The sequence below is a fragment of the Zerene cesonia genome, chromosome Z (genome assembly GCF_012273895.1).
Source record: "Zerene cesonia ecotype Mississippi chromosome Z, Zerene_cesonia_1.1, whole genome shotgun sequence".
Lineage (NCBI taxonomy): Eukaryota > Metazoa > Arthropoda > Insecta > Lepidoptera > Pieridae > Zerene > Zerene cesonia.
Genome location: NC_052122.1, coordinates 1982895 through 2047634, shown reverse-complemented (window position 1 = coordinate 2047634; position 64740 = coordinate 1982895). Strand labels below are relative to the sequence as shown.

At 33.7% G+C, this 64740-nt stretch overlaps 2 protein-coding genes across 2 annotated transcripts; both read right to left on the bottom strand.

The window, feature by feature from the left end:
• Nucleotides 1-4231: 4231 nt before the first annotated feature.
• On the bottom strand, nucleotides 4232-19861 carry LOC119835836 (protein scabrous). Its single transcript, XM_038360871.1, has 6 exons — nucleotides 19621-19861; nucleotides 12808-12967; nucleotides 12087-12254; nucleotides 6933-7370; nucleotides 6481-6681; nucleotides 4232-5785 (listed from the first exon to the last, which is right to left on the bottom strand). Exons 1-6 carry the CDS (start codon nucleotides 19788-19790, stop codon nucleotides 5069-5071), a joined length of 1854 nt encoding a protein of 617 aa, XP_038216799.1. The 5' UTR covers nucleotides 19791-19861; the 3' UTR covers nucleotides 4232-5068.
• Nucleotides 19862-34227: 14366 nt separating this feature from the next.
• LOC119835732 (intraflagellar transport protein 122 homolog) lies at nucleotides 34228-54256 on the bottom strand. The gene is made up of 23 exons (XM_038360712.1): nucleotides 53832-54256; nucleotides 53461-53691; nucleotides 52780-52990; nucleotides 52413-52560; nucleotides 51804-51958; nucleotides 50824-51021; nucleotides 50493-50630; nucleotides 49821-49949; nucleotides 48972-49136; nucleotides 48154-48294; nucleotides 47517-47614; nucleotides 47139-47292; nucleotides 46724-46882; nucleotides 46186-46346; nucleotides 45723-45851; nucleotides 45360-45505; nucleotides 44924-45074; nucleotides 44353-44541; nucleotides 41401-41509; nucleotides 40127-40289; nucleotides 38208-38377; nucleotides 36295-36450; nucleotides 34228-34967 (listed from the first exon to the last, which is right to left on the bottom strand). The coding sequence occupies exons 1-23, from the start codon at nucleotides 53891-53893 to the stop codon at nucleotides 34788-34790; spliced, it is 3543 nt and encodes a 1180-aa protein (XP_038216640.1). The 5' UTR covers nucleotides 53894-54256; the 3' UTR covers nucleotides 34228-34787.
• Between the last annotated feature and the right edge of the window lie 10484 nt (nucleotides 54257-64740).

The window sequence follows — 64740 nt, the reverse complement described above, 5'->3', positions numbered from 1 at the left end:
TCTCAATTGCTTGTTTAATTGCAATGGTATTGGAGTATCTGAGGTCGTATCGTATTCTCTTGCTGATTATCTTATTAAAAGCTCGTCGTTCTGACAAAGCTAGCGGTGGGTTTTCGCGTCATTGTTTCATCAACTCCAAAGTTCCCTCCGAGAGTTTTGATTTCCTACCATCTCAATAGAGGCCACTTGACAAAGCTAACAACATCCATGGGGAGCGTCGTAACATCAAAGCCAGAGATTCTCTCCGAAGTTGAAAATTTCTATAACCATTTATACGCTTCGCATGCACCTCAACCTAAGTCCACTAGTCAGGACCCAAGAGCCACCTTGACACGACACTACACGGAAGACCTGCCAGATATAAGTCTCCACGAGATCGAGTTGGCCCTCGGCCAACTTAAAAACGGAGAAGCCCCAGGAGAGGATGGAATAACGACTGAGCTCCTTAAAGCAGGTGGAGCTCCGATCTTAAAAGAACTTATGGATCTTTTTAATTCCGTTCTCTTCACTGGGAGAACTCCGCATGCGTGAAGCAAAAGCATTGTCATATTGTTCTTCAAGAAGGGTAATAAAACCCTCTTGAAAAACTACAGACTAATATCGCTTTTGAGCCAAGTCTATAAGCTGTTTTCGAGGGAAATCACAAATCGCCTCGCGCGCCGCCTTGATGAATTTCAGCCCCCAGAACAGGCCGGGTTTCGAAGTGGTTATAGCACCATAGACCACATCTACACAGTGAGGCAGATTGTACAAAAAACAGAAGAGTACAATCAGCCCCTGTGCATTGCGTTTGTGGACTATGAGAAGGCTTTCGACTGCATCGAGACCTGGTCTGTTTTAGAATCCCTGCAGCGATGTCAAGTTGACTGGCGATACATCCAAGTGTTGAGATCCCTTTATAATGCCGCTACGCTAACTGTCCAAATCCAAAATCAGCAAACTAACCATATCCCTCTACGGCGAGGAGTGAGACAAGGTGATGTAATATCTCCGAAACTATTCACTACCGCGTTAGAGGATATGTTTAAGACGCTCAACTGGACAGGAAGAGGCGTAAACATCAATGGCAATAAAATCTCACACTTGCGTTTTGCTGATGATATCGTCATCATGGCTGAGTCGCTGCAGGAACTACAGCTTATGCTGAATGAACTTGCTGAATCCTCCCAACTAATCGGTCTCCGCATGAACACTGACAAAACAAAAGGTTATGATTAATGACCACATAACACCGGAACCGATTACTACTCAGGGAGTCACTCTTGAAGTTGTTTCGGAGTATGTATACCTAGGGCAAACGCTCCAACTAGGTAAAAACAACTTTGAGAAAGAAATCAGCAAGCGAATACAATTGGGATGGGCAGCGTTCGGAAAACAACGTGGAGTCTTTATGTCGTCGATTCCACAATGCTTAAAGACAAAAGTCTTCAATCAGTGCGCCCTACCAATGATGACTTACGGAGCCGAGACGTGGACACTCACAGTACGGCTAGTCCACCAACTCAAAGTCACTCAGCGTGCTATGCTCGGTATTTCTCTGCGGGATCAAATCCGAAACGAAGTTATTCGCCAGAGAACGAAGGTTATCGACATAGCTCAAAGAATTAGCAAGCTGAAGTGGCAGTGGGCTGGTCACATTTGTCGCCGAACGGATAACCGTTGGGGCAAACGCGTTGTAGAGTGGAGACCGCGTCTCGGTAAGCGTAATGTAGGACGCCCTGCAGCAAGGTGGAGTGACGACATACGCAGGGTTACAGGTAGCAAGTGGCGACACAAAGCTGGAGATCGAGCGGAACGGCGTGCCTTAGGAGAGGCCTATGTCCAACAGTGGACGGAGAAAGGCTGAAGAGAGAGAGAGAGATTCTAATATCACGATAACTACAACTATATAGATTTCAATATCTAAAACAAGTATAAAATTCGTCTCAAGACTTGATTTATTGGGTTACTGCAAATGCCAACCGGCAATTATACAAAGAGCTTTACAAGGAAATGCACGCTGTGGTGGATGATATTCTTGGCTATTGTCTATATTTTGTATATGTATTATATTATACTATGTTCTTATTGATTGTGGGAGTCGAGCACGCTTCGGCACGAATTGGGCCAGCTCGCACCGGGGAAGTACCACACCCCCACAGAAAACCGGCGTGAAATAATAGCTTGCTATTGTGTTTCGTACGGTGAGTGGGGGAGCCGGAGGCCTATTTCCTTCTCCTAGCCCTCCTCAGTCCATTCCTTCTTTCCATTCATCAATCCTTTCCTCATCCTTTATCCCTTAAAAGCGGGCAGCGCATTCTCAGAGGTCTAAGCCTCTGCGAATGTTCATGGGCGGTGGTGATCGTTTACCATCAGGCGAACCACCAGCTCAGTTGCCCGCTATGACATAAAAAAAAAAAAATAAAAAAAATAACATTACTGTTTTGTCTTAAGGTCTGCATCCATTGCCTTGAGCATAATTAATTCATTCGGCGCGACGAAAATGAATGATTTAGGCGAAATGGAGTGAGTGGATATAAACACAGTATTACAGACATTACGACAACCCATCAGGATTGAAGATTCACGATCAATTTGTGGGCGTGGCCCGCGCCATTTGATGCTATGGATTGACTGTGAATGCCCACCTTCAAGCCCTTATAAATTCTCTTTTAAGGCCATTAGAAGGCAGTTTAAAATAGGCTTATATTTATTACCCAAATATTATTTGTTCCGTCACCGCCGTCCGCCGTTATACATCGTTATTTATAAATTTACTTATATTTTTATCTTTCTATTGTTTAATATTTGCGGTTTACGGAATATTTGAGGTTCAGTGCAGCTAAATGCTCTCACAGCTAGACAATTGAACGAGACCGGAAAGTAAGCACTGAGGCTACTCTTGGACAAATTGCAAAAATTTTTTAACCAATGTGAACGAAACGAAATGTGTAGTGTTTTATAATTCATTAAACGTATCCAGCGGGCAACGATGCAGATCGTAAGGTTTACGTATTTTTGGTCAGCTCTAGTATCTCTCTAAGCCGATATATTTTTCATATCTCGTTTACATTCTGTAAAGTGGACCGAAACGTACCCACGTAGAGATTAAGTGTAAATTGAACCTAAAACGCGCCAAAATGCAAGTGAGGCTGACACAGGCAAGTGAGGCTGATACAGTCTCCCCTGGATTATGACAATAAAACACATAGTATAAATGCATTATTGATTAATTCGTCTGTACCTAGAATATTTATCGTGCCAACGTAATAATATTTTGTGAGTTAAAATAAGATAATAATATAGTTAAGTTCAAATTTAAAGAACATTTGTCATATTTGATAACATAACTTGCAAAAATTTCGAAATGCAATACCTATTTCAGATTCAGATGCCGAACGAATCCTTTAAATACTAGATAAAATACTAGAAAAAATTTCGAAATGCAATACCTATTTCAGATTCAGATGCCGAACGAATCCTTTAAATACTAGATAAAATTTTTTGCAGATTAACGTGTTAAATCAATAAAAACGCCAGATAAGGGAATTTTTGTGTTTTCGCAATTTCGTTCAGTTCAGATAAATGTAAACGTATCTATTTGTTTATTTCGTATAACCTTATACTGGTGGTTAATTTCCATGATAAAATCATTGTTATTCATTTATATTTAAATTATATAAAATAGTAGTATGTTTCGAATATAACATAAAATTAATTTTAGGTGGTTAAACAAAACACTCGAAAGGCTAGATAATATCACCCAAGAGGATTTCAATGATTTATTCTCAGCAACAAAATCAAGTAAATTGTCAACATGGCTTTTAAAAACTAGGCTAAATAAGCCTCTCCGGCAGCCTATTTCCGAGAATGAGGAAATGCAGTCGCTTGATATCGATAAGGACTTAGCAGCTTTTGATGCGAAGGTATATGACATTAGGGATTTCTTGTATGATAGGAAATTCCACGTGAAGAAAAAGAAAATATACAAACATATGAAGGCAGCCTTCAACACTACTACGCCCAATGTGAAATTAATCAATTACTTTCATTTGCCGGCTTTAAAATTAGAACCATTTTTAAGTAATAAAACAATGTATTTTGATCAAGACGAAGAAACGAACGAACGAAAGAACGATGACAGTAGTGACTAGTGATTAAGTTATGTGAGTTTTTCCAAATAATCTGCCGCTTACAAATATTCACTACTCTTTAATTATTTTCGATTATGGGTATGAAATAAAATGCTATATATTTTGATACTTTTATTTGGCTAAATCCATTGGTACAGCTTTTCTACGAGATTTTAACATCAAGATATTTTATATTTTAATTCTAAGCGCCGAGTAAGAGACGAAACCGGAGTTCACTTTTTTTATTGTAATTCAGTGACATTTGGTATATACTTATTATTTGTTATCCCCGGAATGCAAGTTATAGGTCACATGTATTAATTATAACTCTACTACCATATTTGAAGATACATTAACAATATGACACATCATACTAGTCTAAATATTCCATTAAAATAATAAATGTAATGAAGCGTTGTGTAATTAAGTACAACGGGAAAATATTTAATAAAATCGGTGAATTGCATTAAGAGCTATTAATTTAGATAACTAAAAATAATATTTAACATATAATAACAAAATATGTACACACTTGACTAACGGAATGTATAGAAAAGATACACTGGTTTGAAGCGACAGAGATATATGTAGATATAGTCAGTACATGCATTTAATGCTTAAATCTTAAATATAATAAATCACTTAATAATAAATATAACATAATTTATTTGACTAAAGTATACAGTTTTTACAGAAAGAAATCAATTTACAAATAATAATAATACTAATACTGTAACTACGGGAATAACACGGTAGTCACGAGAAAATAATCAAGATAAGGCGAAAAAATTCAGTCATAAATCTAAGAGCTTTCTTCAAGAATTACTTATGAACATACATAGAGTAGCTCGCTTACTAGCTTATCTTTGGTATGATTTATCATAATACAACATTTAACACTACAGCACAAGCGTTACGTATGTGCGGAATAAGATATCGGTTGATTTATTTCGAATTTAAACGCATCCCGGCTTGCGGAAAATGCGCATCTCGCTGGTGGCGACAGCGATCCATTCGTTCCTTGCGGAGTCGAACCAGGTCAGGCCGAGCGTGTACTTGCCGTTAATGTTCACGTGCTGGCAATGCGAGAACCACCAGCCTCCCTCATAGTTAGCGGCGCAGTGAGTGTTCGAGATGTCCCTGTCGCGGTCGATGGCCGAGAACTCCATGTGGTTCTGATACTCGAAGGCATCACTGGCGTTTCCATTGAAGCCGCTCACCTCCAGAACGTAACCGGTGTCAGCGCTACCGACCGAGAAGTGGTCGTACTGGGCGTACCACACGCTGCCGTAGATGTCGGTCATGTCGATGCGCATAGCGGAGCAGTTGTCGGCGGTGATCTCATGCATGGATTGCAGACCGAGCCAGAATTCAGAAGACGCATCGCCGAAACCTTGGACGTACTCGCCGAATTTACGGTTGAATTCAACAGTGCCGTTGTAGCGACGTTGGAGAAGAGTGGTACCGTTACTGCACCAGGTGTCTACGGGAGTGTTGCCAGGGTGGATTAGGTAGGATCCAGGGGGGCCAGTTACGTTGGAGCAGTCTTTGGGAAGCTGTTTAACCAGGTCCTCGTACTCACGTTCGACGGGTTGCAGCTCCTTCACTTCACCCATCAGCTCGGGAAGGGAAACGATCTCCGTATAGTTCGAATCGACATGTGTAACCTCGCTCTATAACAACAACAAAAATATTTTAGTTAACGCGGAAAGTACTTACTCCATTAATATTGAACGTGACAAAACGATAATATTTTTGCTATGAAATAATAAAAGAAATATAGTGTTTGAAAATTCAATCATCGAGTCAAATAAAACGGAGCCAATCGGGGCAGTTGAATTCTGCATTTACTATTTACATGCACTTTATTTATATTTGCCGGCATGGCTGGCAATAGCAAATACAAACAACGCTGTGCAAGCAAATTTTATAAATAGTGTAATATATCCGGAATATAGCTCCGGGTTATGTTGCTGTGAGCCGAAAGGACTTTGTATGCGTTGCCATATTGATACTCTGTTTGTGCATGAGGGGAGGTTCTCTTAGTGCAGAAATTACGTTTATTCGATCGATAACTGCTGAATACAAACATTAATATAAGTAACGCTTATAAGTATATTAACCTAAGACATTTTTTGCACCAATTTTTTTTTATAGAATCATATCATCGTAAGTAAAATATTTTGATCAGTTAGTGCAATTTTCTTAACAATTTATATACAAATTAACAACACTGCAGATTTAAGCAGCCAATGAAGTATAATTTTGTTAATTTTTATTGTACTTTATAAACAAGGATAGTTTAAAAGGTACAAAGATACTAAAAAGTCTTATCGCCTGCACCCAAATGTTTCCCACTGAAAGTTACCTTCAGAATGTGATCATTGAGGCGGTAGAAGTGCTGTTTGGCGGACGCCTTGAGGTCGAGGATGGAGTCGTTGAGCTTGTTCATCTGCAGCCGCTCCAGCTCCGAGCGGTCGATGACGTTGCTGACACTCACGGCGATCGCTTTCACGCTCTGTTTCAAGTTCTCCTGGTTTTCCCGCAGGTACGACGTGGCAGCGTGCAACTAAACGTTTTTATAGGGTTAGAATTCGGTACATTGGAAATAGATACAATACGATATTCAAGGAAACAACTCAGTGTTTGTACAAATTTGAAACCACGGTATTTTTAAATTTCAATCAATTATAATTACACATGTTTTAAGACATTCCAATGTAAACAGCAAAATAAGGTTATAATTCTATTCAAGAAAATTCTAAGTGACTGGTTTCGGTATCGATAGGAAGTTAAATGAGTAAAATATCATAAGCTCACCTGAGCAAAACTAATATCCAACTTTGATATCTCCTTCCTGAACTCCGGTATCGTCTTGTCGACCTTGTTCTCAATACTCTCGACGTCCTCTCGCAACTCCAATAGGGACGCGTGGACTTTATCGAAATCGGATATTTTCTGCGATACATTCTTCAATTGTTCTCGCAGTGACTTAGTTTCCAAATCGAAGAATTCAATTTTGGCCGTAATTAGGTTCCAGTTGGGCTCCTCGATACGATCGAGACGTCGTTGAACGTCGAGTAGTTGGTTCTGCAGGCTCTGTTGGTACGCGTCGAGTTGGTCTTGGCTGCGAGCCAGACGAGAGATCTGGGTATGTATCATTTTGTTGTGGCGTATTTTGTGACCTCTCTTGCCCTCGTGCTCTAGAACTTCATTGTAGTTATCCATATTCATTTCGTCCAGTTGCTTCGCTTTCAACTGCAACAACGTTTCAATTAAATTTGCGAATATATGTAGGTATGTACTGAATGGTCAAAATTAATTATCCCCGCCAATGCCCTAAATATTAAATCGTGATAGCAACGCCATTGAATGCAAATATATAATTTAATACACCTTTAACATGTGTTTATTTGTCTATATGAACATTGAATTATTTTCTCACAAGCTAACTAGCTCATTGCCTTCAGTTACAAGCCTCTAAAATTGCTAAAATGATTACAAACCGTAACAATAAACAAACGAACGAGTACTTCAAAAATATCCTACTAATATTATAAATGCGAAAGTTTGTAAGGATGTGTGTGTGTTTGTTGCTCATTCACGCAAAGGCTACTGAACCGATTGCGATGAAATTTAGTAGGTAGACAGCTGGTCAACTGGAATAACATATAAGCTACTTTTTATCCCGATATTCTTACGGAATACGGACTTACGCGGGTGAAACCGCGGGGCGCAGCTAGTTTATCATAATTATACAATTTTCAAAAACCACAAACTTTAGATAACATTCCTTTGATCATGTAAATGTAGGCTATAAAATGTTATATCTCTATTTTACTCGTTCTACCCTATATTGAACTAAAGTACCTACAACTTAATATACAATTATGAATGGTATGGCACTTGCAGATGTTCTGTCGCTAGTTGCTGTACAAGTTTTCGAAACTTAATGATTAAATTTAACTACATAAGTAAAAACATAGGCGTTTCCGAGATTCAGTTGTTTTGTATATGTCCTAACTCAAATAACCTTGACATTTACGTTTAACGACACGTTAAAAAGACGCATATAACAACGAATGTTTCAGTATAGAACTGCGTAACAGTATCAGCGCGGTAAGACACACGAGATTCGTGTCGTTGCAGATGGCACTTTGAAGGGGAAGCCACTGCAGTAAATTGTTGTTTTTTTTAATAGTACCTACAAGTTTGTACGCTGTAACTAAGAGATGAACTTTATGCTCAGTCGTATAAGGGATAATAACGGTGAACAATTCAAAATGACTTTCATCATTACATCGAAAGTGCTTGGCTCAATTATATGCGTATCCTGATTGCCATCGCTGCAATTTGAAAGATAGATAATTATGGTATTGCAGGTAAGTGAAATGGCCGTGGCCATCTGCTACAAATCATTGGTAATAATTAAGGGGAGCGGAGAAACTGGTTTCATCACGCGGCCGCTAAGGCCCGCCGACGCTTACTTATAAAAGTTTAATTCCTGCGTCTTTTATTATTTGCATCAATGCACATGCACAGTTCAACATTTTTATCGTCAATAAAGTAATTATTTACTTAATATATGCATGTAGCATTAACCGTGACTATTATTCGTATGAAAGTATTGTACACTACGAAATTTATCGCTGGTTTTATTTCAATGGTTTAATTTAGTTGCATTACTTGGGCGAGCCCCAAGTGTGGTCATTTAACATTATAGTTAATTCATTGTGTACCTTCGAGCACCAGACTAAGAAGCGATAAAACGTAATCGCAGGTTGTGACGAAGGTCAAGTTAAACAGGCTCCGCAACAAGTTACCAGGTGTTCGAACAGTAAGATATAGATCCCCGTTTCTAGATATAGATACAATATAGGCCTGGCAGATGTTTGGCTACAATATTAATAGGTACCTTTATTTTAAGAAATTCTTGCCTTCTGCAAAATTATAAAATCCTACAAACAGCCCGGTGTATACTCGATATTAGCTAACCTCACTCACATTAAACATTTCAGAAGCTAGCGTTGTTACACTAATAACGTATCATTATATTCTCGCATTTCGGTATTTGAATATAATAATTAGTGGATTCACTAATTATTTAGACATATTGAATTTAATAATTTAGGGTGCTTATTTATACCCTTGATATACGAGATTATTTAAGATTATTTAGAGCGAATTGAATTTTTTTATTAATTTATGAATGTTTTTCCTATTTGTACAGTTTAATTCGATTTTGATAGAGTATTATATTTGAATACCTCGGTGTTCCGTATACTCACTAGAATGGAATCAGAATTTAACACCTGCCGTCGGTCAAGAAAGCGGTTAATGACTCCCGCCATGATTTCATTTTATCTTAATTATTTTGTACATAACATACCTATATGAGTTGTAGCAGTTTCTTCTCCCTTATCTTTATAATCAAATTTTGCTTCAATTTAATTTCTTAAGAAAAATAAACTAAGTACAATTCTATATGTACGCTACGTCAAGAGAAAGTCATTGCTAATTCAAATACATATTTGGCTCATCTATTGATTCTTATTAGACATCGAAAAAGAAATACACTGATCGATTTGTAAATATATAAGTTAATTTAATTCTTGTGAATCCTTAGCACTTTAACCAGCAAGATTAGAAGAAGCTAGTACTCGTAGTTTACGCCAAGTAAAAGTTAGTCGTTTAAAATAAAATTTATACTCAAGAGGAACTCAATTTAGATCGGTATGCACAGTGAAATGTGAAAATACATATATTTTTAAAGTTGAAGTCATTCACTGGGTGGATGGGTTTTATTTATAAAAATTGTAAATTTAGAAAGATATTAAATGCTTCAATGTCATAATTTTTAAAGTAATTTAATTCATCATTGAAGCAATCGGTTGGGAATGTAGCATTAACGTATCAATTATATTCAATTTATGTGTAGGTACCTTGGGAAGCTATTGGGTAAGACGTAATTAAAATTTGAACATGACTGTTCACACGGGGCGCACCTGTTTGCTGTGAACTTGCACGTATCGTATGCGAGGGAAAAAGTTAATCTTGAACGTTAATTAATTAGTGCCGGGGATTGATTTTCGTGTAACTGTGTCCCAGTTGTGTGGTCTCAATTTTTTGCAGACATCCAAAAAACAGTTTCGAATTTTTTGGTAATAAATGCCTTGTAAATAATTTTCTACATATTAAAAGGCTTGATTGAATCAAACGGTAATCTAAAATTCAACGCATCGATTTAATTTAGGCGTCGAACAGTTTATGGCAAGCCACAATTGCCACAGAGCTGCTCGCATCGAGAAAAATTACATTGCAATGATTGAAAGTATTTGATTTAAAAATTGTAAAGGTCAGTTGTTGAATTTTTATTGAAGTCGTCGCTTGGTCGGCTCTCTTTGTCGTTTATTTATATTGCCATTGTGCATGTATTGAATGGGATTTCCGTGTTGCGCTTGCGAACCGCAAGGGTGAATACGTTTTGATGACAGGTTTTTTCAATATCCTTCATTACAAATGAAATCTTTTTTGTGCCCAAATTCTTCGGTTATACTTTGACCAAGTTCCTTTGAGTAAAATCTCAAAGGCAGGTGTAAGGTTTCACAAAGATTTGAATAAAGTAGCGTTTTAGTTATCATATAGGTTTAAGAATGTTGCAATTGTATGAGCAATGTGGAGTGATATATACATTAAACACCCTTATTCTTTTGTGAGCTCACATGAAAAGTTAGGAGTCGTGGGTGTGACGGTTGCCAACGGTCGTGTCCAGCGAGCGTGAAGCGCTGCTCCACCTGTTACTAACTAACTCTGAAATCTTCGACCTTAATGCACAACCATTAAAGCATCACAAACGCACCGAACATCACGATTTATTCAAACGAACGTTTCAAAGTGCGTTCGTTGGAAAATAACAGCGTTACGTTTGCATCTCGTCAAACATTACGTAGCTATATAATATATTCTCCTTGGTAAAATATTTGTAATAATTTCGCGAATCCGTCTTAAATATTTGTTCGTGCATTTATTAATAGGCGAGGGTTAAAAGCCGTTGATGCACGAGTTCCATATCATAAATGTGCTATTTTAATTTTCCTAAGAACAGGTCCGTGAATGGATCCTCGCGATTGTATAAACTACAAACGTCTTCTGTGGAAGTAATTTTATTATGAATAAAGAAATTGAATATGCAATTCACTTTTGTACTCTCAGAATTCGCCGTGAAGGGAATTTTACCCGTGGGAACTAAAATTAAATATTTATTTGCAAAAAGTTGACATCAATACGGGAGTAGCACGAATAAATGTGAAAATGTCTAATGAATGAGAGAAATCCCATGTCACATTGTATTCAAAAAGTTCAATTCAACGTTTTTATCTCTTTCAATAGACGGCCAATACACATGAGTCAATTTAACCACAGTTAACATAAATATACACAATTTCATTAATCAAAGTGCTTTCAGGAATACACAATTAAAAAAACAGCCATTATATTATTATAGATTTTTGAGCTGCACCTTGAGTGCAATGTTTTTATTTATACCTTAATAAGAATGGTAATACTGCAGTTTTATTTTCTCACTTTTACTTTAATACATCTTAATCCTACAGATATAAGACTCGTAAAATACGAGTACCTACCGAACTTTTGTTACGGGCATATTCTAACTAGGTACTAGAGCAGAGTTCGTACTACCTACTTATCTTCGTGGTAATTTTCTCCAACTTCACTAACTGCATTATTCCTAGAGTGCAATTACTATTCTGGGAGCTCGGGATTATATGTTCATAATTGTTCTTTAATTTTTAAGACCACATTCCGTGACTAGATTTTAAAGCTCTGCTAAGCATTGACATCACATTTGCAGTTGTACAAGATGTTAATTTCCAATTTCATGCTTGGAGCGGAACGAAATTGGCAACGACGTGACACTTTTTTACAAAACTTAAATACATTTTATTTTCAACTGACCTCTTTAGACAGCTTTCCGACTTGAGTCCTTAGCTGGGCGATCATTCCCCTCATTTGCTGATTTTCGTATTTAAGTCTTCCAACTTCGCTGTCCAACTTGTCAATCCTAGTTTCCTGAGTCTTGGTGAGCTGCACCAAGTCGGAAGCCTCAGTCAAAGCTTGCTTCAGCTGTAACAAATTTGCAATTTTACGAAGCTGTAAAATGTAGGGACATAAATTACTATGTATCGTCTGTTCGGTGCTTTATGGCATCCCCGTAACATAGAAATATTTAGGAGCTGTCTCGTACTTCTGAACAGAATAACTAATAAATGTCATGATTAGAAAACGATGAAATAAATAAGTTAGTTTTTCTTGAGACCAATTTTTAAAATTTAAAAATGTAGTTATTGATAATATAATGGTCGTCGTATATTACACGAGTGCGTATTAAACAATTTTGTCAGCTTGTCGCCGATATTATCATTATTGAAAAGCTGAGTACGTCAATGCAAGTAAAATTTTGCATTAATCATTCCTCGCTACAACAGACAACATTAATTGAATTCATATTCGAAAAAGCATAGTACCTATTTGTTTAGTAAAGCCAGAAGTAATTAATACATAATATGAATATTTTATTAACCATTTTCTCCTTAATCTATTCGGCTATTTTGCATTCTATGCATTAAGCTTTAAAGTGCATTTTTGTAGCATATTACTTTTTTAGGATAAATCATACCTCATTCCGCATAACGTGAAGGTGCTTCAAAAGCGCAGAGCTGTTGACACTTTCGCCAAGCTCACGCATCTCCACTCGGAGCTCATTCATGGAGGCTTTCGCCCATTGCAGGGTGGCCTGTTCATTTTGTTCGTGGTTGTCGGTGGGAGTCTGGTGTTGCCTGGCAATTATCTTTGGTTAGATTCATGATACAGTGGTATACATATTTATATTTAAATGGTTTTTCGCTAAGCCCATTAATAATAACATGTACAAACTTAAAACTATAATAATAAAGTGTAGATCTATAAGTTTAGTTAAAAATATAATAAATGTTAACATATGCGTAACGATTTCTTTGTAACATACCCAACTTTATGCTTATAATCATACATATCATTTAGATTTATATCGTAATATTAATACAGTTGTGTCAATAAAATCATTATCATAAACATCCATTGCAATTACACAGTGCAGATACATTTCCCAAACGCTAGGGGCGATGTAAAGCATAATGTAATGGGATCACACGATGTCTGTCATATTTCGGGTCAACGATGCACGTTTCGAGCAAACTAGTTCAACGGACGGAAATTTAATTTTCGCGTAAATCACTTTTATCCATCACGTAGGTACACCTAATTGCACCTGAAATTATGTCATTTGAATTGCACGCACGCACGAATTATTTCTTACGTTAAATTTGGAATTCATAATTGCTTTAATAGAGTGAACAAATATGAAGTGTATTTATAAACTTGCAAAAATATAGAAATAAAGTGTTTTGGAATACACGTATATCCCACACGCAAACATAATATGTATAGTATATAGCAGAACATAATTATTTCAATGTTGAATGAGGGGAAATAGTAATTATCTCAATGATTCTTCTAACGGAACAGGATATAGTGTTATGCAAGAACGCTTCTCGGAGACCGTGTCTCCTGCGCACCCCCACCGGCACCGGCAAATACGTTACGCATTTATTAGTTTAATATAAGGGGTATAAGACATACAGAGTAACTAATTACTAAAGGGACATAACAAGTTCATTTTCAGTATATCTCTTTTAGTTTTCCCTAAATATTTTTGCTATTTGTTTACTTTTTAAAATCAATTTCTCCAATCCCTTATAATCCGTCTTTTAGCGTAATATTTTTGTATAAGTATTATATTTACTCGACCTCTACTATCAGACAAGATAAACATTTAATTAAATCACGAGCAAATACTGTTTATATTTTATACAAGAAGATGCTAGTCAGAAGTATTTCATTGGCTTAAAGTTCATAATTGAGAGTAAGTTATAAATTGAAACCTATAGCGTTATAAATTGTAGAGTTGCAATCTCTGACGATCCAATTATTCAATACAGATTTTTTGTTGTTGTTTTGTTTGATTTATGTTGCCCTCTCTTATATAAAGGAAATCTTACATTATTCTGAATCAAACTTTTCACTTTGAGATTTGTATAATGCTTTCTTTAATAAAAAACCAAGAACTATATTTTCAAATGTTTTGTGCAGAAAACCATAAAACATACCCAACATTAATGAAATTTAACATTATATTACGTTACCAATGAGACGAACTATTTAATTATTAAATAAAAATTCAATATAGTTGTATCAACGGGATTTCTAAGCGCATTGGTTCGTCGTTCACCACTTGTTTACTTGTACTAGGTAACTATTCTGGTATCGTCTTGATTAATTTAAAATGTACTGAAAGCTTTGCCAGTATCATGAATAATTCCATTAAAAATTATATTTATATTCAGCCTCAAAGGTGAGAATAACATACTTTTTTAGTCCTTCAACATTCAAACAAGGTGATACATATGGATTCGATGTAGAAAAATAATGCGACTCGTGAGAGTTTTCATCAATCGTGCGACAGCATGTGTCGGCGATCTCCTGACGGTATACAGATACCTACTCTTTATCGATGAGCTCGCGATATTTTTGTCATATGGAGTATTCGAATACCATTTATATTTTTTTACTCTTAGCAAAATTTATCAAACGATACACACGTACCGTATCAATTTTTTTACTTAAAATTTGGATAATGTGATGTAAATACCTAATCACGATAACGGGCTTCCTTAGAAATTGGTTAGGCAAACAAGATACAGGATATATCAACCTACCATTTCTAATCTTATCAAGAAATTTGGAATTTCAGTAAATATGACATTTGGAATAATTTGATATAATAGATAAACCGCATATAACTAGAACGTATAGAGAAAATGCTTTTTTACACCAAAGCTAATAAGAGAATCAGATAATAGTTGAGTTGGTAGTGAATTAACCGGTTCTTATTATATCGAATCGTAGTATACAAAGCTCCATGCCAAATGCCTATTTGGTTTCGAGTTATCACATTGACAGAATTCGACCTTACAGTGAAATTGGATGCGTCGACATTGGGTTCGATAAACCTCTCAGAAGCTTTATTCAATAGCTCTGTATATCTTAAAAAGTGTCCATTTAAAAGGACGTTTCAATAGCAATTAATTTGCATTGTACACATGTAATTACAATTGCTATTGTGGCGATACGTAAATTATAGATGCCTGATTACTTCAAAATTTTTACGCTTTTATTTACGTCACTTTTCTTTCTATTCAGATAAAATATTCTTAAGCTTATACACAACTCTTAAACCAGTGATAGAGAAAAATATGTAACCGCAATTATATTTGACCGAAATCTCCTAGCATTTTTTTGTAATAAGGCAGAGAAAAGCTTTCCGCATTCTTTATTGCACCTTGAATGTTTTTAAGAGCAGATGTGGACACCATATGTCAGTTGAGGGCATTAGAAAAAAAAACGTATAAAAACTTGAATAAAATGACCCTTGTATCACCCGCACGGAACCGAACGCCGGTTAAACTATTGAGAACGAAACCTACAAAATGAGTATGTATATTGGTAACAAGAAGACCCATTATTGTTCGCACATGGCAGACCACATTGGGCCGTGGTTCACCTTTCTTATCTTCCATTCTATTAAGTTTATTCATGCTCTAAATTACGAAAATTGATATCTATTAGACTAAGAGGTAAAGCAATTGGGTCTATTTTCGTATGGCAGCCACGTGGCCCTATAAAAAAATCTAATCTTGCGTCGACCAAATGGTGTACAAAACTTCAGCACCTGCCGTTTCTTTTACGAATTTGAAAATGTTTTCGAAAGGCCCTAATTGACCATGGGTTTGACTGCATAATCAAATTGTATAAGCGGCTGTTTCAAAATTACGCTATATACACGTATGTATATACACGTAATACTCACATGTTTAAATTATGCAACAATAATAAAAAAAAAACACTTAATTTTACTTTTAAACTGAACCTTTGCAGAATAGCGATTTGATTGATCAAGTACATTAAAATAGGCATTATTTTTAACTATTTCTTAGAGGATAGAGAGGAAGAAGAGGATGCTTTCACCTTACTAAAAAAAAAGCTTAACGTATGTTGAGCAAATCGTATTTAGTTACAAATTGTTCCGAACTTTCCGACGAAATTGCGGTATAATTAACCATAATAATTATAATCAAACGGGTTCATAGGTGTTCTTTTTTAATTTTACCCGCGCACACGCCATTTGCCGCCTGCCGGATGTGTGCCCGTAGCATATTACTTCCGTTAGGGATATAAATAAACATCCCATTAGAGCCAGATGCTCGCCCCCATCACCAGCATTACGTTTTTGACTTGATTTCTAGAAAAAATTCTGAATGTGACATGTTTAAATGATTAATAAATTATATCTATTTTTTATAAAACGGACGAAGAACTCCTGGTTTTCCATTCGTAGTTTCATCTACATATATAAAGAGAGAAAAAAAAATAGACAGTTCGGGATTATCGTCGCATAGTTCCAGTTTTCGTGATATATCTGAGATAAAATTATTCCATATTAGGACATCCACGAGAAAGGTAGTTGTGAAGAAGAGACATACATGCAGTCAGAGTTACTGTCATTCTGCTTTTATATAAGCCGGGATAACAAGCATTAAATTTATCAAAAATTTGATACCGTTGTTGCATACAACAAGTTGTCAAACAATATTTGTACCTGAAAGCTTTGTTCGCTAAAAGCATAAATACGTGGAAAATTTCCATTTTCCACTTCAAAATATGGAAATATTTTAACGCATCGATTCAATATTTCAATGAAATAATGCCTTTTGACCTGTGTGTATGCATCAACAAAAATATCAATAAAGCTTAAGGGGCAAAAATATTAATTATCTTTTAAAGGGGATTCATTCTATTATTTCTTTTATTTTTTACATTAAATGCATATTCGTATGTAAGTATACCTTTCAACATCAATGTGTGCGATAAGACTGCGGGGATGTGCTACATATAATAAAAAGATTAAAGATGCAATAGCTAGCAGAAATAAAACGAAATAAGAATTGACACACAAAGCGCAAACACCTGGCGATATTGTATTTCAAGTATGCAAACTAATTTTGTAGCACGAGAAAAACATTTCGTCCCGACTTCTTGATATCTTTTATTAAAATGGATAAAAGATATCAATACGCAGTCAAACGATTTTACGAAAAATTTATCGAAATATCTGAAAATTAACATAACAAATGTTGTTCTTCATATTTCAGAAAAGCTTGTTTTGAAAACTATTGAGTCGTACGTAATTCAAAAATTTCAAGGATACGGCAGTAACGTGAGCATCGTAAGTCCCTCGAGGAAGGCGAGAAAAATATCGCGTTGATCCAATGGCCTGGTTTTCAATGAGTGGCCCTTGTTTTTCCGCAGTCTCGAAACACCACTTTTACTTAACAAGTTTTATATTACGGCACGCCTTGACAAACTTCAAATCTCGCGAATATGACTCGAGAAGCCCTTAAGACCGTTTAGATTTTAATGTCACTCGTTGGCTTTTTTGTGAACACAATTTTTGGTAATTTTTTATCGTCAATTCTATCTGCGAAAGTCGAGACTGAACAATAACCCACAATTACTTTGTACAAAGTTTCTTCGAGCGTATCATTTGACTGGATGGAGTTATCAATTTGAGACGAAATTATTCAATATTAAGCATTTTATTTACGGTTTCTGAAATCCTTCACGTGTGTAATGCTTTTATAACTAATAAATTTGCTGTTCGGCCCGGCTCCTCCCGATATTTTTCATTAAATCAAAAAAATATATCCAACATCACAAAAATCATTTACATCCGTTAAACTAACACAACTTTCTTATAGATATAAAAGATTCGAGATTTAGTGAAAACTCATATGATAATCATAGTCTTATATCGTGAGTGTATTCAATATTGTAGTTGACCATAGTGAACAGACACACTGCACAATACCACACATAACACGATACTTATAATGGACAGTACAAAGCAAATCAGTTTAGATTGATACTACGAAATGTCAACAAAATTCCGGAGGATAATTCAGCAAACAGGCAGCACGTACATGAGGATCAAAGCTCATTATCGACTGCATAGGGAACCTAATTTTGCGAAGCATTTTCTGTACGTTCCCATGCGGTATCAATGCGGATTCGTGGATAATAAGGACAAACGTTTTGAAGATACAATACGTATAATAAAACAGATTGACTAAATTATGTCATAATTTAGCATTGGCATTTGATATCCGCTTGTGTATGTATAAAGAGTTAATTATCAATTGAAAGGATTTCCTATCAGATGCAATGGAAAATCCAAAAACAGAACTTATTACGAAAAATTGTGGAAGGTAGCAATAATCTTTATTTAGTGCAAATATCAAAGCATCTTTGGTTTTTATAGTCCTTTGAGAAGTTGCGGCGGCCCCCTGATGAACCACTATCAGGTAAGAAACCTTTACGTCGGTATATTTGCAGCTTGGGAGTATGCCAGATGACGAGGCTATAATTATTTTTTATTTTTCGGTTCTACAGTAAGCTTTAATTCCCTCGAATGACATGCGTAAGAAGTAATTGATGTAAATAATTTTTTCAAGGCTTTATCGATTTCGACCGAGTCGATAGTATTGATGTAACAAAGTCAAAAGAAACCCTCTTTTTTAAGGTTGAAAATAGGCTTAATTATGTAAAACGAATGAAGTCGTGGTTATAAATGGTATATAATAAATTGTGCAATTTACAATTTATGTTGCAGTGGATCCCTAATAAATGATATATAATAAATTAATGTATGATGTAGTTAACCTGTTTTAGAATTATTTATTACAGCTCTTACTTAGTTCAACACGCTATACATTGGAACTGCATTGCAAGGAAATGTAAAAAGTTAGACACATTTTTATATTATATATGCAAAAGGGTAGGTTAGACTATTCAGTAAGTTTGTCGGGTAATATAGAAGAAAGGATAGTATATGCGACTTATTAACATTATTTTATAATAAATTTATCTTATTTAGGTACGTATAATCAAGATATATTTAATAGTAAAAGAAAGAAAAAAGAAATTAAATTTCCAAAAAAATGTTTAAGAGAGATTGAACAAATATCAATGAAGACAAAATACAAAAAAAAATTGGAGCTTAGATAATATTTGTGCATTTATAGAACATTTTAAAAATCAATAATGACATGATAATTGATACTTATTTTCGGGAAAGGAATCGAAACAAATTGCATATCAAAGCAAGTCGCAGTGGCACTGGTACACTTATACGTCGCAGCATCGATACATGAAAATCGCGACGCGTTTTGTAAAAAGTAAAAATCGTGAGAGCAATAAATAATTAATGATTAAAAAGACTATCCTTAAATTTATACTAGTATTGAGTTTATTATAATTATATTTAAATTAAACTTACTTGAGTTCTTCAATTTCTTTTTTCAGCCGGGAGATATCAGACTGATGCATGTTCTTCAGGCTCTCGATCTGCTCAGCCATCGCCTTCATCTCCTGCTTGAATTGCATCTCAGCTCCATTCACAGTCCATAAACATAAATAAATAAACGCACAAAAGTTCAAGCACTTCATTTTCGCGCTCAAATTAGTACCGATACAATCCGCTTGGGGCGTACGTGCACCACGGCCGGTTGCTACTGCACGAATGCGTTGCGTCTGGTCTTGAGCCTTATTAATACACTAGGGCGGTGTGCCCAAAGCGCAGATGCGTTCAACAGTTGTTCAAGCCTGAAGCGAAGCCTTCATAACTCGCCCCAATCACAACCTTATTGACAACGCAAAGAAATTATGACCGTATCTCTTTTTTTGAACGTTACTTTTTGAATTTGAAGTGAATATTAAGGCTTCTCGTGGAATTATAATGAGTGGTTTTTTTTTAATATTATTCGTTATCTGCTTGCTGGGCATCTACCAGGTTGAGCCGATATATATTACAAGTAGCCCACATTACTTAGAAATTATATCTGTGTACTTTTCATATGGTGTTTGCTATTTATTTCTTACAAACACGTAAAAATTCACAGTAAAATATTCTACAGGTATTGAATAAATATAATAATATCGCCAATCGCTCTGTTCACACCTTTGAAAAGCCATTATATTTTAAGTAACACAGACAAAGCTTAAAGTCAAAGAAGAAAAAATATATTTGACTCTATTTCCACGACAAACTACGAGTGCACTCAGCACTCAGAGAGACGAGAGAACCTAAGTATTCTACCAACTACATACACTAATCACTGTCGACGACTCCGTCCGCGAAACACTAGGATAACACTTATTTCAGCTCATATATTGTTATCTTTCTCATAAAGTTATGCTTTAAATCGAGATTTTGTTACTTTGATTATTTGTAAACCAATAGAACAAATTTACTTTAACTATAAGACTTCGGTTTAATAGTGATATGTATCTGAATTGAAGAAATAACTATTACTAAACTACTGAATTTCGCCGCCTTTCAGAGTCGCAAACTCAACTTTCACCATGATACCTGTCGACTGATGTACATCCACCGTGAGCTTTAAAAGGAATTACCGCGCACTACTCCTTTGTGGAATGACCTTTTTGCGTTATTTCTAGATCGCTACGACTTGGGTTGCATCAAGGAAAGAGCATCGTCTTCCTTTAAAGCCGGCAACAAACCCGCAGCAATAAGCAGCCGAAATAGTCTCGATAACGCCCAAGCTCGTCCGCCTTTATGCAAAATAATAATAATTAAGATCAATTCACCGTTAATATCTATTTTCGAGAAGGGACAAGCTTAAAAGTTTTGGATTAGTTAATTCCTTAAATACGAATAAAAAATTGCATAGCATAAAATGCAAAGTGTAAAAACCATGCCATAAGGTGTCAAAAATGCAAATTGGACTGATTCAACAACAAAGACAAATCGAAAATTCTTTACCTGAACATTTAAACAAGGCTAGATCCGGGCAGCCTTTTTGCAAAAGCTCCGTTTGACTGAGTTCTTTGCATTCATTCCAGTCCTTCCATCTCTCGCTCATAATTTACTGTATTGTGCTAAATACAGATACAACGCCGCTTTTTAACCAACTTTTAGAAAAGTTTTTCTCGAAACAACCGTTATTGTTTTCGCATTACTGACATTTAAACCACACGATTGTTACTTGCTTAATTAGTCGGAATGTCGTAAAATGATCACATTCAAGTAAGAACTATATGAGTACCAATATTTTGAGTTTCATTTTTTATTAAGATTTGATACGAAATATTTTTTGATTTACCATACAAATGAATAAATGTACCTTGAATAAATGTATTCCTGATAACGTGTATACATATTTTTAACGAAAGACATGTGCAGGTATATAAAATGATAATTTGATATTATGAAACCATTCAAATAAGCTCGCTCACGAGGAGCCAGCTAGCGGCGTCACATGTTCCAAATATAATTTCTTTTTTATCGCTATTGCAATGTTTTTATAACGTACTGAGTACACATAATACACGTGCACAAAAAAGAGAGCTCGAATGCAATCTGGTGCCTTTACAGATCGTCTCTACTACTTGTTTCAATAGAATGTTATGTAATTAAAAAGGCTTCCACGTTGCGCATATTTGAAAATTGACATTTATAATTGACATAATTAAATTCAATAGGTAACATTGTTTCATGAACTACTATTACAGCAAAGGGCTTAGTTTAATGAAAATCAATATTCACAGTAACACAACCATCTCGTGGTGGGAATATTTTCATTTTTATTACCTGGTTACATCACATGTGTTCTCCACTGCTGTTGAAAGTAGAAGTAATAAGTTCAGTTAGATAACTAATCGTCAATAGATTTCAGATTTTATCTCGTTATTACATTTTTTTTAATTTTATATAAATGAATATTTTGCAGTAATCTAACATATCAATTACTAGGATTTTCAGAGGTGGGTTGTTCATTCATTAAGTTCAAGTCATTGTTAAATACTATAAAGCTTATATTCTGAAAACTAAATGAACAGATTTTAATCGCTGATGTTATGCTCATTATTGTGAGTTTAATTGAGATGTAATGTAATTAAAGTTTGTTAATTTATTCCAGATTACATTCCTTAAAGTCATTTCGTCTCATAATAGATTCGCGCAAACTTTTACATGTAAAAAGTTTGTTGTATGAACGGTTTGAAATTTAATTATGCATACTTTCATTATTGTATAGTACTTATCACTAAATATAAGTGTTTTTTGCATAACAGTAAATTTATTACGAAGACGAGGCTGTGTGTATAAATTCATCCAATGTTTCATAGGTAGATACTATAAGTACAAAAGAGTCATTTGTAGTCTAAAAAATTATTGCCCGCGATAAAATAATACATCAGGCTTTTATGCATTGTAGGATTTGACCCAATATTTTTATAAATCTTACAATGAGCGACGCACTCCGAATATAGAGATGAAAGAAAAAGGATGGCATTTTAAGACAAGAAAACACGAGTAGTGTCCTGTTGTTCTACATGCAAAAATCAACAAAATCATGCCAAAGTAGCACACTTCGACATACGTAATGTTTATTTATATCAGTTACTTCTTTTAAAAAGTTTTAGTACGAGATATTTTTTTTAACATATATAATAGATATTATTTTAAGATACCTTTATAATTGTATTTATATAAAGATTTCATTTCAAAGTGTAACTAGTAAAAAATATATCTTGTATAAGACATTGGTTTATACAGAGTTCACCAAGCACCACTATGGAGCGTTATTTTTCACAGTTTTTTTATACAATTTCTACAACATAGCTAAATTTATCATGCCGCCATGCGTACAAAGAATTTTAATTAAATATACATAAGGTGCATTAAATATGCCTACCTACTTGTGACTTGATACTAACGCTATAACTCAATGGGTTCAACGTAATTAAAAACTAAATGAGGAGCTGTTTAAAATTCGTTAGCCTAGTTGATATTCAGTTGAAAATAAACGGGGGTTGAACGCGACACAGTGCAGGGCACTCTCGCGATGAGCTCCCGGCTGCGATCTCTTTGTAATACTACCAATGGAGCCACCTACATAATGCATCGTTTTACATATAATTGAATATTCTGCCTGCTTTTTGCTGGAATACGCGCCAAATCGAGCTTTATTACTGATCACTATGATTTGTGTTTTCAAAATTAATTTGTATTCGAATTACTTTAGCCTGTAAGGTAATTAATTGCCCAACACGATTAATATTACGATGCAATTAAAGAAACATTATAAAGTGAAATATTTGCATTCATTTTATGATGCTTATTTAACATCATGAAATATAAGTTAGTAGTTAACATGTTACTACCAAAATTATGACATCAAATATTAGCGTTGTGTGGATAGCATGATATCAATGGAATTGATTTGATAAGCGTATTATCCTAGAATACTTACAGCTATCTACTTAACCAATCAAATCAATTATCATAATGAGCTTTTTAAGTGAGCTGTCGTGTCTAATTTACATAGGTTAATGCAAAAGCAATTTGTTACCCGAGGTAATTTTCAAAGGCATTTTCAGAATGTACAGACGTTTTAGAAATAATGTGACTGGACAATATTATAACTTTTTTTATCCTACGAATATCATAAACGCAAAATTTTGTATGTGTGGATGTATGAATGTTTGTTACTCTTTCACGCGAAAACAGCTTATCGTATCTGTATGAAATTTTTATACAGAGACAGATTATGTTCTAGATTTGCAAACAGACTACATTTTACCCGGGTACTACGAGAGTGACGCCACGGGTTACAGCTAGTTTTTTCATAATTTCGCTTTATGTTAATATATTTGAAATGATAACAAACAGTAGTAATAATAGCACTTCGAATAGTATTTACGATCATAAATGAGTCTATAAATTGGTACTACAGAAATTTTGAGTTAAGACTTTTTGTAATGTTTAATAATAATTTGGTATAGATATAATCGAACTCATATCAAAGAAACTTGTTTGAAAGGAGACGTTCAAATGCTTATAGTAAAAGAAATCTCATGACGAAACAATTCAAATTTTTCTATGTAAAATTATAAATCACTTGGATATTACAACGCCTACAAGGGTTGAGATTAAAATCTAGGTTACTAGCTATAATCTTTTCTTCCGCCCTCCACAGTCCTTCGGTTTCTCGATAGCTTCACTTTTGTAGTGCCTACGCGCTGACGATGAACGAACATTATCGTAAACTAATTTCCTTATCTTGTTTTTAACATTGATAATCGAAATAAGTTTATCCCTCCTAATGTTGTATATGCGAAAGTCGTTATATATCCATCACATAACCGTTTCGGATGAAATTTGGCACAAATAAGTTTTTGAGGGAGAAAGTTCACAGATAGTTTTTATCCAGGAAACCTTACGGTAACGGGTTCTATGCAGGGTAAACCGTATTGAATATATAAAAGGAAAATTCCTTTAATTACGCGGGCGAATCCGGGGGCGGTGTTGGTATTCAATAATACAAATTTATTGTATGGAAACTGCAAGTCATATGAACATAACTCATTACAGCTGTATGGGAAATTCGTCCAAGTCCAATTAGTCGCGCTATTCATAACCTTGTTGCTTGTCTCTTTGAGGCATTGCCCTCCTTTAGAGTTTCATGAACAGATATATTTCAAAGCGCTGGACAGTACGGTTCACGCAATAACTACATGATATTCCGAACGGTATTTGAAAAGCATTACTTGAATCATATGTAATATACTATATATTATATATGTATATATAAAATTATGAACACTACTATGCTTACCGTAGTTCCGTGAATATAAACTGAGCTTCTAGATTCGATGATAAGTAAATTACACTGCATTCAAATTGAAGTTACACCAATACTAAATTTTATAAGTACATTTAAATCCTATAGTGTATATAATCCTATAGTTAAATGTAGACATCTGGAGATCCTGATATGAATAAGGTTATTTGCAAACTAGATATAATGTTTCGTATTTTTAAGAACAGACATATCCACACCAAAGGTTTCTAGTTTCATGGCAGCATTAAGTCTTAACTTATTTATAAAACGAATGCGCATTAGTCTCCACTTTCAAATTACACGTTGTTACATCATAATCATTTTATGAAAAGATTATAAGCTAAAGAGGTTGCTTTAAATGTTATTCGTTATTTCATTGAACATTTATCTTCTGTTGTTATGAACAACCAACACGATTTGTATTTTAAAGTTAAAAATAACTATTTCTATCTTATAAAAAGCATATCCTCCCGCATATAAAAATACAAATATTTGGGATGGCTATCTTGAAATACCCAACTAGTAACCGGATCGTTTCGTAGTACAAACCAATAACAATTACGAGATATTGCTTCGAATGTTTACAAAAAATACCGAGTCTATATTTGTAAAATGCTATCAAAATTGTTCCTGCATATCACGTTCTACATGTGCACATCAATTCGCTGTATCCAACACCGGAGCTGATATAAAATTCGATATTACTAACCAAAGATGGAACAACGAACCATTTGATTTTACACGACACTGGAGTTGGAAAGTTAAACCAAATATTGTGATTGTACTGGGGATATTTCACATTCACTCATACGTATACAGTAGTTTGTCCTCACTTAAATGATTTAATCCGGAATATGGACTAAAATTTGCTTTCGATGACTGCGGAGGACACATCTAAGATATTACTGAGTGTGATGTTTCTTCGTACTGTAACTGGGACTGAAACTGGGACGTCAATCAGTCTCCAGCTTTCACAATAGCTTTTTCACCACACATTTCGGCTGCGACTCAAATTACTACAGTTGATGTTAGGAGAGTTTACTATATAAAACGGTGTTGTAAATAAAAATAGTGTGTGTTTAAACTTTTATAATGTTCATTAAACTAAAACCATTGTCGGCTATATTATATGAATTTAGTATATATGCTTTTTAATGGGCACAAGTTATTACAATCTACACTAATATTATAAAGCTGAAGAGTTTGTTTGTTTGTTTGAAAGCACTTATCTCAGGAACTACTGGTCCGATTTGAAAAATTATTTCGGTGTTAGATAGCCCATTCATTGAGTAGGGCTATATGCTATATATGGGCAAAGCCGGGGCGGACCGCTAGTCGTTATATAAGAATGTATGCTGCAGTTAGGAGACGCTAGTATTATATTTCGGTATTCGGTATTAATAAAAAAATAGGTAATAATACACAATAAATTATGTGACATAATATCTATAATGTAATAACGGACATACAAAGTAAGTAAGTACATCAAACAAAAGCTGTGTCGATTGCAATAATCGGTAGAATACGAGAGTCGACAGCATCTCAATTCTTTGAGTGATACGAACGAAGCGGTAACCGAATACGCCAGGTGCACCAGCACCTCACAATATACTGTATAATATATTCAAGTAATGGAATAACCTACTGTCATACGACATTAAATATAGAGCCCAAAAATATACAACGGTGTCTTTTGTTGGTTAATTAAATCCATTAACTATGTGTATTATACATTTATGTATGTTAACAATGTTATAATTTATAACTTGTTTATAACCATTTCATATCGTTATTTTTTGTAACATTATAAAATCAGCAATGGGTGACTTCTATTCACAATAATAACTAATAACATCAAATGTGAGTATCATATCAGTCAATGTCCATTCATGGAGATTATCCACCTCGATTTGAATGATAATATTGTCATAAACAACGTTTCAATAAGGTATACATTTGTTCATTCTCGAACATTATCACAATTAGGTAAGCACGTTAATGTATCTTCCCTAATTGCTATATCTGTACTTAGTATTTAAAGGAAACATCTTTGCGTTAATATCCACCGCTGAAGCAGATCATGAAATAATTTGTGTATATTGATAGGCAGCAGATGTCCGTAAGTTAAAAGCAATAAGATTAGTGCGTGCCGCGTGTTCCGATACTTTTGGAAACACATTGTTATTAACGACAGCTGCGAGACACGCTCCTATTAAAAAATGAGCGTTAAGTAAATCGTCTACCTGAGGCCTTTTTGTTTGATTCCTTCCTATTCCAACGCAAATGTGGGAGGCGTTAACGTTCTTGAAAATAGAGAATATTTTTGAGCTACAATTACATCGAATGTTAATTACGGTGTATACAAAGACATTCGTAATTTATAGTGATTTATTTGGTCTATTCCGTAGACTCTTATCCGTTAAATAGTCCTAAAATCAATTTCAATTGCATCTACAATTCTAATTTAGATGGTTACTGTAGAGATAATTTTACAATATGTACATTCAATAACTCGTCGCGCGAGCTTTATGTATAGTTTCAATTTATTATAATATTGTTTTTAATTTGCTGGAAGGACCATTTTCGATAAAATTTAGTCTCGTGAAGAGGCTTAACCACACTCTCAAGAATTCCATTTTGATACACATTTTTCCCTATATTTTGATTATGATTATTTACCTTTATTTTACAATTATGATTTAAATAAATAACCAGTTTAGTGTTTCTCATTTACTGTACAATAAATAGAATTAATTATCTTCAACTTTGCTCCTATTATCTTTTGCTGAACGAGGCTGAAAAATGCGCACTAAGGCCTGCAAAATGAAAGTAGTTCAATGAACTACATATAAGAAAACACAATTCAATATTTATATTAAATTGACATATTCAAAATTAAATTGTGCATGTAAATTAATTTGTAAAATTTTATTTCTAATTGCAACATAATTTATGACCACATTAGGCTATACCTGTGCTGATAATAAACAGAAACATCCAACCCAGAACATCTGTTTCTTTACAATAAAGATTAAATCCATATTATGCAACAACACGGATTCATGGTAGTTTCTACGCGTACGATATACATCGAGATATAGCGTAGATATATGTACATAATATCAGGAGCACACAATTACATTTCCTATAATGCTCGGAGTAGTTTTGTTCAAATAACAGTGTTCATCCATACTCAAGACCGAGTTTTATTATATAAATACACTCGAGTGACAATTTATCCAATCGTTTAATCATATAAATGACTATGGCATTTGAAGATATAAACATGTACAACCGATTTATTCAGATTTGTGATAAACATGTTAAAAGGGTACCTATTTGTTATTAGTAAAAATTTCAAACGACCAAAATTAAAATAATTTCATTTATTCTAGCAGTTATATAGTTAATTCACTTTATTGGAGTTATAATGTGATGAAACATTCTTTTATATTTTTACATACTTTTTTACAATTTTTTATTTTGTTATGTTAGTATGCGCTTAGAAATATTAATACATATTTAGTATTCAATTAGTACCTACAAGTATATACTATATATTCGATTTAATCAAATAAAGTAAAATCAATATATATACCATTTACCTGTCCATGAACAAATTAAAAATAAAGAATAAAATCACAATTTACAGCATCGATTGTTGTTTACTATAGTTATCTTGTATACAGGAAGATATTATAAAAGATCTGGTATAACCAATACTGTAAATTTAGCCATATTCTTCTTTAAGGAGACTCGTTTATTATTGCCTCGATCATAATTGCATTCTGTGTTCCTAGTACGTCTTGAAGTCGAGTCAGTCAATGTATTGAGAGGCGATCTGCGCCGGAACACATGCCTGAACATCTGTCCTATCTTAAACACCTTTGCAGAGTAGCGCACGGGCCGACAGCCGTGCTACATTCAACAGGGTGTAAAAATATGCCGCGAAATCTTCATTTCACATTTGTATAAGAACGTCGCCTGATAGTTGGACGTCGACAACTGACAAATTTGCGTGGAGTCAAAAAAACTAAATGGAAATTGCTTATATTCTCGCGTATTTAATAATCAATCTGATAATATACTTTTCATCCATAATGTTTTAAATATGTTCTGACATTTATTATTTTAACTTAGAAGGTTAAAATATACACTGATAATATGTAAATACAGCTGGTTACCCAAAATTTATTATATTAATAAAAAAAAAATCAAATCCAAATAATAAATAATTTGAATCCGATATATAGTATAATCGTAGTGTAAATATCATGACTATACCTATAACTATATCTTATTTTTACACAGGCCCATATATGATCTTCTATGCAAAGGCATTTACAATTTTACATACATTCTATTAATATAACGACTTTTTTATAATTTTATGGTATCTTCATTAAACAGTATGTTTACATCCATAACTTCTTCTGCAGCGCTGCTCTGCTCCGCTAAAGCGGTCATTGTGTCTATGAAAACATTATCTAAAACGTAAGAGCGCGTGTGGGTGGCAGAAGCTGGCGAGTCATGATGTACAAATGAATATTTGAATATTTTTTTACGTAATCAGCATATGCAAAACTATAAGTGCTATTGAGCATAGTAAATAGGTATACATAAAATAGAACAAAAAAACGGCCAAACCGATTTTTTATAAAACTTTATATGTATATTCGTTAGGTCGAAGACTATTTTTATATCTCTAAGTGATAAGATATAGGTAATCTCATTTAAAATATAGACATTAACATTATTACGTTATTTATAAAAATGAAAGGGATTTCCATAACAAACGAATAAATCATTTCTCATTTGAAACACACTGTAACAGGTAGGTAATAACTGTGTATTAGCAAGAAGTAAGACCAACCCATCAGTATCATATAGTTATTACCTACGTTCAATATTTGACATCAAAGGACTGTTTCTAGGAAAGCTTATCGGAAAATATAGATACGGGAAAGCACAACTGCCAACGTGGTTCGATATTAAATTTATTCTCTGTTAAAATTGCAACCCGAATCAAATTTGAACTTTTTCACTGTTGATATTTGCGGAATGTTTGAATGTTTGTATTTCCATTCCAATAAACATATGCATATAACATAACTTTGATAAAAAATTGTTGATAGTATTTTGCATTCTATTTAAAATTGAGTAAATGGATAGTATGTCAACATCTTCTGTCACAACACGCATCGTATTTGATGTAGATGTTAAATCCAGTTCAGTAATTACAACATAGAAAACAGAACGATACAATTAATTGGCTTTGCATCAAATGTTGTTTTAATCTAGTTCTATAAGTTATTATACAAATCACATCAAAAATACTAACGAAATAATAACGAATAAAAATGATACGTAATTGCATCTAGAAATTTTACCTAACATAAAAATGGTACGTTATTTTTTTATATACTTAAAAACGTAAATCTAAAGTAATATTACGAAAGTAATGTGAACAAATCAAACAATCACAAGGCGTTGGCTGGCCCTAAACCAATCTGCGTCCTCAATATGCAGTCGTCATATAAAAATGTAGGTAATAGCGATTTATTCAAGTTTCATACTATGCATGCTACATGCAACGACCAGTTATCAATATCAACCTGTACATCGATATCAGCCGAGATCGCGGAGACACCTGCGCGCGAGCACCTGCCGCCTCTGATTCGCCAAAACGAACAGTCGGATGCATCACCTGCCGTAACGATACTCGTGTTCGAATATTTACTTATTTAACAATCAAATCTTACCACCTAAATTACCCTGATTGTGACCTTCGAACAGAGCTTTACAGTAAGCCGAATATGAACATAAGCTTTTCTCTTATACTAAATTCCTACAATTCATTCGTCTGTAAAATATTATCTTTTTCATACATTGAGTTTTTTCACATCAGACCTTGAAATAGTCTTATTAGCGTACTGATTGCGTATTGATTTCTATTTTCAATTGAATAGGTAATCAACTGTCTGCTTCTAGTATAATGTATAAAGCAATTGCTGTCTCCAACGGGATTTGAACTAGAGATGCCACGAATTTTCGGCAGCTATTCGGTATTCGGCCTATTCGGTCACTTTTAAGCTGTTCGGTATTATCTATTCGAATAATACGTATTATTCGGCCGAATACCGAATAGCAAATCAATGAAAAAAAGACACATCATATTACTCAAAATTATCTATTTATTTCCAAATTACAACTCTTTAGTAATTAAAATTGATCTGTGGTAAGTTGTGATGGATAAATACAAGCTTCAGCATTTATTGGTAGCAAACGACTACGTTTTTCATCGTAAATGATACCAGCCTCAGAAAATAACCTCTCACTATACACGCTACTTCCAGGAGAAGAAAGATACACTTAAGCAAATTTCGAAAGGTTTGGGTATTGTTTTTCGTTTGCTAACCACCACTTGTAAGGATCGGCCTTCCTATCTAGGCGACTATCCTTGACGTGATTTACTTGCAATTGAATTGAAACAAATAGCCATCGATCTCCTGCCGCGCCAACGCAACGAGGAAAAACGGTTTTTACTTGTCTTATTCCAGCGAACGCGCCCCCGACAAGCATGTATTTCGTGCCGAATATTCGGTGGCCAAATATTCGGCGCTTCAGCCGACAGCGTTGCCGAATATTCGGTATTCGGACAATCAACTAGCTATTCGTGGCATCTCTAATTTAAACCCACGCATGGAAGTTGATGGAACGCACGGAATAATTGCATACGTCATAACACTCACATTGGCGATTAAATTTATATTCGGTAAATTTTAATTAGATATCATCGAGTTAGCGAATGGAAGAAATGAAAATACACTTCCAACGCTGTTACTAAGTAACTTAACTAGGATAATTACTTTCTTTATCAAAAACTTTTTCTTGAAATAAAAACAAAAAATTTCAACAATTGCTCGTTGTGAAGCCTTACTAAAAGGCCGGGCCACCAAGTATTTTATGAGATTGCGCAGAACATTCTTAAAATTCCTCATTTTCTCACGCTGCGATCACACAGCATCTCATATTCGCATCGCTAGTGATCGAGTATTGATTACGTTTAATATATTATAAACACTATAAGTAAATAGTAGGTCATGCCTAATAAAAGTAAGTAGTTCTTCTTTTTATAATTACTAAAATATACCGAATTCATTGATAGTAGCAACACAAACAGAAAACTATATGTGTTCAATATTTTGTCCCATACAGCAGCATGGATGACTAATTGGGAAAAATGCTAAAAAATCTAAAAGTACTTCACAGAAATGCAGGTGAAGGTTTATCAGAAAGTAATTAACACCCATTTGTCGCCCGGCAAAATGACAGACATATCTAGGGCATACAGCTTTGAGAATTTAAATTTGTTTAGTTAATAAAGTTTGTTGGATAATCCTAAATGTATTTTCCATAGTGATTATATCGCTTAGTCAGCTTATTTTTTTACAAATGATCACGACAAAGGTGCTAATGAAATTGATCTTACATTTATACCTAAATATGTCGCAATAAAACTATGCGAATGCCCGCCCCATGCGTGACTTCTAATGTGAAAAAAAAAATTTCAGAAGAGCACCTTTAAATATACATAAATATTTCTAAATTTATATTTGTAATGTTTTCACACGCAACTACTGGATCTACTTCAATAATTATTTAATCATAAGATAGCTGCAGTATTCCTAAGTGGCATAGGCTATATATTCTATTCTATTTCTACCTGGGGCTCATCCGGGCGGAGGCGAGACGAGCGGCTAGTATTTATATATTGGATAAGTCTTGCTTTCTATTTTCTAATCCAATTCCTATTCCTATTCCTTTGTGAGAGGAAATTAAAGTTTCAGGTGCATAGTGAAAGTTCGTATGTACAAACATAGCTAGAATGTAAGTATATTCAAAATAAAACCTCCTTGGATTCTGCGACCTGAATTCAATTGATAACGATCGAAATCCAAATCCTACCGCCAAATATATTATTTCAATTCTCTTGAATCGAATCACAAACAACAACAACTACCCTTTATGTCAAACAGATAAAATACCTGGAATCTCTTAGGAATGTAATATATTAATACGGTATTATTATTTATTTCCTTAGGATCTATTACTCGAACCCTTGACTATTGAGCTTACGAGCAACTAATGATTGTCAACCCTAGTCACAGTACGAACCTACAGCGCGCTCATTATCGGGGATCATCAAAGCATGCAAAAATTACGGAGGAGCTTGAATATTACTTAATTAGCTATTTAAATCTAGACAGGTGTAAAAGAATGTCTTTAAATAAAGCTACAATGTTATGCTGTATATTTATTTCGATGGGACGGTTATTCATATCACATATTATTACATACATTCAAATATACACATAAGAATACTTAATAAGAAATAACTAAATAAAACAAGATAAACATTTTTTGGAGATAATTTTTATAATTAACAGTTTGAAGAAGGCAGAATAGTTACATTTCTCTATATAAAACTGACTGTTTTAAATACATTTAAGGCACATTTTATAAAAGTTATCCATACAATTAGCATAATGAAATAGCATTTTATCATTTACTTGAACAAAGAGAAAATCCTATTTTCTTTAAATCTATATTTGCAAGTATTTTAGTCGCATTGATTTAACCAACTAGAGCAGACCAAGATTTTAAAATGCAACCCATTTGTGTCTTTTTTATTTTTACAAAACAATGAATATATGACTTATTCATAATGTGCTGCGGTTTTTATAGCTTTTTGCGACTTTCCGTGGTTTTATACACTGGTCAATACCGATTACTTAAAAATAAAATAGAAGTGTAATAAGACTATAAGAATAAACATGTAACAATGCATCGAATAAAAGCGCTTGTGAAACCATAGTACCTATTCGTTAAGTAAATATTTTTTACCAACATCAAACATTCACAAAACCAATACGTTGTTTACTGAATATCAAATAACGTTTTCAAAGGAAATCGTGTAAACAAGCTAAGCCTTTATTTAAAATATATTTTACAGCGCGTACATTTTATCGAGAAAAATATTTGCAACGTTATATAAATACGGACATCATTGGGAACGAAACAAAATTTATGGTTACACTAGCTGCGCCCCGCGGTTTCACCCGCGTGAGTCCGTATCCCGAAGAAATATCGGGATAAAAAGTTGCCTATATGTTATTCCAGTTGTCCAGCTGTCTACGTTCCAAATTTCATTGCAATCGGTTCAGTAGTTTTTGCGTGAAAGAGCAACAAACACACACACATCCTTACAAACTTTCGCATTTATCATATTAGTAGGATAGGATAGTTGATTCGGATGATGAAACAATAAAAATATCTGTACCTAACTGGCTCTAAGTTCGATTCTCGCTGGATATTAAAGCAATTTTAGATCAAAATTGATATTTAAAAAAAAAAAAACGGTTTAAACATTTAAATGGTTTAAATACATTCATTGTTGGTGCGAGTTTAAAAATATTGGGGCAAAAATGCATTGAGAAACAAAAGACTAATCTTTTGTACTTAATTACTTCTAACAATACCTAATAAAATACGGGTGTATCTATAAATTGACAACATTACTGGCGAATATGACAAAACACACATTCATTATAATACTGTACAATAAAATATGGCTTACTTTATGTTCAACAAAACATTATTCGTGCAAATCTTTTTACAAATTACTTTCAATGCTATACTCATTCTTTCGTAGAAAAAGTACATTTACCGGGAGATAGGAAATAAAAATAGGTACAACAAATGATTGGAGAATCCAATACACAATATGTCAGTTCAACTATCGCCACGGCATGTTATGTCCATTGCTGGGGCTGTTAGGAGTGGATTCGTTAGAGTCATTGTTAGACGAGTCATGTATAGAGCTCTCTCGAGATTTATCCTCTTCAATGGAATACCTACAGAAGCCGCAGTGTCCCTTTGTCACTAGTTGTATTTCGTAGTCCTCCATGTAGAATAACTGAATTAAAAATAACACTATATTTAATATGTTTAATATATATGAATAACCTGTTTAAACATGCGTTGTTACAAGAACTTAATAAAGTAGTCTAATTTACTCGTTCATAGTTGGTCCGGCTGTTCCTATATTATCCGAAACAAAGAAACAGACAAACAGAAAAAAAAGACATGTTTATAGAAAAAAAGTATCTTCAAAAAGGAAAAAGTATTTGTTTTTATTATATTGTTTAAGGACAACCAAGGGTAGGGTTGCACAATTAAGTCATACACAGATTGTTGTAACATAAAGAGAATCTCTCAAGAAACTATCTACAAACACGTTATTTCAAACTTCTTTTTTCATAATCTTTTTCACGTGTACATTGTTTCATTGCTCAAATTCTATTCTATTGCAATCGTGTTTGCATTCGAACTGTAATTATTTAAATTTGATAGCGAAAAACGAATATTGCAACGGGGTCCCCTAACAGAGCAACATTGGGGTGAACAATTTTAACACATGTCACAACCCATCGGAAACTATCAAACAATTTTTTTAAGCCGGAATACTTTTAATAAGTCGGTACAACAAATGCAACATTCAACCTACGGTGTAATTTGGTGTTAGAGCTGAATGCATTGTGCTACTCGAGCCAAGCAATACGGACTGTGATTATATTAATATTATATAATTTCTTGAAAATAAAATGATATACTATTGCAAGAAAATTTTCTATATAGTTCATAAAAAGCTGTGCAAATTAGTTTGTTCTAGAAAAATGGCCTTTGAGACAGTTAAGCCCTGTTTAGCTGCAATTTGTTTCCGAGATAATTTCGTATTTTATATTGTCCGTCAAACAACAATTCGGTTTCGAGTCAACTTTGTTACTTCCGTATCTGTAGATACAGTAGGTGCTTGTATCCGAAATTATAATTATTTATGATTTACGCATGGCAAATAATTGAATAGCATATGAATGTTTTACGTGAATAATTAGATAATATGTGTTCGAATACTGTAATATTCTATTGTGAAATATCTATAGTCCCGTATTAAAATATAGTAAAGAATAAAAACTTTAATTTTTTTACTATGATTTGCGGTGCGGTGAATCAATATGAGTGCGGTTTTTTATCAAATTTCTGGTCGCTCGAGGTTTTGAGCCGTGCAACAGCCACTATTATATTAGACTATAATTTTTCTGTATAAACTTAATTAACTATAGAATTATTTAGAAATATTTTACGATATTGCATAAAGAATTCAATACTGTTAAAATGGGTAAGAATTTGACAAATACACAAATATCCTGTTGAACGAGGAATGCAATATGACATGAACTCACATTATTACAGCTGTCACAAGTAGTGACGGGTAATTCGGGCAACATGTTTCTATAGAAAAGCGGTGCGAGCGGCCGCTTGTCCACAACCAGCACGGCGGCCGGGCTCAGCTGCAACAACGCCTGCCTGCTGCATACTACAACACCGCTCTCGTCATCCTGTACGATGAAAAAACAATCAAATCTAATAGAATAACCTTTATTTATAAATTCGTTACGTACAATATATTAATTATGACGGAGATGGTCGTAAGTACCTACGGAAGTTAAATGAAATACAGCACGAGTTCTGTGAGATGACAACACCACCCAACTCTCAGGTGCTGAATTGGAACGGAGTTTTATCCAATATGCAATAATAATTATATATCTTATACACATCCATCTAATGAAAACGCAATACGCATTTCCATTAGTCAATAAATACTGGAATATGACGGTATGATATTAGACCTGCAGAATTGTTGGATGCTGTGCACTGCATAAGACTGAGCCTCAGTGTCAGTGCGTGCATGCGTACGTATATGTTTATAATATGGAGTAAAAATGAAAAAAAAGTTTGCGTTTGAACAATTCTATAAAATATTAACGCCTTAACTAGGAACAAACAACAAATTTTATAACGTCTCCCAATTGCAATCTAGTCTGGTTTCACATTACGTGAGAAAATAGAGGGAATGTGACTATCTTATACGAGTCCTCCTGACCGAATTCCGGTCACGGCGTCAAATTTAGACCGAGTCTTGAGACTAGCCAACTACACAGCAAATATAATATAGTTCAGACATATAAAACCGAATGCATTTCATATTATATACCTAGTTCTACATTTAAAACAATTTTTATAATCGATTCTGTTGTGTTGTTGGAGTTCTTTTCAAATACAATCAAGACAATGCCTTTATAAACTTATCTCAGATTAAAAGGTTCGTTTTATAAAAGGAAAAATCGTTAAAAAATATGTTTTTCTCTTGCTCGTATAGAGGTTGTGTGCAAGTATTTGCTCTCAAACTAAACAAAGCTCGTACTATGGACAATGGACGAACCGTTCTGGCAGAGTTCCCTCACTTTGCTACCACGAGATTGACAAACTAGAACTGAAATCGTAACTATCGTATTTGTAATATTTTAAAAGTCGTTAAATCTGAAACTACACACATTTTTTTTATTCAAATGATAAATCAAACCACTAGTAAGTTCGATATTCTTCACTCGTTGGGTTTCAATTAAAATTGAATAAAGCGAGGCAGATGCATTTTACACCTGGGTCGTATATTTTAAGGGAAAGTTATTTAATCTGTTACTGACCGAAAAACTTAGAATTTAAACGGAAATCGTAACCACGACATCTCCATACGCCTTAGGGAACGAAATCGGTACATATATTTTACGCCTCTTGCAAGAGTTATTTATAAAGAAGGATATAGTGCATAATATAACATAAATATTATACAGTATTCCTACAAACCGATACAGCATATTATTGATATATTATCAATTACAGGAATTCATATGTTATGAATACGATACGATTTATTAATTTTATCGCTTTAATTTACGTTCCCTGAATATATGGCGAGAATTTCAGAAATCTATGCAATATTATACTCGACGTAAAGAATTTTGAACCTCAATTCAGTAAATTGAAGGTATGGGGCAGATAAATTCTTTATCTATTTCACTGATCACAGTTTCAAGCGTTTGTGGTCTATATGACCTTATCTAATACAAACATTGCAGCGGTTTCTCAATTTGCTCAGTACTGAAGCGTTTGCATTGTCACTAAATTTTAACAAAAACTGCTAAACTGATTTAGATGTATACAAATAATTTATTAACGGGATTTGAACATTGCATCGATAAATGGCTATTCATTATTGCATTGATATGTTTATATTTAAATATGAATATCTTACCTCGTCAATTTTATCCAAGAAAGGATCGGCTGTATCAATGTCGTGATTGATTGTTAATATTTCGGAATGTTCTTCGGATTTTTCTTCCAGCGGCATTCTTTCGATCAGTCGTAACGCTTCTTCGTACGATATACCCTCGGCTGGCACGAATTGCACCAATGGTAGAACTTCTGCTTTGTGAAATATGAAATAACAGTTGCTACATAAATATTTATGTTAATTCCATTGAGAAATATTATGAAAATTCTCATAACGTTTAATGCCATTCGAATGAAATTTCGAAACAATTTCATTTATATTCGACAATATTATTTCGCAAATAAATTGGTAATTGAAAATTTTTACACATATACTGTGTATCGTATAACAAAGACGTTCTCGATGCGGGTACAGGAAATCGATATCCGGGGTTTATTATTCATAGATTTGTTTTCTTCTCTTTTTGCTATAAGTAATTAACAAAGAAAATATAGGAAAATTTTTAAATGATATGGGGACTGAACTTTGTTCAATTATAAAACGAACATATAGTGTCACTTCTTGTGTTTATTAAAAATCATTATAGGAATTTATAGACAGTAAATTAATAATGAAGAAGTTATCAATTTATAATGTAAGACAATCCGTTTATGCCTTTTGTTTTCATGCGATTGTAGTCTTAATTGTATCAATCATTAGGTGTAGTCTTTATTAAACAAAGCATTACAATATTTATAAATTGTCTTTTATTTTATACACTGTGTGTTTTTTGCTTTGTTTACAAATATAATTAAAAAAAATTGTAGACATTCCTATTAGACAATGTTTCATTAATGCCGCATAATCCCATAATAATGAGCAAGTTTCTAATAACAAGGATAAGTTTCAATTCAAATTATAAAACATTATCAAAAGTAAACGTACTTAGTAAAATAACTTTTATGCAAATCTGTGTTTTTTTAGAGACATGAAAGAAAATTGTGATCATTTTTTCATATGCACGCATAGATAGAGCTGTGGCGTAGTGCTTTCGTTGCTATATTAAATTCGTATATATTAAAAATAATGAAATAATAAACATCTCGCACGAAGCCAATTGCAAGTAGTAGACATAATATTTATAAAATGTCAATAACAACAAACGGGACCGCTCAACACGTCCGTCCGCATCAACAGCCAAAATATTATGTATGATAACCACGTGTTTAAGGATCGAACTGCAAATTGCATGTGTATAAAATCAATGGAGTTTGTCACCACAGGAGCACTCCTTCACAAATATATTTGACCAACATGGACATTAATAGACCAGGGTTGTGGGCCCCTTTTTACACATGATTACTATCAAGCTGTATCTGCCTCAATATCTTCGTTTGGTTGTAACGCCCGACAATTTCCTAATTACCATCAAATCAACATTTTATTTTGACCTTGCTAGTTCAGTTATCCACCAAAACGTCTCTCTCTCTCTCTCTCTCTCGTCTCATGAAAGTCAAGCTACTCACAAAAAATATAATATAAATACAATAATATTAGTATTATAAGCAGTGGTGGCTCAGTGGTGAGGACCTCGGACTTAAAATCTGTAAGTCGAGGTTTCGAGACCAAGAGAGCGTGCAGCAAATAAATTTATTTTTCAATTGATCTGCACATCTGGATAGCATCACCACTGCTCGAAACTGTGACGGAAAACATCGTGAGGAAACCGGCATGTCAGAAAATTAAAAGTTCGACGACATATGATGTGACATTTGTGAATCCGCACTTGGCCAGCGTGGTAGATTATAGTAGATTATAGTCATAGGAGGCCTGTGTCTCTGCAGTGGGAACATATATGTGCTGATGATGGTAAAAAATTAGTATTAGTATAACTATTAATCAAGTGCAAAATAGACTCCGGAGCGTGGATAACAGAATCTGATGTTAACGTATGCACAGACCGTGCGTGGCCAGCGAGTGCACGAGCGCGTGTCCGCAGCGCGGGCAGCGCGCGGCGAGCGGCGGCGCGTGCCGGCGGCAGCGCCAGCACAGCGGCGACACCTCCTCCTCGCTGTCGCCGCCGCTGCTGCCGCCGCTTTTGAGCATCAACAGTTCCACGCTCTCCTGACAAGGTATTATTTACATGGAAATCTGTGCTTGATACTCACTATTTTATGAGGAAAGAATGCTAGGATATACTCTGCAAATCTATAGCTGAAGCTGTAATGTCTGTCGACCTTACGCCTCTCCAAATGTTTATGGGAGGTGGTGGCGCTTACCATCAGGCGACCCAACAACTCCAGTGCCGACGGTGACATAAAAAGAAATACCCACAGGCAAAGGGGAAAAGACGTGCGCTTCTCCCAATGAAAAAGGTTGGCAGTTACTGAATAGCAATTACGTCTTAGGGACTGTATAGGTTTCTATCGCATCCCTATAAACAATAAGATATTTGCCTAGTAGCCAGCATTAACTAAATTCCTAAACGTAGTCATGCTTTAACTCAAAGCCACCAAGACAATAACTAAATATTATAACACTAGCTGCACGCCCCGGCTCCGCCCGGGTTGTCATTTATCGTAATTAAAATTATTTAAACTATCCTATCTCTCAAGTTGGATCGAACTGCACATGGTGTGCGAATTTTATTATAATCGGTTAAGTGGTTTAGGAGTCCATTGAGGACAAACATTGTGACACGAGATTTATATATATTAGATTATACATATACATGTGTCTATTTATGATGCAAAAACAAGCAATTGTCCTTTCTCAAGAACATGACCCTAAACTAAATGTAATACTTCTATCTTGACTTTAAGATGGAATGGTTTTTTTTTGTATTAATGCTCTCTAATCTGTTTAAACATAACAAAACATTGAGCAAATAATTAAAGATGAGTCAGTTGCTTTGTAGAGCGATCAATAGCGCGTGCTATTGAATATTTTCAAAAGTAGTATTAATAAGAAGACTGTAGATTAATTGTAATATTTTTTGATATTCAAAGAAATTAAATATATAAACCTTAATACACATAAATTACGTTTCGCATTGTTTGTCCGCGATGGCCTCCTAAACTACTCAAACGATTTTAATAAAATTTGCACACCATGTCCAGTTTGATCCAACTTAAAAGATAGGACAGTTTATATTATTTCAATTACGATAAATGACTATCCGGGCGGAAGCATGGCGTGCAGCTACTACATATATATATATAGAAAATAAACATACCTGAAACTTCTGTGGAATTTGTAGAGCCAAAATTTTATCCAGCATTTTACGGGCCAAAAAATTCGCGTTCAATATCTTTGCTTGTTTTGCCATACACAGATACAGGCAGCTGTGGTCCAATTAAGGTCAAATTTTTAAAATTTATGTTTATTAAATTGATTGCATATGCGTTGCATATTACAGATAATAAGCAACAGAAAACAAACCTTTAAAAAGGTGCAAAGATAATGTCATCAAGGTCGATAGTCTGTTGACTTTTAAACAAAATTTTAATTGTATTTTTGCCCATATGGTATTTTTATGACCATTAAACAAAGCATTACATTTGATGTTTCACTAGACGTAAAAGAAAGAAAAATAAAGACAGTTTCGCATTCATAATATTATTGAGTGTTCCAGTATATTATTTTCTTTTTTTTTATCATGGTACAATATAATATTCACCCTAACAATACAAATGGGAAAGTCACGTCCGTGTGACAGTGTGTGAGTCAGCTTTCACTACAAAACCATAGCAACGATTTGCACGAAAGTTAGATTAAAATTAGTCAAAACCCAGATTCGAACAAGATGTGTCTATGTGCCTAGTGATTCTTTTTACAAAAATTGTAGCGGTGGTTGCCATTAACTAACCATTTTTCGTGAAATATATTTCGAAATATATAGTACGTATGAATGCACCAATACACACATTTGTACATTTATACGTGAGGGGTTTTATAAGTTTGTTAAGCTGATAGACTATACTAATATTATTCCTCTATTGATTCAAGACATATGATCCAGATTTTAAATATCAATCGATTATCCCAAAATATGACGTAATTAATTATATAATAGAATTTATAAAACTAGGTCACATCCGCGTAAGCAGTCAATATGAGACTAGACGAGTATAGATTACATTTTATTGCCTGTCAAAACGCACCTGCCCTTACCAGCCGAGTAACATATGAATAAAATTAACATCAAATTATAAAGTTTAATTAATGAGGAACGAGAAACTTGTTCAAAACATTTTTAATTGGGTTACGCTGATGATATGCATCGAATTAACAACATCTAAATGTATATTATTTTGCCCAATTTCACTACCAAAACTGATGATGTTTTCTAATTTGTATAAGGAAAAAAGCCAGCTTAGTATGCGATTGTTTGTATTGTTTCATTGTGTAAAACAAACGTCTAACATCTTTAGTAACTGAAAATGAAGTTACAATAGATTGAATTTATTTACTTATCCATATTATTTTATTTACTTTTTCCTCTCTTAATCTTAAATCTTTTAATATTATAACTCTTTAACTTCGGCTCCAGCTTTCCGATTTCCAGACTGTTGACTTTACCATAAATGTGCTAAAAATTTGATACGTTTTCCCTTTTTATAAATACATTTAACTTGCTGTGTGGTACAGTTAAATTTATCCATGTGGTTTATGTTTTAGCCACCTAAAATTGTGTCGTTTACGATATTACGATGGCAAGATAAACATAGATGTGTGCACAGGAGTACAATAAGAAACTGAAATCTGTCCACACACGTGTTTGTTAAATTCTGGTTGAAAGATTGAAACAAAACAAAACAAACGTTAAAGTAAATCAAACTTGTTAGCATTATTTTAAAACTAGCTGCGTCCCGCGGTTTCACCCGCGTAAGTCCGTATCCCATAGGAATATCGGGATAAAAAGTTGCCTATATGTTATTCCAGTTGTCCAGCTATCTACGTACCAAATTTCATTGCAATGAAAGGTTTAGTAGTTTTTGCGTGAAATAGCAACAAACACACACACATCTTTACAAACTTTCGCATTTATAATATTAGTAGGATATATCCAAAAAACGTCCTATACTCAAAAAAAACAACGGTCAAAGCTAGCTAGTCCATATACATCAAATAAGTGCATCGTTATTTGAACGAATTATTTGTGTATTTACAAAACTCCTTTATGGTGACGAAATTTTGTCGCTAATAATACTATTACGTCTAGGAAATCGATAACGATATGAATACGAATATAAACACGAAATTCGCTGACAATATTCAAATTTTCAAAACTACAGATCGCTGGGTCTATATTTTGAACATACAATAAGACTATAAATATGGTCTGGAATATAAGCAATGCTATGCAATAGAACCCGTGGTCTAAAGCTGGATTACGGTTGACTAACAATACGCCTCATAAATGGATGAATAATGGAGCGACATAATTGACTTGATTCGCTTGTGTCTTGTAAGAAACCAGACCGAAAACGCTCATTCATACTTTCAAAGAGAACAAACAGTCTGATTTCGCTTGTGTCTTGTAAGATACCAGACCGAAAACGCTCATTCATACTTTCAAAGAGAACAAACAGTCTGATTTCGCTTGTGTCTTGTAAGATACCAGACCGAAAACGCTCATTCATACTTTCAAAGAGAACAAACAGTCTGATTTCGCTTGTGTCTTGTAAGATACCAGACCGAAAACGCTCATTCATACTTTCAAAGAGAACAAACAGTCTGAATTAGCTTGTGTTTTGTAAGAAACCAGACCGAAAACGCTCATTCATACTTTCAAAGAGAACCAACAGTCTTATTTCGCTTGTGTCTTGTAAGAAACCAGACCGTAAACGCTCATTCATACTTTCCAAGAGTTCTCTTTTATTTTATTTCTATTTAAATATCAATCAATACCTATATTGCAAATGGGTTGCCCAATTTCAATCCATGTGTTGTGAGACTGTTCCATACTGAAATTTGGCAGTATTTAGTAGTCCCTCAGCGCATTATTGGCCATGTGTCTGAATGATAAAACTTTTTAACTTAACATTTAGAGTAATAGCAAAAAAATGGATAACAATTCTTGTAATAATAGACACAAGGTCTATTTTCACACAAATATCACTATTTTAGTGTAGGTCTATTTTATACAAACTCCTACCTACATGAAGCAGTTCAAAAAGGATACAACATGGACACACCGGGCGGCGGCTCCCCTTCGAGCGCGGCAAGCACGTACCGCGCCGCGTTCAGCAGCGCGTCCGGCTGACTCAGCGCGAACGGCTCGTGCACGCAGCGGTGTACTGCGTCGTACGCGTGGTAGACCCGCGCCAGCCGGTCGTTGTGCGCGTACCGATGCAGCGATGTAGCGCGCTCACTGCGATGCACACGTTCGGTTATGGATTTGTTTGATTCGTGGTTCGTTATTAGTGTGCCGGTGCACGATATACAGCGTGGCCACACCACTGATGCAGTCATACTAAGTTTAAGAAGTCACGTTTACTGAAGCGTTGATTATATTTGTAGCATACTATGTTTATGCACGCGGATATCGTTCCTATGCAATGTACAAAATTTATATTTTCCCTTAGGCGTTATATTTATTGAATTATACATATAAATTATAAACATTCCTCTTGAATCACTAATTATTAAAAAAACTGTTGTGTAGTTTTAAAGATCCAAAACATACATACATACAGACGCGGGAATCGACTTTGCTTTATACTATCTAGTGAAGTGATATCTCGTAATAATACCTTTGATTATCAGCGGCTGTTTCCAAACACTGTGCGGCTAGTAAATGATGCAAGTACCCTGAGTCGCTAAACCGCTCCTCGCTAATTGCGTTCTTCACTAACACACTTAGCACGCGCTCTGCTGTTGCTGTCTCACCCGCCATGTAGTATGCTAGATAAATATAGCTTTATTAATTGATATGTTCGAATAAATCTTGTGTGGTTTCGAATTCAACATTGCTTATGAGCATTCATTATTCAACATTATTGTGACATGAGCCGATTTTGAAAAAAAAACTTGTAGGCAAGAAGAAATTATATCTTATTATAAAGACAACCTACACATAATCGATCAATCAATGGAATGTAATATAACTCGTATATCTTTTAGAGAATATACCAAAATGTCTGAAATGTATACAGAAACAGTTTCATAACAGTTTGTAACCATACAAACCCTTTTGAGCCTCAACGAATTTATTTTCCTGCGCCATTCGATGCGCGTACGGCAAGTAGACATCATGTTTGCACTCTGGGTGTTCCCGGGCCAGGGCAAACGCCCGCGACCATTCGCCCGAGCTCACCGCCAATTGGGCTACTTTCCTGAGAAAAACATTACTTTATTATATTCATATACAGTGGGTCGTGGTCGTGGCCTGGTATGACAAGTTAATGATCCATTTTATATAACAAACATTCATTATTATTCAACTTCAATTGCGTGGGATATTATTTACAAAGTCTTACTAATATTTATAACATGAATTAATTGGGTGATGATATAGGACCTTTTTAGTGACTTGATAAATATAAATTGTACCTATAATCTCCAAGTCTCGCATACACGTCTCCAGCAGTGGGATACTCGCCAGCGGTCACGAGCGCGTCCGCCAAGTGCCGGAGGGATTCACTCGAACCCTTATCCATTTTGCGCGCTAGTTCTATCAGCCTAGAAAGACAATAAATTGTTGAAATTATTAAGAATTTACACTTCACAATTACTGTCATACAGATGGAAATTTTTGCAATTATTTATTGCACAATTAAAAGATTAGAACCAACATTGTTTATTGAGAAACTCCAACGAAATTCCACTACTTTTATTACGATTTTAGTTTAGATAATTATATTTACTCGTTTTCGTTAACTATTTTACGCGAGTATTATACATTTAGAAATAAAAGACTTTTAAAGGGATTTTAAACGTCGGTATAATGAATAACTCGCGTTTAAAATCCTTTAAAAAATCTTTAATTTCTATAGTGTTATGTTGTGTCACACACATGTCCCGTTTGCCGCTCTCGGCCAGTATGGTGGCCGCTCTCTTCACGTCTCCAGCGGCTAGGTACATCTCGGCTGCGGCTCTCGGCTCGTTCACTCGGCGCGCCCACTCCGCTTTCCTGCGTGTTAGCGCTGTCAGACTCTCGCCTTCACCGACAAATTCCTGTACAATATAATTTTAATTATTATTATTCCTAGCTTCATCATCATCATCATCATCATCATCATCATCATCATCCCAGCTAGTGAAACATATATGGGCTACATATTCCCATAGCTGGGACACAGGCTTCTTATGAGGGTTCAGGCCACAATCTACTATCCTGGCCAAAAGCGGGTGGGCAGATGTCACATGTCGAACTTTTGATTCTTGGACATGATGGTTTCCCCATGACGTTTTCTTTCACTTTTTTGAGCAGTGGTGTTATAATCCACATGATATTGATTTTATGTCCGAGGTCTTTTTGCTAGCTTACCGAAACCGAAACATAATTTCACAAAAAGGATTAAATTATCGACAAATTTATAGAATCAACTCACTTGAGCCTTCCCGAACATTCTCAGGTCCACATACATATCTAACGCTTTGTCGTCTCTTACAATACTCTGGTAGGATCTTGCTGCATCTGCATATCGTCCTCGATAAGCGAGCACATCACCAATTATCACTGCTCTCCGTTCGCCAGCGTCTAATCGCTCCTATATACAATTTATTTGTTATATATAACAACGATAAACATTAACAATAAATTTTCCTATATGAAGATAGTAAAAGTCTGTTTAAAAATTATTGACATTTTGTAGATTATAGAGATATTGAGATAAAGAACATAACACGACATTCGTATGTATTATACATAAGTTCATTAGAATTGCGGCGATTTTTATCTTTTACAATGCAAGTGCGATTCAATAAGCCTTATTTGATTTTCTTATATTATTTTAGACAATATACCTGCAAATGATCTATAAGAGTAAGAAACATGATATTCTCGCTTCTCTGGAAAGCTTTTTTAGCCACTTCAAATGACAATTCCTCTAACGCAGCAGTACCAAGACGTTCCCAATCTAATGCAGTCACCCCTAAACAGGCTACTGCATACGCTTCACTGAAACAACGATGTAAAAAAAAAATTAAAAGTATCATTTCTTTTGCCTTATTTTATATTTCAAATGAAATAAGAGCAGGTTCACATAGGTACCACATTTCAATGTGAATAAAAAAGTGAACTATGTACAATTGACAAAAATGATGTAGTTAATATTAGTGATTAGGTTATTTAATTTATAAAGGACCTGGAATAAATTAAAAATACAAATAAAAATTGCTTACTTGAACATCTTTTGTTGAACATACTGATGAACTGCATGCGATAATGGTACATTTATAGATTGCATGGAGTTGGACTGCAAGCAGAATACGCGACCACCCTGCAATTGTGTACATATTTTTTAGAAAATCATATCAATAAAGTCATTTAAATTTGTTATAAATTAAATAACATAGAATTTACTTATTTTGTTAATATATTTAATAATGCATATGTTTCAGGTACACAAATGAAGCAAAATTAACCAGATCCTGTCATTGCGTTCCTTTTCCACACAAAACTACACTGCTGCAATGATCTGAATGGAGTTGAGAGTTGAGGAATCTAATTGAGTTATATTTATTTGTCCCCTTACTACCACCACTGCTTAAAACGGTGAAGGAAAACATCGTGAGGAAACCGGCATCAAAAAAGTTCGACGACATGCGACATCTGCCAACCCGCACTTGGCCAGCGTGGTGGATTATGGCCTAAACCCTCATAGGAGGCCTGTGTCCCAGCAGTGGGAACATATATGGGCTGATCATAATGATGAATTATTTTACTTCATAATTCTAACAAAAGCCATCGAAACATATTTTTTTTTATACAAAGAATTTACAATTAATCACTTACATTATAAGTAGATGAATAAAATACCTGAAAACCAACGACTGATCCATTGAGCGGTTGCGTAGCGGCGGGGAAGTTACTGGCCTTTATCGACAGTAAGTCTCCCCCAGACAGACAGAGCAGATCATCGAACCAGAGGTTATATGATACAGATGAAATATTTTCCTCCTGAAATTTTATTAGAATATTGAATTATTGTTATATTACAAATAAAAAAGAACCAGCTTTATGACACAAATGCAAAGTTTCTGCTTAACTGAGTATCTGAGTTTAATTGACAACATGAAAGTTTGTGCAAATTTCTGAATGGCTGTGTATCACAATTTCAAGCAAAAACGACCAAATGATTATTTGATAGATATAAAAAAGAAACAGTCGTTTTAAGTAGTTTTTATTAAATTTGGTACTTGGTTTGGTTGGTTAGATATACTATATATAGAATTATCATTAGAATATTAAAACACGACATAAGTGCATAGCATGGACCAGGGAAGTTAGTTAATATCCTGCATCTTTTTTGCATTAGTAATTCTTGCTTAACCATCTATAATCAATAGCTTCACAGGATAATTAGTATCACTATATCTCTGCAATACTGCTACATAATTTGTGCAAAATTCGTATATTACTATGCCTAATTTCAACTTCATGCATTTGTATAGCAATTCTTGCAAAACCTATGATCAATAGCTTCAAAGGAAAATCAGTATCACTATATCTAATGCTATACTGTTACACTATATGTTGTACTAATATGCCTTATTTCAAAACTTTGTACACTAATTCTAGCTAAGAATTCAATCGTACAATTGGAACTAATAATACAATTCCATAACAAATCTCACAGTGAACAACAGCTCAGCGGTGGGCAACGCGTACACGCGGCACGCGGACGTCTCGTCGACGACGGCGAGCCGCGTGCGAGACGCGTTCACGTCCAGACAACGCACGCTAGAGGGCGTCTGCAGGAGCACTTTTGAATTGCCGGTGTCTACTTCCACTTGGTGTATCTGTCGTGTAGAACAATAACACATATACATAATCTCTAAACATATAAAATTATCGTGTCACAATGTTAGTTACCATACTCCTCCGAAACAGCTGGACATATTCTCAAGAAATTTTGTGTGCATGTCGGGTAGTTGTGAGAATCGGCCAGCATGTATTTTTCATACCCGAAATAATAAGAGTAAGGCAAACCAGCATGTCGCGTGTCAGCCATTAATCTATATTAATATAATAAAGCTGAAGAGTTTATTTGTTATTTGATTGGTTGAACGCGCTAATCTCAGGAACTACTGGTCTGATTAGGAAAATTCTTTCAGTTTTAGATAGCCCATTTATTTAAGAAACTTTAGGCTATATAACATCAGGTACTACGTGGGTAAAACCACAGAGCACAGCTAGTACAGATTATCCATATTAATGGTAGATATCCACCAGCGAATGCGCATGGTCATAAAAAATTCATTTCCATGGGCAAGACATATTTCAATGCAGTGAAGTGTTCTGTACCACTAGCATAACCTCCTATTACTATCTCCAGTTAACACAAAAATCAGACCACAAAAACGCTTTTAATTTGATTCCATTGTGAATGCACAATTTCAGTGATGTGATTTTTTATCTCAAAGTAATATACTCGTCCACATAGCATACCATTTACCAAATATTTAATGAAACCTTGTACGCACTTGTCCATTTAACAATCCCAGAAGTAGAACCTCTTGAAAATATAAAGTTGTCACTTTAACATAACGTATAGGTGCAGGCATTTCCCATGACTTTGGTACATGAGCTCCTAATAAAACTAATTTCGTATCCTGAAATATTTTTACAAGATAATATATTACATAAATATTTAGAATAAGGCAGTTAATCATTCATAAGTAACTGAGAAAGACGCCAAGAACACAAAGGATTATTTAACAGTTATACTAAATGTTATAATTAATAATTCATTGGTTAAGACCCTTATTACTTTTTCGCCATGGCCAACATGATGTAATACATATTGAAAAAAGTATATATTTATAATATTATTTAACTTTATATAGTATATTGTTAATAATAAAGAAAAACACCACAAAATACAATTTTCAATTCATTAATTATCTTCAGTTGCAAGAATTATTTTATACTTTACATTAAAAAAAAACAATTCGCTTACATAATTCATTCTGTTATACATTATTAACATATAAAGCAATAAAGTAGAATATTCGCTTTGCCAGTGTCACATATTTATTCGCAATAAATAGTTTCACTTTATCAACTTATTAGCAAATGATGATGTTATTAATAAATAAAAATTATACTTATAATAATATATATCCAATGACCATAAATAAAGTAGATGTTATTACCTGACATAATAGCAGTGTCTGACTGGTGGCAACGAGTAGAGAGCATTCTGCCTTTTGAACTAGTTTATCCCTCACTCTATACATCAAACCATCATTATCAGTTTGTTCATATATCAATACTCTTTCTGGTAATTGCACCTAAAGGAAACGACAAAAGTTCAAACAATATATTACTAGAAAATATTGGTATAGAACACTTTCTGTGATGCCAATATTTCAAACAAGTCATCCCTCTAAATTGATATTAATGTAACATGCCTGCCTATCTCATAACAAAGATATCTAACTGAAATTTGTAAAACAAACATATGATAATAATTTGTCAACTCACTGCTAATTTTTGTTTGTATATTGCAATCTTCTGAACTTTATCATGGCATTTTATTCGAACTTTATTTCCTGAAGAGAGATGCTGTATAATAACATCAGTCATGTTTTCTCTGTATGCATACTTGTCTCTGTACAAACCATGTACTGTGTTGAAAACCACCTGATAACACCACAAACTGCCATCTTGACATGCAACAGCCTATAATTATTAAAAATTAAATAAGAAATAAGAACATTAACATTTCATAAACATCTCTTACAGAACATACTGTACTTATTTAATTTTTAGTTTTAATTGAAATGCTTTTATAAATGAGAATTTTTTTTCAAGCATTTCAATACTATAAAACTAAAAATTAAATTTAACAAAGGCCGCTTTCCATCGATACAATATTGTAATCATTGAAATAATGTTTCGTATTGGTTGTGATGGTTCTTAATCATCTCAATAGATGGCGTGGGGTGCCCCTTAGGCACATGAAACCGAAAGAGTAGAAGAAATTCGATTACTGTGGCGGGATCACCGGTGGCCGAGAGGCCAGGCGTTGCTACGGTTAGGCAAGAAACGCGGGTTCGAATCCCGCCCCGTGATCGAATTTATTCTATTCTTTCAAAAAATTTCTCATACTGTACTTAATTTTATAGGTATGTACTACCTTGGATCCATATGAATTAACAATGAAAAAAAGCCCTTTTTTCGAACATACAACTTTTTCAAAAACGAAGTAATGTGGGGCACAGCTTCAGCTGTAAATAAAATAACTTTTTATGTATAAAAAGTTATATTATTTACACCACTTGTAATTTAAGAACGCCTGAACGGATTTAAATTATTTTTTTGTTTGTTAGAATTGTCTCCACTTGTGGAAGGCAAATAAAGCAAATTTAATTAATTTGTAAAAAAATTGATAACCTAAATACCTTAATACTATAACACTTAAAATATTAATAATATTATAAACTTATAACACTTAAACTTACCAAGCTATTAAATGTTGGTGATGGGGCTATAGACCAGACCCATTCCAATTCCGTATTAACAATTAAAGTCCCCTCAGATGTAAGTACTGACCAACCTCCTATTCCACCCACTAACAATAGAGCTCCTACAACTGATATGGATAAAGCTGCCAATCCTGAAATATATTTATTATATGTACCTAAATTTCAATAATCAAATGATTTGCAAAATTTAGAATCTGTTATTTCAAAATCAACCAGTACCAAGGATTATATCATACAGAGGGTAAATATTGTATGTTTTTATTGTGTCACAAGTCGAAAAGTAATCCTACTAATATTATAAATGTGAAAGTTTGTGAGGATGTATGTATGATTGTTACTCTTTCACGCAAAAACTATTGAACCGATTGCAATGAAATTTAGTACATAGATAGCTGGACAAGTGGAGTGTGAATAACACATAGGCAACTTTTATCCCAATATTCCTATGGGATACAGACTTACGCGGGTGAAACCGCAGGGCGCAGCTAGTTGTAACATACACAAAAGTTACAACGAGATCAATTTTTAAATACTGTGCTAAGCATTATAGTTATAATGTTGCATACATATTCTTATTTTCATTACCAATATTCTTATCCTTGCCAACTTGCTGTCCGAGTATATCATAAAATGAAAGGGTTTCATTCCAATCGGTGACCAATAGAGTGCTTTTTGAAAAAGCAACTGCCCACACTGCTGCGTCTCTTTCTATCTTCTGTAGTTCTTCACCTACCTGGAAAGTAAACACACAACACTAAACTATAAATATAATTATAGTTGCTAAATTAACAAATACAGATATAAACAAATATAATTCAAACAAAAGAATCAAAATCAAAAGTCTCTTTTAGGTTAATAAAATAATAGGGCAAATCATACAAGATGTTATCAATATTAAAAAAATTGAGTTATTTAAATAATAAAGAATGGCAAAGAAAAACAAGAAACTTACTTTATCCCTCAATGAAACTACACCACTTGCTAGACCTATTGCCAAATATTGTCCATTCCAAGACCAAGCACAGCTGGTTATCCGTCCAGATAATTTAAACTTTTGCACAGCCTTTACGTCTGCAGACCAAAATGCAAAATCTGACAATGCACATGACGCCAAGTGATAAGTTACTGGATTATAAGCAAGGCATTGTATAGCTTCGCTGTGGCTGCAATATGTTTAGAATTTTTGAGTAACTACCCGACAAATATTTATTTGAATGGAGGATATTTAAAAAATTAATAATAATAATAATATAATTTTTATTCAGTTCTCGCAGCATTGGTAGGTTTAACTAAAACTTAAAAATGCAAATAATAGAGATATTCAGACAGAGGTTTAAACGGTAGATGTTAGTGATGGTAGATGATAGTTCATGTTTAAACAGTTATTATTTAAGTGAGAATAAAGTTTTGTAACATTTCATTATTTATATTTAGCATTACAATACATTGCAAATTCAACATTGTAATCACTATTAATTATATAAATACATAAAAAGTCAAATAGTACCATGTATGCAAAGTTACACATTGTTCTAGTAAAAAAACCATGTATAAGCAATGTTTTATATTTAAAAGCAAGTTGAAATGAAATCAACAATATAATTGCACAATGCCTTGAATTTAAAGTACTCACGAATATTTTAGTATGCCTTCCATTTTAGAATTCCAAATTATAACATTTTTATCAGCACTACCGCTGGCAAATTTCTTGCCATCTTTGCAATAGTCTACAGCATGAACTGGGCCTTTATGTGCCTGTAGAAGCTGGACTAAAGCACCTTCTTTGGGATCATAAATCATTATTTTCTCCCCAGCTCCTACAATTAGCTGAGTTCCATCTGGACTAAAGCATATTGTTTGTACACTAAAATGAAAATAACAACAGATATAAAAGTAAAATCATACACTAAACCATTTAATTTCATACTGGATTTAAATTCATTGCACTTAGGGTAAGGTAATTTTCATAAATTCACAATAATATAAGTTAAGATTAATACATACCTAGAGCACTCTATTTTATCAGCTTCATGTATTTTATTAACCCATTTTGGTACAGTTCTCATCTTGACAAGAAAAAAAAATATTTTTATTGAATAAGGAAATATTAATACAGCTTTACTTTTAAGAATGCCTTATCTCTTGTAATCAATTGATTTACGACACTTTAATATTTATTGCGCCGTAAATGGATTATTTTGGTTGCCAACGACCTCAACAAAACTGTAAACAAACGATTGTTTGAAACTTTTGACATAAGCTTTCATATTTTAAACTTTTATTGAAGTCGTCTAATTTATTTTCCATCCATTTAAAAAATTAAATACTATAGAGCTCTTTATTTTACTTCACATAATAGTCGTCCAAAAATTTGACTATTAGTATAATTGCTATTTCTTGCCGCAAAATGTAAAAACCACGAAAACTGGCAAAATGCGAAACTGAGAACTCAACGCTCAACATTGTCAACTCTCATTTATGAACGGTAAACACTAAACTGCAAAGTTTATTTTGTAATTGTTTTTAATTGTTCGAGATACTTACACTTTTAGTTGATTGAATAATATTTTTTTAGCTTTATTTTAATTTTACACATAACGAATAAAAACAACTTACACAATTCTGCCATCTAGAGTATGGTTGACACAATCTAAGCTGCAAACGAGATAAAAGCACTGATGAGCTACACATAAAACATGCATTATTAATTAGCAGGGACTAATTTCTACAATCATATTTTGTAGTATTTCATGTGGTCTAGATGTGGCTTTTGCCAAACATTTATAAACTTCGAAATTTAATGGATTTTATATTAATTACATACTTACACACGTAACTTAGACTTATGACTAGATGGCGTTAATGGAAATGACCTGGTATCCTTATTATTTACTAGGTGTCGCTTGCCTTTTTAAGTACGAAAAAGACATACATAATATTAAGTATTATTTAATTTACATTAAAAATAAATAAGTCTATTTTCGAGTACCTTACCTACCTCCCTACAAACATAAGAGTCTAAAAAATCACTAATATTTATGTGGGAATCGAGTAGATTTCAGTATGAATTTGACCAGTAGGTACCATATCACACTCGCCTGGGAAAGGTACCCCATCTCACAGAATATCTGCGAAAATAGTAGCATACAAATGATACGTTTCGTACGATTAGTGGAGAAGGCATGAGGATTGTAATTTTTTTTCACCATTTCCAGTCCATTCCCTTATTTCGTCATGAAATCTTTAATTGACCCTTACTTAGACTTATTTATATTAGCAGAAAAGCGTTTCCCAATCAAAAGAATGGTTTAAAAAATAACTTAATTTCAGACATTATTACAAGTATAATTTAAATTTCAGAATTGTTAAAAGTTGTTTAAATTTGTAAAAATAACTCAACAATCTTGGGGTTCCCGGTCTTTTACATTTTTAAAAGCAAGTATAAGTGTATTTATTATAACAATAATAACAATAATTTGAGCCCATCGACCAAACTGGCAAGTCACCGTCTGCCACTATTTTTCAATTTTTCGAAGTTGAAAAGGCAGACGCCCATAGCCCATTAACATAGACCCAACCTACCAATCCATCGAACACTACCTTTCCATAGCCCAGTTTTGTTACGTTCTATTTTTTTTGCAATAGTCCTACATCTACATAATTGTGTGTATTATAGTTCAGTCATGGGCAGGCTGCGGCTGGTGTCCCATAACACATTAAATTCTCTAAAGGGCCTCTGCGTGTTGGATCTGTGTCCCCACGTAAGCCTTCCAAAAGACCGGGTGCTTTCCTTCTGGAGGTATATCCGAAAATCATAACCGAGTATTATGGAGAGATAGACATAACAATAATTTTATTTGGCAACAAAAACGCATGTACATAAAATTTGACTTAACTTAGATACAATACAATAAAGTAGGTACATTTAAGTGCTATATTTTGAACAATGTCACAGGTCATCGCCTAGCATAGGGGTATGCTAGGCGATGACCTGTGTTTTAGTGGACATTCATCCGTCCATTGTAACGAGTCATTTCAGTATAAGAACTATGTTATGTAAGTAATTCAAACAGCATTACTGTAATTAAATCTATATAAAACTTAAACTTATTGGCTATATAAAAGGAATACAATTATAGCTTTTAAGGAATAAAGTATTGAGTGTGTGTGTGTGTGTGTGTGTGTGTGTGAGTGTGTGTGTGTAAATTGTATGTTTGAACTTAAATAAGTGTATGCGCTATCGAGTGTTCACAGTTTATTATATAGATGGGCACTTAGGTACTCGAAATGTCTTTTTGCAAACGTAGTGTTTATATATATGGTTGGTTATATCTGCGGGGGTCGCCTCTTATCTGAGAATTTACTTATAGTTGCAGGAAGAGTTTTATGCTTGCCCATCATTGTCCGAAATATATACTTTTTGCGCACTGTGAGTACATTAAAATCAATGTAAAGTTGTTTCATTGGATACCTGAATGGTTTATTAAGAAGAGTTTTAATTTCTCTTTCAGCTTCAATGTTTTTCGAAGCGCCACCCCAAGCGGTGATACAATAACTAATGATTGATTCACATAATGCGGAGTATCCTATTTTAAGGACATCTTTATTAGCAGTAATCCGAAATTTTTTAAAAACAAATATTAAATCCTTATACGCGAGGAAATCTCCTCGCAATCGCGTCAAGGTGTTATTTCCACGATAGACAGGCGTCTAACCAAACTCCTAAATGTTTAACACTACTGACCCTATCCATAGAGAGGCAATTGCAAGAATTGACTATTTAGAGTTAAAAACAACGTAACGTGAGCTTAAGGTAAGGTTATAAGACCATTATTGTCGGGCCCTTATATTGAGAGTATCACGCGGGCACTCCTCCCTTCCCTTCCAACCTCACCCTTATTCCCCTCTCGCTAAAGGATACTAAGTTTTAACCGACTTTGTCACTTCCTTATAGGGAACACGCATTTCGATTTTTTCCATACAAAAAATAACTTGTGAAATTTCTCAAAATCTTTTACGTTGATGAGTCGAAAGTCGTTATAAATGATGTGTGACATTCAAAGTGCTACCGTCCGCCTCTAATCCATAAATTATGTTTGTACCTTTAACGTTTTTATGAAACCCTTAGCAGCTAGACATAAGGTTTAATTTGGCACTGGACAGCGATTAACAATATGAGCTGTTAAGACATTAGATAGCGTTGGAAAACAGGAGACTAGAGATAACATTGATGAGTGTTTTTTCGGTGCGGTTCAGACAGCCTGTCGCCGTGACCGGATGCTGCATAGTTAAAGGCAAACTTTTTGATAATTTACTATAGAAAGTTTCAAGTTTCAGTGTAAAAAGTTAATGGCCAGTTTTAATATAGGATATAGGTAAATGGTAAAATAGTATTGAATTCAATTCAAAAGTAGTAGGTTTTACATGGCGTGGTAATTAAATATACAATAAAATGATGAAAAATGCTCTTTAAGTCTCTTTGAACGAATTTTTCATTGAAAAGTACCTAAAGGTAAATCTATGATTTCATTTTAAGAAATCGGAATGATTTAATATGTATTATTAATTACAAAAATGTTAAATTTATCATTGATAAAACATAAAACGTCTAACGTTAATCCTTTTAGTACACAATTTCAGACATAGGGAGTTCACGAAGAATAGCTTTCTTCTCCAGGCACTGCCCAGGTGAACCAGTTAAATACGCTCCTAATCTTGTGGAAACTCCGCTTGAAGAGGGGAAATAAGCCAATAATAAACAAGGTAAGCATAGAAACAATATTCTCCTTTAAGTGGACCAAATGCTATTGCTCAAGTTTTATATGCTTCAGGATAATATTTGCCGATTTCATAATGAGTTGAAAGCACAATGCAACAAATTTGACATGATGTTAAAAATCACAAAAATTCCTTAAACATTTCTTTTAACTATCAATATCCATGCTAATCAATTGCAATCTTTTAGATTTTTTCCCAATTATTTTTCAAGCAATATAGTAATGAAATAGTGATTATTAAAAAAAATGAATAGATTATTAGTAAAACACGTAGTTATATAATTTCTGGGCGATGATATGTACGCATGTGCGCGTGCGGTCCTGTGTACCGATATTGGCGACCGAGACCGGTAAGTACAACGTAATCAACGAATCAATTGTACGTACGTACGTCATTTTAGCTCTTGTAGGTCTCTAAAGTTCAACTGACGATTACAGAATTTGCTGTACATGCACGCCACTTAAATTTCAAATTAACAAATTAAACATGACAAGAAATAATGCCAAAACGTTACAAATGTTCGGCTCTTACGCCTCCGTCACGTATTTTAACAGAATTAATCCATTTGGAAATTATCCGGGACCGGTGCATCCCCTCTGGCTTTAATTAAAATGTTAATGGAGATTCGCTCTTTAGGAGATATCACATGAACCAAACGCAACATGGAATTTTGATGGTCTGCCCGCCAAAACTGAATTAATGAATTTTAAATACGAATTCGGTATGTGTTGTACGTTTAAGACTGAAGATACATAGGTACAGAAGTACATTTACTGTTTAAATTGTTTGAAGTTGTGCTTCAGGTACATTTTATTATTATATTTTTAAAATTTAAATATTAAAAACCAATGGTAACACTTGAAATTATACAACGGATTCGTCTTTTATTACTTGTTAAATGAATATTTCAAATTTTGAAAGCTTTAATATTATTTTTTCATAATTCTTTTAAAGTAACGTTTCAATAATCGATAACATATATATTTTTTATTCTATTTTTTTTATGTCACCTTCGGCGATGAAGCTGGTGGGTTGCCTGATGGTAAGCGCTACCATCGCCCATTAACATTTGGAGAGACGTAAGGTAGATTGTAGACATTACGCCTGAACAAAGGATTATGGATATGTATCTATATAGGGAACAATTAACAACGCTAAGATAAACTGAAATCCAAATATGTGTGTTTCTAAAAGTAGCTTACGTGTAAATGTAATTATTCTAGTCTATAGACTATAGATAATATGTATTATGTCTTAAGATGTTTTTGTGACGGATGACTGATGCGATTCAAGAGGAAGGTTTATGTGTAAAATAACATCTATTAAACTACTTCGAATTTAACGCGTGCGAAGCCGCGGGCATTTCGAAGTAGTAAAGCTAGTATATATATATATATATATATATATATATATATATATCTTAAATATAAAATTCTCGTGTCACAATGTTAGTCTCTATACTCCTCCGAAACGGCTTGACCGATTCCTCTGAAATTTGGTAAGCATATTGGGTAGGTCTGAGAATCGGCTAACATCTATTTTTCATACCACTAAACGATAAGAGTAAGACAGAACAGCGTTATATATATATATAGATATGGATTTTGCATAGCTATATCGAATAAAGTACCTTATGATTAGCCAAACCAAATGTACCAACCATATGTACCCAAAAAATGTGAAAAACATGAAAAAAATACCGAAATCAGCAGCTCAGAGAACATGTATAAAAGCTTTGGAAAAAGTAGGTCATTTATTATTAAACATTTTCTATTATTTATTAATTTAAGATCATCCTATCGGAACATTTATAGATTTATACGTATGTTTCACTTCTTCAACTTATAAAGCTCCAGCAGAATAATATCACTCAATTTGAGTGGTTTAAGTACTTCGGTCTGTTAGTTAATCCTACGCTAAAACACAAGCGATTGTTGTTAGCACCTCTAAATTTACAGCGAAGATCGAAAAGGATACCAGTCTACATGTTAAGAAACAATTTGTATTTGACAGAAATGTGACTTGATAGGTTCAGCTAGAAGTGGTACTTGCTTTTGGATGAAATTTTTTGGCTCTACTGTCTCAATATGCAAGATACGTTATTTCTTGTCCATTCCAACTAGGAACATAATAATATTGTACATAAGGAGACCTTCTGTTCTTCCTATATAACTGAACTTTAGCTCGATTCCATAGTGCCTTCGAAATCTTTGTATTGGTTTTGTATTTGATCTCCGCAAATATTGTATTAATACGGTTTTTATTTGATTTTAATACTCCGTCCTATCTCACTCATCACTATTCGTTTCTCTAATTTTTTAATCATAAGCTATTATAATATTATATTATCTGTGCCGTAAATGTTCCTTTCCACTGGAAAAAATTATTCTACCCCTCCTTCATGACCCCACCCCTCTCATTAATCTTAGTAACGTTTACGTGTATGTGTGACAAGGGCAGAAGATATAATTTTTCATTTATCTGTTCATTCATACAAGGTTTTGCTTATCTTACCATGTTTGTATTAATAATAATATATTATCTTATTATGTTTACATAAGTACGTAATAAATGTATAATTACCCTTTTTAGGGTCCCGTTTCCAAAGAGTAAAAGACAAATAAGAGAACTCTTTCAGCGGCTTACAAAATCTACATAGTGTTTATCTTACTTCATACGGTATGTTATGGTTGTTAATCAGCATGTGGTTCTTTTAGAATTAAAATATTCAGTTTGTACAAAAATGACACAAAAAATGTATCTGTGTAAAGTGTATTAAAACTACATAACTATATATAAATGTATGATAGTTGCATATGTAGTTTTATGTTATCTGTTACACGATCAACGGTAAAGCAAATATTATCATGTCATAGAAATTTGTAAAAGATATATGGTTACATCATATTTTTTAAACTATTTTTAATTTAATCTGTGTAACTATTACTTTTTGTGAACTTTATTTTACAATTAAAACATACATAGAAAAGTAGTTACATAGGCATAAAAATATAAATTATACCTAACAATAAATTCGAAATCCGTCCGGAAGTCCTCAATCAATATTTCAGCGCTGGAAAGAGACAGCAGAGGCTTAACTAGGGTTGGATCACGTAAGCATTTGGTATTTAAGCAACATTTTTTTATTAATAACATGTGTCTAACATAAGAATTAATGAAAATAACAACTTTTTGACTAACTGTTATCTATATCTTTTAAATGTAATAAAACTTTAGTATAGTTCAATTGCACATTTAATTAAAACTAAAAAAAAACCCTCCGTCCGTATAAGTTATACACAAACTAAAAAAAGTAATTTTCAAATTTTACTATTTCTGTTGTCCGACGTTCACTCAAAAAATGCTGGAAGGATTTTGATGAAACTGTTTTCATGTATCAACAGCTATTAGTTCTATCTGGATGAATAAAATTTGAACTTGAACAACTTGAACTTGAGCACATATGGTTATAAATGGAAGGGAGATTGCTAATCGACCTTATTTTTTTTTATTTTGCGGACTGGTTATATGGCAATGTAGTGTCACGCACTACAAACTGTAGAATATTGTGATATATTCAGGCAATGATGTTTTGATAAGTCGCTAGATTACTTCGTCTTTCATTGGTTCGGTTCCAGTATAAGCATTTCGAATAAAAAATAATTTACTAGTCGGAACGTCGCCCTCGTGTTATGGATTATAATATCAGTAATCATATAATAATACTATGACTTTAACAATGAATACTTGCAATATATTTGACTACTTATAAATAGTTGAGTAGTAGAATTAATATTGTTTGATCAATCTCAAAAAATTATCTGACATGTATAAGAATTTCAATCCAACAAATATTAAATTTTATTCAATATGATGTCAGCCCTAGAATACTGAGCGGCCTACCACGCCCTTTCGTTGCCACCCCTCCGACTACCCCTAAATAGTCGAAGCACTCCGAGTGTTAAAGGGGCCACCAAACTAGATATACATACGTTTACAATAGCGTGGCAATATCACCTGAAGCACGAAAAATATTAACTAATAATAAGAAGAAAATTTAATAAATTGTTCTTTTTAAAATTTATTGTTTATTTTAATGTTATTGGTCAAATTACACCAACAAATAGAAGTGAAGGTTCAATAATTCGCATCCAGCTTAAAGTCGGATCGCTTGAAAGACCTACTCATCCGATAATGCAAAAAATTATTCGAATTGTAGAGGATTTCTTTAGATTTCAATTCGGGCTTTGATTAACACTTTGTGCGAATTAGTGTACTCTCGGATGTCTGAAACGAATTGGCTATGTATAGAAGTATTAAATTCAGTTATTTAAATATTATATTAACAAGATTGAATAGTCAGCAGATGGCCTAAAAATTGTAGCTTCTGTAATTGAAACAAGCAAATATTGTTCCTTTATTCCTTATTTATAAATAAATAAAAATAAAAAAGCCTTTTATTTCTTACAGAATGGAAAAACAAGATACAAAAATAAAAATTTACATTAGATTACGTTAGTAAAATACTGATAATTTTGTTAGTACATAAGTTTAGATCCTAAATAAAGTTTGTTTGTGCTATTTTTATTTATTTTATTTTTGTTTTTATTTTTATTTTTATTTTTTTTTTATTTATTTATTTTTTTTAGTTTTATTTTTATTTTTATTTTTGTTTTTATTTTTTTATTAGCATTAGTTAGTTATGTTATTTTATTGTTCTCTAGTCTGTAAGATCCCCTCTGTAGGTGAAGGCCTCCTCCAAAGATAGCCAGTCCTCTCTTGATTGGGCTACTTGAATCCAGTTGGAGCCAGCTGTTTTTCTGATCTCATCTTCCCAACTAGCTACGGGTCTACCTTTCTTTCTTTTGCCCTGTGGACCTGCCCATGTGGTCACCTTGTTATTCCTTACTTATAAATTTATAAATGCGGCAATGTTTATTTGTTTCTTTGTCTTTCTTTCATTGACGTTTTGTAGCAACTTATGACTGAGATTTTTAAGACTGAATAAATTTAAGACTTAGGAGACTAGAGTGATACAGGATACATTTAACCTCCGCAACATGAAGAATCCGCGAGTAAAAGCTAATTTTTGTATAATTCTTAAAGTTTAGCTGTTGCATTATATCTTAGATACTTAGGTATACGAGGATGCATTAAGTCTCCTGGTTCTGAAGAGATGATATATTTAATATGGGTATTCATATTCGTCTTCGTCCAAACAATTTCCATTCATAAATACATAAGAAATACCAATTAAAATGGAAATCCAATTATTTTTTATAGCCGAAGCACTAAACATATCGTTAAATAGCGTTGATTAATTTCTTCTATGGACATCCGTAGAGAAGTATGTTTGTACGTTTAAATATCAATAGGGAATATATAATTTGTACATATTTGAAACGTTTAATTAATTTACCTAAATATATGAACTTGTACGTACCTATCTATATAAATCCTCATATAGCAAAAAGTATACGTTATATATATTTTATTTATTTAATACTATTTTTACCCGCGGCTTCGCATTAAATTCGGAGTAAAACCTCTTACTTTCCCTTTTTTCTATATTATTAAACATATAAACCATCCTCTTGAATCACTCTATCTATTCAAAATAAACCTCATCAAAATCTCTTGATTAATTTTAAAGATCTAAGCATACAGACACACAGACAGCGGAACGCGACTTTGGTTTATATTTTGTAGTTATTGTCTTCCTTCCTAGTATTTGTGCAATTAAACAAAACCGGTAAAAGAAGGAGTACTAGTGTGATAAATAACTACTATTATTTTACCTATTACAAAATTTATATAATGATTTCATCAAAAGGATTGAATGTTTTCGAAAACCGCTAACTACTAACATAAAAAGATGTCACAATATCGTTATTTTATCTTTTGGGTGTTAGTCAGTAAGTAAAATTAGTTATGCAATTTTATTTTGTTACTGGGTTCTACTCGATTAATCCAATATACATATATGTTATCGAGTGTAATAGGGTTAGTGTTGCGATCATTAAACATAATAAAGCAGTTATTCTGGTACAAATACTGCTACACTTAAAAAAAAACACAATATTACCTACATTTGAATTTGGAATCTGTAATTTTAACATAAATATTGAATTTAATCATTTTCGCGCCAATTGGTATTAAATGTGTTTGTGATACCTATTTATTGAACATTCATGGAGTGAAGTGATAAAAAGAACCGAATTGCTCTTAAAATTTAACACGTAAGTATGGAGCCATTAGATAGGTAATTTTTTAAACCACTCACTCATGATTGAAGGAATTTCCATGTAACAGAATAGCTTCGATATCCGAAAGCAAAATCTTTTATCCCGGGAAATTAATACAGTGCTTAGAGCGTCTTTAAAGCTCAAAAAGCTTTAAAGAGAACCTTTTCTTTTAACTTTCTCATGGTGAAAGATTCTTTGAAATCGGTCAGTTTTTGCGTGAAATCGCTACAAACACAAAAATACAAAAGTTTCATTTTTATAATATTAATGTAAATATAGTTTGCATTAACACCTAATAAGGCGATAATTTATTGAATCTTTTTTGGATTTGTTTTACCGAATAAGTGATTAGGTGGATTGAACCCCTACTCCCCACCCACTAAATCGCCTTGACGTCTATCTTATTATCATTAAAACTCTCTAAATGGACTCTGTGAGTTGGATATGTGTCCCCTTATTACGATAACAAATCGGTACATTTTGTCGGTACCATGATACTAAGATATCTAGACAGGTGCAGCGTGAGAATTATAAGTTTATTATACGGGAAGGTATTTTCGTTTTATTCATATTTCTATTTGAACAAAATTGCAGATCATATACTTCATTTGTCTATTGCGATATATGTTGGTGACACAGCTCACAGAATGAAGCGTAAACTGATCAATTTTGAAAGAGATCTCATACTTGATGCCATAAATAACTACAGAAGAGTTGAACCTTTTCTAGAAGAAGTATACGAACACGATCGTGTGTACCACATCGGTAAAGCAATTATTCTCATACGAAGTAAATTTAGCAGGATGGTGAGAGTACACTCTCTAGCTCACAACAACTTCAAATATTATGGTCAAAATAAGGTACAACGTTATATAATTTCAGCGATATTA

What these genes read in the sequence shown, in the direction of transcription:
- LOC119835732 (XM_038360712.1), bottom strand. Translation starts at nt 53,893, where the DNA reads ATGAGAACTGTACCAAAATGGGTTAATAAAATACATGAAGCTGATAAA. An exon ending in CACCAACATTTAATAGCTTG is followed by an intron (nt 51,022 to 51,803) that starts GTAAGTTTAAGT and finishes TAATAATTATAG; the next exon opens with GCTGTTGCATGTCAAGATGG. An exon ending in TGGGATTGTTAAATGGACAA is followed by an intron (nt 49,137 to 49,820) that starts GTGCGTACAAGG and finishes TCTACACGACAG; the next exon opens with ATACACCAAGTGGAAGTAGA.
- LOC119835836 (XM_038360871.1), bottom strand. Translation starts at nt 19,790, where the DNA reads ATGAAGTGCTTGAACTTTTGTGCGTTTATTTATTTATGTTTATGGACT. An exon ending in TCGGAAAGCTGTCTAAAGAG is followed by an intron (nt 7,371 to 12,086) that starts GTCAGTTGAAAA and finishes ACGTTGTTGCAG; the next exon opens with TTGAAAGCGAAGCAACTGGA. An exon ending in TCAATGATCACATTCTGAAG is followed by an intron (nt 5,786 to 6,480) that starts GTAACTTTCAGT and finishes TTGTTGTTATAG; the next exon opens with AGCGAGGTTACACATGTCGA.